This window comes from Vombatus ursinus, unplaced genomic scaffold (assembly GCF_900497805.2).
Source record: "Vombatus ursinus unplaced genomic scaffold, bare-nosed wombat genome assembly UNPS02014775.1, whole genome shotgun sequence".
NCBI classification, from domain to species: domain Eukaryota; kingdom Metazoa; phylum Chordata; class Mammalia; order Diprotodontia; family Vombatidae; genus Vombatus; species Vombatus ursinus.
This window is the reverse complement of record NW_020954553.1, coordinates 6997355-7069443: the sequence shown is the minus strand read 5'-3', so window position 1 is coordinate 7069443 and position 72089 is coordinate 6997355.

The following is a 72089-nucleotide window of genomic DNA, read 5'->3' as shown; positions in this document are numbered from 1 at the left end:
ACCCCCTTTCCAGCTTCCTTTTGTGTTTTGTCTTCCCCCGTTATACTGTAAGTTTCTTGAGGGCAGGGACTGTCTTTCTTTTTCTTATTTATACCCCCAGCTCTTAGCACCACGCCCCCGGACACAAAGTAGGTGCTTAATAAATGTTTATTGAACTGAATTGACTTTGCTTTTAAGCCCAGTGTAGGGCTTTCCATTTGCTCCTGTTAAACTGTCTGGAGCACAGCGTCTGGCCTTGGGAGGACTTTTTGCATCCTCCTTCTCACCGGCCTCTTTCCTTGCTACAGAGGGCCTCAGCCAGGGCTGCCTACCTGCAGTGACTCAGCCCCTAGGGCACTGCCCAGCCTCCCAAGCCCTGATCGTCAGAGTTACCCTAGCTGGAATCCTGGAATCATGCGGTGGGTGGAGTTCTCTACCCTCCAGTTTCCCAGGGCAGGAGGGTGTGGTTGACTGGGTTCTGACGCCCAGCTTCAGGCCCCAGGAAACCCAAGCAGCAGGCCTCACTTCCCAGAATCAGCCTCTTCTCCCCTCCCCCTGCCATGCACACATTAGAGCATCCCATCTCTCTGCCCTTACTAACAATGTAACTCACCAGGACCTCACCTGGACCCCCAACTCCAGCCCGCCCCTCATCTGAGCCAAGTCCCACAGTGGCTCCAATCCCAACCTTTCAGCCAGACCCAACCTCCTCCCTTCCAGTTTAGGAGAAGGCAGACAGGCTGGTGGGTGGTGAAACAGTCCCCACCCCCTAGCTCAGTAGTGCTTCCCACCTTCTTGGAAGTTCCCAAAGATGCTGAGGAGACGGTGACAGTTTCCCTGAAATGTCTTCAGGTTCCACCATCACCTGGATAGGTGGAGGCAGACATGGAATGCCCCATCTTGGCACGGAAGATGCACGAGGCAGAATCAACAAGGGGGACAGCTACAGAACACAGGGGGCAGCCCTTTGGCCCCCAAGCCAAGAATCCAATTCACTGATCAAGCAAAATCATAGTGAGTGCCTGCTGTGCCCAGAGACCTATGTTAGGGGTTGTAGAGAAGACAGGCCTTTCTGGAGCTCACCATCCAGAAAAGCTGATAAGACTCAAATACAGACAACTGTAATGCATACCATCATGTAAGCCTACCAGAGAACTACAAACAAAGCCCTATGTGAGGGCCAAGGAAAGAGACGGACTGATTGGGGAGATCAGGGAAGGTTTCCTGGAGGAGGTAGTACTGAGGCAGGTTTTAAAGGGTGTTTAAGGGAATCCACCAGACAGAGAGGAGGAGAGGACTTTCTAGGCCCAAGGAACAGCTTGAACAAGATATAGACACAGGAGAGCGGAAGCAACGGCTGGGATGGTGGGAAAAACAGGGAAATGCTCATTAATGCAGGTGTTTTAGCACCATTTTAAGGATGAAGAAACTAAGGTTAAGTGACTCACCCAATGTCACACAGCAGTAATTGTCACAGGCAGGATCTGAGGTCCAGCTCTCTTTCTAACATGCCACATACACTCGAGTCAATAGGGGCCCACTGAAGTGTTTGACATTATTGGATCTATTTGTAGCCTAGTAGGAAGTGATAGGGAATATGAAAGGAAGAGGCCACCTTAGTCCAGCTGGGGGGATCAGGAGTGTGCTGGAGCCAGCTCATCTAGGAGAGCATATTGTTAAATTTTCACTGAGCATTCATACCTCAGAAATGGACAGATTCTACAAACCAGGGTTTGATTTATTGATTTGTCGATTGTCTTGACTTAAGAGACTGAGAAAAAGTGAATAATGCAGATTAAACTTAAAAGAGTGTCCTGCAGTACATTCCCCCTGCCCAGCTGATTGTTAAACATTTGCCAACATATCCCTGATGGTAATGAAAGCTTAGATAGAATAATAAAGAGGAGGCTGACAGCTCCAAGAGAGGTGGTGTAGTAGAAGGAGCAGGAATGGGCAGCTGGATGAATACAAGGAAGAGAGAAGAGCCCAAAATGGTGTGGAGACGTGGAGCTGGAGCTCAGGGGAGAGACTGGGAGTAAACAGGGAGACTTGGGAGTCATCTGCCAATGGATGGAAAGGGTATCTGGAGATTGTGACTTGAGGACAAGGATGCTTGTAGCCAGCATAGTGCCTGGCACATGGATGGAATCTTACATATGCGTCCATGTATGTATAATGATATATAATATAACATTATGCATAGTATACTATAGAATGTATTATCATGGCATTGGCCATTGTAGAGTAGTGCAGTTGGCCTTGGAGCCAGCAGGATCTGGGTTCTAATGTGACACTTCCTAGCTATGTGACTCTGGGCAAGTCCCTTAACTTATCTAAGTCTCAGTTCTTTTATCTGCAAAATGACCTTTCAGGTTCCTTCCAACTATAAATCTATGATCCTAAATCACTTAACCACTCAGTGCCCTGGATGACTCTCTAAGATTGTACATTGTAGAGAAAGGGCAGGTCAACACTAGTAGAGGGATTTCCTGAGGCAGGGGGAGCTTTCTACATGGATAAAAATCAAAGGACTGGGAGAGAGATGGACAGATGAATAAAGCAAGCAAATAAGTGAATACATGAATGAACAAACAAATAAGAGGGAGGAAGGAAGGAAGCAAGGGAGGAAGGAAGGAAGCAAGGAAGGAAGGAAGGAAGAAAGAAAGAAATGAAGGAAGTAGGGAGGTAAGGAAGCAAGGTGAGAGGGAGAAAAAGAAAGGAAGGAAGAGGGGGGGAGGGAAGAGGGAAGAGGGAAGGAGGAAAAGAAGGGAGGGACGGAAGGAAAGAAGGAAGGAGAGAAGGAAGGAAGAGTATAGAGAGAAGTAGGAGGAGGAGGATGGACTGTCTTAGGAGGCCCACAAGGAACAGATAGAAGAACCAACAATGTCATGGAAGTCAAGGGAGGAGAGATTATTCCAAAGGAAGGATTAGGCAACAGTGTTGGATACTGCAAAGAGGTCAGAGAAGGGAGGACTCAGTAGATGCCAGGGAATGGTGATTACAAGGTCACTGGAGAGAGCAGTTCAAGGCAAAGTGAGGGACAGATGTGCAAGGAGAGGTGGTCAGCTAGTACAGATGACTGTGGGAATGAAGAAATGAGATATAGGAAAGTGTCTTATTTAGAATTAAAAGTAAACTTAAAGATTCTCTGATTCTGACTCCCTCATTTTAGAGGAAGAAATTGAGGTCCAGGATAGCAAATGACTTGCTTTCGCTTAGGATCAAAACTTGAAAGCCAGATAGAAACTGAGATGATTTAGTTCAACCCCCTCATTTTACAAATAAAGTAACGGAGACTCTGAAAAGTAAGAATAGCTTCCCCAAGGTCATGTGGGTAGTTAACTGTCAGGGACAGGACACAGCAATCCACTTCATGTCTCTGGACCTCAGTTTCCCCATCTGTAAAATGAGGGAGTTGGTCTAAATAGATGCACTCCAGCTCTAAATCTAATTTTATCATCCTCTAAGTCCAAACCCTGCTTCTTTTCCCTGCTTTTGTGAGTCTATGTGGCCCAGAGGCAGGGGGCTGGATTTGAAGACTGGGGAGCTTCAGTTCCACACCTGGCATCCACAGATGACCAGCCATAGGTAAGCTGATGCCCTTCTCTGAGCCTCATTCCTCTCTGGGCTGGTTGCATTCTGGACTTCCTCTATTATGCCCCAGAAACATCTCCATCCTGGAAGCTCATTTCAGTCCTACAATTCACACATTGGAATGACCTCCAGGTGGTGTGGTATATGGGATAGAGCCCTGGGCCTGGAGTCAGAAAGACCTGAGTTCAAATCCAGCCTCAGACACTTACTAACTATATAATCCTGGGCGAGTCTTGTCACCTCTGTTTACCTCAGTTTCATCAAATGTAAAATCAGGATAATAACAGCTCCTCGAAGAGTTGTTATAAGGATCAAATGAGATAATATTTGTAAAATGTTGGGGCAGCTAGGTGGTACAGTGGATAGAGCACCGGCCCTGGATTCAGGAGGACCTGAGTTCAAATCTGGCCACAGACACATAACACTTACTGGTTGTGTGACCCTGGGCAAGTCACCTAACCCCGTTGCCTGGCCCCCCCCCCAAAAAAATTTGTAAAGTGTTTAGCACAGTGCCTGATACATAATGGGTGTGATATAAATGCTTATTCCCTTCCCCTCTGCCCCTTTGACCTCTTCTTCTGATTGGATGGCACCTCCCAAAACCTGGCCCTCAGCTCAGGTGCCACCTCCAGAGAGAGGCCTTTCCTTATCCTCAATGTTGATAGTGCCCTCCTGCTCCCCTCCTCCCCAAATTTCTTGGTATATCTTTTGTATTGACTCATCTATGCATGTGCACCATTCCCTTCATAGGATATAAGAAGCAAGGACTGTTTTGGTTTTTTTGTTTCCATGGTGCCTGGGCACATCATAGGTGCTTAATCAATGCTTCTTAAATATAATTAAGTGGGAGGCAGGAATGGATAGAGGAACCGATGGACATAAAAAGGACAAAAAGCAGATTTAGTGGAAGAGAGAAGCATTAGAAGAATGGATTCCTGTTGGAAGTTGGAAGTAGAAAGTTAAAGGTTCAGATATTGGAAGTGGCCATCCCTCAATCCATCCAGCCCCCTGCCTCTGTGCCACACTGACTTTCACAAAAGCAGGGGGAAGGAAGTTGGCTATACTGAGAGATGATACAGTTTAAAGTGCATTAGTATGTAGTTGAAATCTAGCAGATAAGGAGATTATTGGAGTAGAGTAGGGTGAGGAATTCAGAGGTCAGGTGACTGATACCAGCATAAATATTTAAAGTTCCCTTAGAAAGGTGGAGTTTAGAGGAAGACAATTATCCTTCCTGAACTCACTGGGGAAAAATTATGTTGTGACAATGACCTAGATGTCCATAGGTAACAGTAACAGGGAGGAGGAGATGATGGTACGTGAGGGTGGAGAGAGAAGATGTCATTGAGAAATGACAGTAGAGAAACAGTCTGGAGGTGGTGGTGGGAAACAAGGCGTTTGGTCGCTCTTCCTCATGACCCTCTGAGTCTGGGAGTGTGGGAGGAGTGGGCAGAGATGGGGTGTGATAATGGAAAAATCAGTGGCTTTGGAGTCATAGTCCTGAACTGGGTTCAAACCCTGTATTCCTGGTAAGTTGGTCAAGTCACCTCCCATCCCTGGGCCTCATGTTCCTCATCTGTTAATTGGAGGAGAGAATTGGACTAGATCACCTCAAAGGTCCCTTCCAGCTATAAATCTCTGTTACTGTGGATCTCTACCCATTGTGCCTAGTCTCTTTGGAGCTAAGTAGAATCACCTTTCCACAAGATAACCTTTCAAATACTTGAAAATAACCATTATATCCCCACTAATTCATCCCTAGGCTAAACGTTTCCAATTATAAAGTCTTGCTCTAATACCTCAGAGTTCCCTTGGCTTCTTAGGATTCTAAGAGCATAGAATTGCCACTGGATGGGACATTGCAGTCCATCCAGCCCAACCCAGATCTGCCGAGCTCTAATGGGCCCTGTCAGACTGGAAAGTCTCCTGTTGATGGGAGATTTGTTGTTGTTGTTATCTTAATTAGAGAGACCTGAACATGTGTTCAGGCTACAAGGAATTAATTGGCAGAGAGAGACGAGAAGCATGAAAAACAGGGATGGAGCAAGGTACTGGAAGAGGCATAGGGGTCTGGGACTAAGGATGCCCCCAGAGGGTTTGCCTCAGCCAGGGGCGGGGAACCTGTGGCCTTGAGGCCACATGTGGACCTCTAGGTCCTCAAGTGTGGCAAAGGAGAGCCACTTCGTTCTCTGAGCATGGAAGGAATGAGATGAGGATGGAGGTATGACAGATAAATTAAGGTAGAGTGGGAAGGAGTGGTGAAAATACAAAGATTGTGATACAGGGTGGGAAGGAGCTTAACTTAACTACATTTATTAATGCCTTCTAGGTGCAGGCACTATACCAGTCACTGAGGCTCCAAAGACAAAAATAAACCATTCCCTCGAGGAGCTTACATTCTACTGGTGGAATACCACAAGTGCACAGAAAAGTAGGAGGTAGTTTGAAGAGCAGAAAGAGGAATTTACATCAGAAGCTTCAGCCTCCTCACAAAGACAGGAGACAAGACTATCCACTCTATCTCGAGCACATGATGTCATTGGTCCTCTTCAAAAATGAAGGATGAACAACAACTGTGAAATGGGGGGCTTTTTCAGAAACCAGGCCTGGGACACTATATTCAGTGTCTAAATGAGTCCGGATTCCAGGCAAAGGGAGGGTGACCACAGATGATTAAGCAGTTACTTTAAATAAGCAAAATTAAAGGCTAGTGAAGTCCCTCTGACACTTAGAGAGCCTGAGTCACTCATTACAAGGAAGAAGGTGAGGATAGAACTAGGGAATGCAGGAGCACAGGATGGGGCTCAAGGATCCCATTTACTAACCCTGTTGCATGTGATTTCACTATTAGAGCTTGGTGTCTTTGGGTCCTAAAGGCTTTTTGTTCTTTAGGGGCCCCAATTAAAATTTGAATACTACAGAACCGCATTTAAGATTTCTCAATTAATGCCTTGGTTGATGGTTAACATACAAATTCACAGCTAAAGACTAGACTGACAGCTGACGCTTTGGTTGACAGGTGAGATTTTTTTAAAGTTGAGGATGAGACACAGAAGGGGTGTCTGGGAATAAACTGGCTGGTCCAACCACAGGGACCATCCTGAGTCCATAGTAAACGATGTTCAGAGGTTACCTGCTGCTCCTCTGTCTAATGAAAGCTTTTGCAACCTGCCCCCTAATTATACACACATAGTGTGAGGAAGGGAGCCAGACAGAGGGTCTATCACAGGTGGCAAGCTTATTTATGCAGATGGGGCTTCTACCCCACACAGTGGGGCACTGGAACCAGCTCAAATCAGCTAGTAAGAGCTGATTGTTAAATTTTCAGTTGAGAAGTTACACCTCAGAAATCAGCAGACACTACAAATCAGGACTTAATTTATTGTTTTGTTGATTGCCCGTACTTAAGAAAGTGATGAGGAAAATGTGAGTAATGCAGATTAAATTTAAACATTTAAGAGTGTTGTGCATACTCTCCCCGAGCTGATTGTTAAACATTTACCAGCACACTCCTGCATATATGTGGGCATGCATACACAATGTGATATACACACATAGTTTCAGAGTTGGAAGTGACTCCGTCAGTCACCTGGTCTATCCCATAATCCTCTACAACTTCCTTAACAAGTAGGACTATGTGGTATTTGATAAATCCAAAGACCCCAGCCTCTGGGATAAGAACTCACTATCTGACAAAAAAAAACTGCTAGAAATAACTGGAAAACAGTATGGCAGAAACTAGGCATAGATCCATATCTTACCAAAAAAGGTCAAAATGCATACATGACTTAGATATAAAGAGTGACAGTATAAGCAAATTAGAAGAGCAAGGAATAGTTTACCTGTCAGATATGTGGAGAAGGGAAGAATTTATGACCAAACAAGAGATGGAGAGCATTACAAGATGTAAAATGGATAATTTTTATTATATTAAATTAAAAGGCGGTTGCACAAACAAATCCAGTGCAACCAAGATTAGAAGGAAAGCAGAAAGATGGAAAACACAGCAAGTATTTCTGATAAAGGCCTAATTTCTCAAATATATAGAGAACTGAGTGAAATTTATAAGAATACAAGTCATTCCCCAATTGATAAATGGACAAAAGGTAGGAACAGGAAATTTTCAAATGAAGAAGTCAAAGCTATGTATAGTCATATGAAAAAATGCTCTAAATCACTATTGATTAGAGAAATGCACATTAGAGCAACTCTGAGATACTGCCCCACACCTATCAGATTAGCTAATATGACAGAAAAGGAAAATGATAGATGTTGGAGGGGTAGTGGGAAAATTGGGATACTAATGCATTGTTGATGGAGTTGTGATCTGATCCAAACATTGTAGAGAGCCATTCAGAACTGTGTCCAAAGGGCAATCAAACTGTGCATACCCTCTGATCCAGCAGTACCACTACTGGGTTCCAAAGAGTGCATAAAAATGGGGAAAAGAAGTACATGTACAAAAATATTTACAGCAGCTCTTTTTGTGGTGACAAAGAATTGGAAGTTGTGGGGATGCTCATCAATTGGTGAATGGTTGAACAAGTTGTGGTATATGAATGTAGTGGAATACTATTGAGCTATAAGAAATGATGAGCAGGCAAATTTCAGAAAAACCTGGACTTACATGAACTGATGCAAAGTGAAGTGAGCAGAACCAGAAGAACATTGTACACAGTAACAGCAACATTGTATGATGATCAACTATAATAAAGTTAGCTCTTCTCAGCAATGCAAGGATCTAAGACAATTCCAAAAGACTCGTGATGGAAAATGCTATCCACATTCAGAGAAAGAACTATGGAGTCTGAATGCATATTGAAATATACTATTTTCCACATTATTTTTTCATTTCCCCCCTTTTTGTTCTGTTTCTTTTTTCACAGCACAACTAATATGGAAATACGTTTTAATTTGATTGCACATTAATAAGCTATATCAAATTGCTTACTGCCTTGGGGGAGGGAAGGTGGAAGAGGAGAAAGGGAGAAAATTTGAAACTCAAAATTTTCTAAAAAATAAATGTTAAGAAATTGTCTTTGAAAAAATACTATTTTTTAAAAGTGAGCATCTTCAGTTGAAGGTGTAACCCACTACTTCCCAAAACTGACCATTCCACTGTGGAATAACTCAAATTGTTTTAAATTTTTTTCTTTTATAGACAGAATTTATAGACACATTTAGGATAATGTGTCCCTGCAATATCCTTCATTCCTAATCCCGTCCTCAAAAAACTTCTGACCCCTTCTTCCTCAACTCTCATGTCCCACCTAAGCCTTCTCTTTTCCAAACATGCCTATTTCATCTTAAAGCCTTTTGCCATCTAGCTATGTGATCCTGGGCAAGTGACTTAACCTCTGTTTGCCTCAGTTTCCTCACCTGTAAAAAGGAGTTAATGGCATCTACCTTCCAGGGTTGTCATGAGGATCAAATAAGATAATGTCTGTAAAGCATTTTATAGGCCTGGAAGTGCTATATACATGCTGCCTATTATTAATATTATGTTGGACAGCTCTAGATATTAAGGAAGTTTTTCATGGGAGCAAACCTAAACTTGCCTTTTTGTAACCTCACTCACTGCTCCTGGTTCTGCCCTTTGGGGCCAAGGAGAATATGTCTGATCAACCTACCACATGACAACTATCATGTCCCCCTTGCCTCTTTTCTTCGCAATGCTAAACATCTCCAAGTTCCTGCAAGAGATCCTTTCCTGCCACCTGGCCTCCATCCCCTGATCATCCCAGTCTGTCTCCTCTCAAGGGGCTCCAGTTTGTCAACCCATTAGAGATTGACTGAACCTATTGTGTGGCTGAGAAGTTACAATCCATCATTGGACAGACCCAGTAACATATAACACCTAATCAGCTGATCATTGCTCTGTCTGCTCAGAGTTTGTGGCTTTTGCTGAAATTTTATGGAAAGGGGTCATTTCTGCACAAAAAAAAAATTGAAAACAGTGACCCACAGAATGGGGAGTCTTAAGGTTGGGGTTATACAGCTGTATGTACAGTATATACAGTATGCCTCAAGGGCTACTACCCAACCCCCTATCTACTTATGTCCAGTACTCAAACCCCAGTAGGGCTAGCTGCTAGGATGATTACTGGCCTCTCTGGACCTGAACTTAAGCATGTTTTGTCCCAAAAGAGTGGAAGGTTGGGAATCCGTCTTGTTTCTCTTTCCCCCTGGCTCTCTGTGGTTTCCAAGGTGGCAATGAACCATTGGATAATGAGCTAATGGGACAGTTAGTGGAAGCCTTCTGGAGGCAAGGGAAGGAGCCCAACACCCACACCCTATCCCACAGAGAATCCTGTAGAGCGAATTAAAGGGGTGCCTAAGCCTAGAGGCAGAACAGATTCAACAGTGACTGGGGACGGCAGCAGATAGGAGGGAGACACAGTGACTTGCCCCTCCCACCTCATTCTTTTCTCACAGGCTTTATTGATATCAAAGCCCTGAAATTAATACATATAGTCAGCCCACAGTTCCCTATCCCCAGGGTCAAGGGTGAGCCTGCTCCTCCCCTTAAGGACCCCCCAAATCCAAGGTCACACACATAAGAACTTATGAATAGATAGGGGAAGGAAAAAAGGAAGGGAAGGAAGGAGAGGAGGGGGAGGGACTGAGAGGTGGCCTAGAACCTCTACCCATAAGCCTGGAGACTCTAGTAGCCCCAGGATTGGGCTGAGCCCTGCAGCTTCCCTGGGGTCTGGCAAGGCCTGGCCCATCCTTCCTCTTTTCTCCTTCCTATTAAACCTACTTTCTCTTTCAGCAAGTGGGAGGAGGGGAAGGAGCAGGGGTTGGGCTGCATGAGGTGACCTTTGCCCCCTCCTATCCTTCCCCTTCCCCAGGCCCCACAGCGGCCCCTCCCAACAGATCCTGGATGTAAGTAGAACAGAAGTGCACCTTTCTCCAGCCTCTGAGATATTCAAGGTCTCTTTCTCCTTATGGGCCCCATTCCTTGCCCCTCCCACCTCATTCTTTTCTCACAGGCTGAGCCAGGAACAGTCTGGGGCTTGAGAGGGAGGCAGGTCCTATCAGGGGTGGGCCACATGTGACCCTCTAGGTCTTCAAGTTGGGCCCTTTGACTGAATCCAAACTGCCCTAGATTGACCTTATAACCCAGCCCCTCCTCTGCCTTCCTTCCCTTACTAGATTTTAAATCAGAGGAGCCGGGTTCCAATCCTAGCTTGACTCAGCCTCTACCTATGTCTTGACCTCCCTACTTTTTGTCTAGCCACCCCAATACTCCCAACCCCTAGGTTCATAGCCTTAGAGGCATCTTTGTCTCTTTTCCTCTCTCTAATACCCCATATTCAAACCTTATGAATGCTTCTTCCATAATATTATAGAGGTCAAAACCAAAAGGAATGAATCTCTAATGGTCTGAGTTTGAGACACTGGGGTAGGGGATGGAGAAGAAGGAGAAGTGTATTTCAAGGCAGACATATTAAGCCTAGTGGGAAAGGTAAGAAGAGGAGACCCTCTTGACTCAGAGCCTGGTCAGAGAGATAAGATTCATAGCCAGGAAATAATGAAAGAATTACTCAAGTCAATGGGCCCCAGTAGGGACTGGAGTGAAGACATTATTTCTGAATCTAAACCCTACCTTCTTTCCTTTCCACAACCACTTTCACTCTCAGTTTCACATTGGAAAGGGGCATTTGTTTTCATGTGCCACCAATCTCCCCCCAAACCCACTCCTTCCTCCTGATTTCACCCTTTCTGTCCGTGGAATCACCCTTATGCTTATCTCCCATACTGGGAGCTTTCTTTGACTCTCCCCTCCCCCAGCTCATAAAGCACCAGTTGCTAAGGGCAATCTGATTTCTCTGGGTCACATCCCTCCCATCTAGCTCTTCCTTTTGAGAGGACACAGACACAAGCTGGAGAGTATCTGGATGAGGGCAGCTTGGAAGGTGCAGGGCCTTGAGTGCCTGCCAAGTGAAGATTAATTAAGGCAATTGGGAAAGTTGATCCAGGAGAAGTGAAGACTTGGGATGGGGGAAGAAGAAGAAATGCCAACTACCTTCAAGTGCTTCAATGGCTGTCTATGGAAGAGACAGTAGTCTCGTAGGGAGCTTACTTACTTAGCTATATGGCCCATGTGACTTGACCTCTCTGGTCTTCAATTTCCTCACCTGAGAATGAGAGACTAGACTCATGACCTCTGAGGCCTCTTCCAGCTCTGGGTTTAGGATTGTACGATTACCTTTGACCTCTACTGACGCCACTCTGCTGGAGGCCCTCATGGCTGCCCTCCTTGGAGGTGACCAGAATCCCCTAATAGTTCTCTCTGCCCATCTCCAGTCTCTCCCCTCTCCAAACCATTCTTGACATGTTGCCATCTTCTTCTTCCTTATGCACAGATCTGCTCATGTCCCTTCTTTGCTCAAAGTTCCCTATTGCCCACATTTGAGTGCTAACTCCTTTGACATTCAAGGCCCTTGACAATCTGATCTTACCCTCCCTTTCCAGCAATATCTCATGTCACTTTCCCCATGTGCTTCTCTCTACACTCTGGCCACACTGGACATCTTTCTGTCTTGAACATGTAGCTTCAATGCCCATGCCCAGACTGTCCCCTGTGCCAAAAATCCCTATTCCCTCCATCTTTTAACACCCAACTCATATATGACCTCCTCCAGGAAGCCTTCCCTGATTTTCACCAAAAGGGACAACTCTTCCTTCCTTGGACCTCATTCAGTTTGTGTCTTCCTGATGCATTTTCCCTGTCATATCATGGGCCATAGTTATCTGAATTTGGACCTCATTTCCCACTATACTGAAGTCAGAGATGGAATCTTTTTTAGGCTCTGCATCTCCTTAAACACTAAGTACCAGGCCTGGCTCATAGTAGGCACTTTAATAAGTACCTTAACAAGTATAGGTCCCACCCCCTACAGGTGAGGAATTCATTACATTTTTTTTTTCTCAGGTTGGGACCTAGGAGGGAACTTTGTTGCCGTTCATTTGTATCACTCACATCTGACTCTGATTTTCTTGGCAAAAATGCTGGAACTATTTTCCATTTCCTTCTCCATCTCTAGTCTCACCCCTTCATTTGACCAAGGGGGAAACTGAGGCCAGGAGATATTCCACTGTGGATCAAGAGTAGAATCCAAGTGTCCTGACTTCCAGTCCCCAGGGCATTTTTACCAGAGGCGTGATTCTTGCATAAGACAGTGAGAAAAGCATCACTAGAATCCTTATGCAGGCCAAATCGAGAGAGCTGTAGAAAACAGAAAAGGAAGAGATCAGTATAGTCTGGAGACATCAGGGAAGGCTTCTTAGAGGAGGTATCCAGCAAGGCTAGGAGCTAGACATTCCAAGAGGAGCGACTAGTTAAGGCTTTCTGGGTGGGGCAAAAGTTTCATTGAAGTCTTGGGGGTAGGATATGTCCATGCAAGGCCAGAGTGACTGGTCCAAAGGCTCTATATTGAAGAAGAGAGCAATTATGTTGGAGCTGATCAGATAGGGTTCCTCCTGGAAAAGATCCCTTACCCTCTCTGAGCCCCCCTGTCTTCCATTGCACCTTAGGGGGATGGACTCAAGGATAGCCCTCTTTTGCAAGGGTAAGGAGATCACTTCGTCCCCTTCCTTACCTGGGGTATGGTATAGCGCAGGGGTGGGGAACACATCTGTTCTGTGAAGTTTGGATTCAGTCAAAGAGCCACACTCGAGGACCTAAAGGGCAACTTGTGGCCGTGAGGCCGCAGGTTCCCCACCCCTGGAGTGGAAGAGTACTGTGCTGGGAATCAAGACACCCACATTCAAGTCCTGACAGTCACTAAGTAGCTGTTTGACCCCCCAGGGCATTATTTTCCCTCTCTGGGCCTCTATTTCCTCATCTGCAAAATGGAGGGATTAGATTGACTGGCCTCTCCAGTCTCTTCCAGCTCTAAGTATATGGCCCTATGATTTCTAAGGCCTTTTCCAGCTCAAACAATCTATATTTCTAGGAGTAAAGGAAGGAGACTGGAGAGATGAATAGACTGGAGTCCTGAACCCTTCACTACCTTCAATTCCACTAATCCCATTATTCAGGCATGACAGAATTAGGTGATTCTAACATTTCATTATTGCCACTGTACTGTGTTCTCTCCATCAGTGTACCTTCTCTCTTTAGGCTTTCAGAGATAAGATGGTCATAGAATTCCAGAATCACAGAAACTCAAAATATGGAGACCCTCAAGTTTAATACCCACCTGCATAAGAATGCTCTTTGTGAGATCCCCAACAAGTAATCATCTAGTCTTCAGTGGGGATGTGGAGCCTACAAATTCTCCAGGAAGGCCAGGCCACTTTTAGGCAGCTCCAACTGTCAACTAGTTTCTTCTTATATAAAGCCAACATCTGCCTCCTGTAGCATCCACCTGGTTCTGCCCTTTGGAGCTGGGGTGGGGGGGGGCAAGTCTAATCTTTATTCTATGTGACAGCTCTTTAAACACTCCCTCTTAAACCTTATCTTCTCCACACTAAGCAGCCTCAGTTCTTTCAACTTGTCCTTTTATGATATGGTCTCCAGGTCCCCTCATCATCTGAGTTTCCTTCTTTTGGGCATGCTCCAGTTTATCTGTAGGTTAGAAATATGAGGCCCATTATACTCCATTTGTGGTCTAATCAAGGCAGAAGACTGTGTGGGACTTTAACAGACTGCCAATCATTCTGCTCAATCCTGCTGACTATATCTGCTCAGTCTCACATTTCCCCTAATTGTCTCAAGACATTCACTGATTCCCTTAGTGACTGTGCAAACCTCTGCCTCACTGGGGTTTCTAGACCTGATTTGTTCTGCTTGGCTGCAGGGGATAGAGCTATGGCAGAACTTCTGGTGAGTAGATGTTGCAGAGAGAAAAATTCAGGCCCAATGAGTGAAAAATGTTCTCCCAGATAGCGCTATGCAAAATTGTTATGGGCTGGCTGTGGAGGCTTCTAGCCCCTTGCTAGAAGCATTCGGAGATTGGACAATTCCTTGTCAGGTAGATTAAAGAGGGGATATTCAATCAGGCATCATTGAAATAGATGGCTTTTGAGGTCCTTCCAATTCTAGGACTCTGTGATCCTGTGACTTTTGCTATAAATTGATAAGACTAAGTCCATGATGGCAGTGATGATGATGTCACATAGGCAACACTTTGGTTGGGTCTCCATGACACCCAAATTTATCCTTTGCTACTTCAATGAATGGGAGCTGTCATCAGTGTGGGTCCTTCCTTCTTTATTGCCCATGCCAGTTCCTCCATGCCGTCTCATGCTGAATGTACAGTTCTTATCCATGGTCTCCCCCAAACCATCCATTAGTGGGTCAACCCAATGCATAGGGGGCTTCTCCTGGCTCCTGAAAAATTGTGTGGATACCAGCGCAGCAGCCAGGCTGCCCTTACGTTGTTCCCCATTCTCTCCACATAATCAGCTTACCTCCCTTTCCAACCATAAAGGTCTTTTTATATCACTTCTTATGCACAAATCATTTCTGGAAATGGGCTACCACTTACCGACACCCACTGCGACTCTTCCAGCTGCCCTTCAGGTCACCAGCAATCGTGACTCTTGGGAGATTGTGGTTTTCCATGATTGTTTGCCATAGATTTCTAGGTGGTTTAGTGGATGGGGAGCTGGACTTGGGGGGTCAAGAAGACCAAAGTTCAAATCTTGCCTTAGATACTTACTAACTGTATGATCCTAGGTGGCTTTAACCTCCCTCAGCCTGGAAAATAGGGATAATAATAGCACTTATTTCACAGTGTTGCTCTAAGGATCAAAAGTGATACTATATGTGAAGTGGCTAGCAAACCTTAAATTGTTAACCTATCAATATTATTATAATCATTACCAGGAAGCTATCAGTGCTGAAGAGCTGATATTTCTCCAATGCTTTATGGTTTACAAAGTATTTATAAAGGACTGTGGGCTGGAATGCAGATATCATGATCTCCACTTTACTGAGGAGAAAACTAGGACCTAGAGGGAAGAAGGGATTTACCTAAAGCCAGCAGTGAGTGTCAGAGACAGGTTTCTGTCCCCGACCTCAGAGCCCAAGTCAAATGTTCTTTCTGCTACAGTGCTCCCTGCCCCATGCTGTCTATGTGTAATTGAATCTTTGGACCCAAGTAAAGGACTTTACATTTTCATCTTGACATTTATCTTCATTGAATTTCATCTTCTTTGGTTTGACCCCAGGTTGTATCCTTTTGGATCCTGATTCTGTCATCCAATATAATAACTTCCGGCTCTATGTGATTTATAAAGACAAGAACCCAGGCCTCACTATTTCCTTTCATGATTCAAGTCCCTAAGACCTTTGACTCCACCATTGAAACACCCTGGCTGAAAGAGCTATGGATGAAGGCCTGATCTTCAGAGTGAGTAAATAAATGACCAATATCCAAGCATTTCCTTAATTTCCTCTTAGTTTAACACAAAGAGTCTTGGAGTCAGGAAATCTGGGTTTTTGTCCTAATTCTGCCACTTACTTCCATAGGGACCTTTGAGCAGTCTCTTTGCTTCTCTGGATCTCAATTTCCCCAACTGTAAAATTAGGTGTTTGAAGCAGATGACATTCAGAGCCTATACTTCTAGGAAGGGCTGAATGGGAAGTAAGGAGGTGCATATAATTAGGGAAAGTGGCAATCTGCAGCCTAAGAAAGGGGAAAGGGAGAAGTGGGGGGCAGGAAGCCGTGGGAACTCTAGGCTTTCTTTAAACTGTTCCAGCTTTTTCAGAATCTTAATAAAAATAGCTCTCTGCCAAGGGAAGAGGGGAGAAAGAAATGCAGGAGAAATTTTAGGTGACGTGAAAACAAAACATATAAATAAAATTTTATTTAAAAAAAACCCCACTGTCCTATGAAAGAAGAATCAGTCTCCCTGGCTTTAAGCCTACTTAGACAGAATAGCATGAGGGAAGAATCTGTCACTTTATTTCCAGGGACTCATAAGATTTGGAGCCAGAAGGGACCTTGGAGATGACCTAGTCTAGTGATTCTTAACCTGAGATCAGTAAACTTGGATCTTTAAAAAAAAATTTTATAACTATTTCAATATATTGATTTCTTTTGTAATCTTATGTATTTTATTTTATTATTATTATTTATTATTACTTATTATTTTTAAATGTTTTGTTATTTTTATTTGTTTCATTTATTAACTATTATTTGTTTATTTTATTTATTATTTATTTATGTTTATTTAAAAAATTCGTCTTCTGAGGAGGGAAAAAAAGGATACAAACACTTATTAAGTTCTTACTATGTGTCAGCACTGGGAATAAAAATATAAGCAAAAAGCAACTGTGTGACCCTGGGCAAGTCATTTAACCCCAATTGTCTCACCAAAAAAAATTAAAAAAGCAAGCCAGTGCCAGCCCTTAAAGAGCTTTCACTCTAATGGGTGAATACAACAGGGCAAGGGAAGCTGAAAGGTGGGGGAGGGGGAGAATGAAGGTACCTGGCCATACCATGGATTTCACCAGTCTACCAAAGGCTAGGAACTTCTGCTCTTGTGACTTTCAACCCAGATACTATTCAGATGAGAAAACTGAAGGCCCTCAAGGTAGTTTCCCAAGAAAATAAGTAACAAAACTTGGGTTCAGATCCAGGTCCTCTGACTTGGAATCCTGGACTTCTAGTACGTTGTTCTGTTGATCATTCAGCAGGCATTTAAGCAGTACCTACCATGTATGGAGCATTGGGTTTGATGAATAATGCTGGGTCTTCCTGGAGATGACAGTCTCATAAGGAGAATAAGAAACTGATTCAGAAAATTATAATACAAGTTAAGTTGTGAAGGCAGCTAGGTGATGCAGTGGATAGAGTGCTGGAATTAAAGACCGTATGACCTGAGTTAAAATTTTACCACAGATAGTTAGTAGCTGTGTGGCTTTAGCTTTCTCATCTATAAAATGGAGGTAATAATATCACCTACCCTATGGGGATTAAATGAGATAATATTTGTAAAGCATTTCACAAACCTTAGGGGCAGTTAGGTGGCACAGTGGATAGAGTGCTGGGCCTGAAGTCAGGGAAGACTCATCTTCCTAAGTTCAAATCTGGCCTCAGACTCTTACTAGTTGTAAGACCCTGGGCAAGTCACTTAATCCTGTATGCCTCGGTTCCTTGTCTATAAAATAAGCTGAGAAAGAAAGGGTCAAACATTCCAGTACCTTTGTCAAGAAAACCCCAAATGGGGTCACAAAGAATCAGACATGATTGAAATGACTGAACAACAATAATGTCACAAACCTTAAAGTACCCTATAAATACCAGCTACTATTACCATTATAAGGGCAAGGGAAGCTTGGAACAGTGGCACAGAGGGAAAAACACTAGATTTAGAGTTAGAGGACTTGGGTGTGAAATTTAGTCCTGCCATGTCCTAGCTATAGAACCCGGGGCAGGTCACATCCCTTCCCTTGGTGTCAGCTTGTGTAACATGTGAGAAAGTTGGTCTAGATTCAATTCAATAAGCACTTACTGAATATGCCATGCACTGTGCTGGTAGAAAGAGAGAGAGAGAGAGAGAGAGAGGAAGGAGGGAATGAAGGAAGGAAAGAAAAGAGGAAAGGAGGGAGGGAGGAAAGGAGAAAGGAAGAAAAGAAGGAAAGAAGGGAGGAAGGGAGGAAGGGAGGAAGGAAGGAGGAAAGAAGGAAAGAAAACTTGATTCTGTTTTCAAGGAGTTTATATTCTACCACAGGGAAACATCATATACACAGAAGAGTGAAAACAAAATATATACTGAGTAATTTGGGGGCAAGAAGAAGAATCCCTAATAATTGGTGAAATCAAGAATGGAGTTGATAATGCTTGAGTTGGAATTAGGTGTAATTAGGGCTTCCAAACTGGAGGAGGGGAGGAGGTAAGTATTCCAGGAATGAGGGAGTAGTTGTGTAAAGACACTGAAGGTAGAAGGCACTGGGTGCAGCAGTATGTATGAAGACATCCAAGTGAGTTCATTTTGATTGGAAGTTCAGTGTGAGGGAAAGGGATGGGAAACAAATTTGGAAAGACAGGTTGAAGGTGGAGCATGCCAAATGGAGCCACCGTCTTTATTTTATCCTAGAGGCAAAAGGAGCCACTGGGGCTTCCTTTGCAGGGGATTGATACTGTCAGAATTGGATTTTAGTTTCACAACTGTTTAGAGAGGGGATTAGAGGGGAGAGGCTGGTGGCAAAGAGCCAAATTAGGAGGCTCTGGAAGTCATCTTCCATATCTGACATTGTGGGATTCTATTTCCGGGCACAGGCACAGAACTAGTTGGGGCTGCTGGTAGTCAGAAGAGGAACAGCTCACCACCAGCTGGAAAAATAAGAGAAGGCTTCCTGGAGCAGGCGGTAGCAGAGCTGAGCTTTTCAAGGAGAAGAATGGGTAAGGGTTAACAGGTACAGATGAGGGGCAGGCCGTCCATCGTTGTATAGAGCTACCCTTCCCTATGATGTCCTTGCCCCTGGGAGCCATATGAGGACTAGCTTCCCTTATTGACAGAAGAAAATAAAGTCTAGGAACTGGCAGCTGCTTCCACTTAAATTTTAAAAAAAAATTAACTTGTCTCAAAAGGAGAACAAAAAGTGCTTTTGTCTAGAAATACAATGCATAAAGGAGTCCTGGCTGGGCTGCCAGCAATGCGCTCCTTCCATATGGTTCCCCCTAAGCTCTGCTGTGTGGGGAGCTAAGCACTAGGTTTTTTTGGGGGGGGTTGTTTTTTTTTTTTTGGATCATCCCTCTTCTAATGATTTTGTTTGGCCAGGCTCAGAAGTTTATAAAGAGTGGCACCTCATTCCCTCCCCCTTTGTGCACGAGGTGCGGGGGCTCCAGCCCTGACAGCTCCCATTTCACTGGCTCACAACTGTGTAAGTCACAAACAATGGGGTTTTGTTGGTAGACTACTTTAATTAAGATCCAAAGGGGGAGGGGGAAAAGAACCTCGGGCTGGCAGTCAAGAGGCCTGGGTGGGAGTTTTGGCTCTGCCACTGACCCACTCACTATGTGACCTTGGAAGTCTTCACCAAAGGTTGAGTGCCTTAGAAATCTTCAAATCCTCTCATTTTACAGGGAAGGAAACTGAGGCCCGAGTGAAGGGAAGAGACTTGTCCTCATCACAGAAAGGATGGCTGAACTAGGATTAGAACTGCAGTCTTTCATCTCCTAATCCAGGGCTCTTTTCACTGCACCACATTCTCTCCCTTATTCAGACATAATTGATCAAGTTTGGCCCTAGAGAAGAATTAAGGAAATGCACCCATCTTCCTTTCTTAGTAGAGATGGAAGACCATGGATACAGAATGTTAGACAGGCTCAATTTGTTAGTTTTGCTAACCTGTCTTTTTCCTTCCCTCTTTCTTTTTTCATCTTTGTTGAAAGGGAAGGCTCTCTGGATAGGGAAAGGATGAAGGTTATATTCAGAAATTAAGATAATGGAAAAACAGGAGGTGTCAAAGAGATAATTTTTTTTAAAAAAGACAATACAACTTTTAACATTGATCCCTAGGATAGGGATATCTCAATAGCTAGAGCACTCGGCTTCAAGTCAGGAAGACCTGAGTTCAAATTCAGTCTTAGACACTTTCTAGCTGCGTGACCCTGGACAAGTCACTTCACCTTTCACAGTTTCCTTGACTGTAAAATGGGGATAATAATAGCACCTATGTCCGAGGGTTGTTTCGAGGATCAAATGAGATAGTATTTGTAAAGCTTTTAGCACAGTGCCTGGCAAATAGTAAGTGCTATAGAATGTTTGTTTCACTCCATCCTAGATGGTCATGTCATTTCTTCTAACACTGTATCTCTGTGCTTGGCATAAGGTTTTCTCTTCTGGGCTCTCTGGTCACCAGGCTGCTGCTCCCTGCTACTTTCTACTGGGTTTACTAGAACACCTACTGGCTTTCTGTTCTCGCACATATTAAGGTCAGGAAGTCTCTCCGTGACATGGACAGCTAAATTGTTTTCTGTGAGCACCTAGTCAAGCAGCCAAGGAAGTCAGAGCACCCCAGGTAGAGATTAAATCTGTTCTTTTGTCTATTTCTAGGGCCTATAGCCCCAAAAGGCTAATTTAGAGTGAGAAATTTCTGGTAAATCCTGTTTAACGACTTCACAGAATCATAGACTGAAATCTCTAAATGGACCTCAGAGATAATCTAGTCAAACCCTTCTTTTTGCAAATGAGGAAGTTAAAGCCCAGAAAAATTAAGTGACTTGCTGAAGGTGTTATCTATAGTGATTGGCAGAACCAGAACTCAAACTGATGCCCTTTAATTCCAAATTCAATGCTCATTCTCCTATACAAGACCACCCTTATGGGGACTCTGGGGTACCTAAAACTCTTTTGGGGTACTTTATCAAAAAAATAAGCCAAAGGGGTTGGATGAAGGCCAATACTATGAAACTCTTAATATTACCTCTGATTGACATGCAAATAAAACTGAACTAGAACAAACATTTACTAAGTGCCTGGCACTGTGCTAAGCACTTCACCTCATTTGAACCTTACAACAGCCCCAAGAAGTAGGTACTAATGATTCCTTTTTAGAAATGGAGGAAACCAAGGCAGACAAATGTTAAGTGACTTATCCAAGTCACACAATTAGTAAACCTCTGTGGCTGGATTTGAACTCCGGACTTCCTGACTCAAGGCCTGGTATTCTATCCACTGTGTCACCTAGAAGAACAAGAGCTAACCAAAAGAGGCGAAGTCGTTGCCTTCCACCTTCTGGGTCCACACTCATGCTTTTATTATGTATATCTGCCAGTAGCACCAACTACACAGATGGTTTTTGTATTATATTCTACCTGGGACAAAATCTACAGGTACAGATTTTCAACTTCACAGAGATGTTTTATTCTATTTCATAAGCAAAGGGGCAAACTTGAATTGAATGTCTCTTCGGAGGCATCATTTCTTCAACATGTAGACTCGATGAATTCATAAATAATATCCATCTGTTCTAAAAGCAATCCCTCCCCTTCTCCCTTTTAAGCCGCAGGAGGGGAAAGATAGCTAGTTAACCAAGGGATCGTCTGGCAATACGCATGGTTTATCAAAACCACCAGGAGGCTTCCTGATTGGCTGAGAGGAGACTGTAGAATAGACTAATGACCTTGATCCAGAAAGCTCAGGTGCATATACTTGGGGAGTTAGGAGTAGGAAAAGAAAAATGTCATTCTGAACTGGGAAACTCCATAATCATGTGGGGTTGTGCACAGCCCCCAAAAGCTATAATAGAATAGAATAGAATAAAATAAAGTAGTGGAAGACCTCTACATAGTCTGAAGCGGGGTAATATTCTGTTTTTTTTAAAAAAAAGTTTTTGGGGGCAGCTAGGTGGCACAGCAGATAGAGCACCAGCCCTGAAGTCATTTGAACCTGAGTTCAAATCCGACCTCAGACACATAACACTTACTAGCTGTGTGACCCTGAGCAAGTCACTTAACCCCAATTGTCTCACCAAAAAAAGTTTTTATTGAAATCTTCTGTTTCTTAGATCATCATACTTATCCCCAGTATCTTTCCCCTATCCTCCTACCAGAAAGCCATCCCATACGACAAATAATATTTTTTTTCTTTTTTAGCAACGCAATCGGGGTTAAGTGACTTGCCCAGGGTCACACAGCTAGTAAGTGTCAAGTATCTGAGGCCGGATTTGAACTTAGGTCCTCCTGACTTCAGGGCTGGTGCTCTATCCGCTGTGCCACCTAGCTGCCCCGAGAAATAATATTTTTAAGAGAGAAAAAAAAATCCACACAACTAAGCAATACATCAAAAAAGTCTGAAAACATGTAATGTGTAATACCTGTAAACCTCCCGCCTCCAGGAAGGGTTGGGTGGGACTGTCTCCTCCAATCTTTTAGTTCAGATCATGCTTGATCTTTATAATTTTGTTGCATTCCCTTTTGATTGTTTTTGGTAGGTCATTGGTCATTCCATTTACATTGTTGCAGTTATTGTATATATTTGTTTACTTGGCTCTGCTTACTTCATTGTACATCACTTCATTTAAATCATTCTATGCTTCTCTTTATTAATCACGTTTGTCATTTTTATAGCAGTCATATTCCGTTACATTCACGTCCCACAATTTGTTTAGCCATTCCTCAAATTAATGGCCATCTACTTTGTTTACAATTCTTTGCTATCACAAAAAAGTGCTCTTACAAATATTTTGGTGTATATGGGGACTTTCTTCTTATCAATAACTTCCTTCCTGGGGGTATAAGCCCAATAATAATTTCTGGTTCAAAGGGTATAGACATCTCAAACACTTTATTTGCGTAATTTCAAATTGCTTTCCAAAATGGTTATACCATTTTGCAGCTCCACTAACAATAAATTAGTGTGCCTATCATTCTACAGTCCTCCAACATTGAGTATTGCCATTTTTTGGTTATTTTTGATGATTTTCAGGATGTGAGGTGAAACCTCAAGGTTACTTTGGTTGCATTTTTTCATGTAATTACTGATTTGGAGCATTCTTTTATGTGACTGTGAATACCTTGCAATTCTCTTGAGAACGGTTTGTTCATGTCCTTTGACATGAACACACAACTAAACAATACATCAAAAAAGTCTGAAAACATGTAATGTGTAATACCTGTAAACCTCCCGCCTCCAGGAAGGGTTGGGTGGGACTGTCTCCTCCAATCTTTTAGTTCAGATCATGCTTGATCTTTATAATTTTGTTGCATTCCCTTTTGATTGTTTTTGGTAGGTTTTTGTGTGTTTATCTACTGGGGAATGGCTATTAGTCACATGCATCTTGTTCATATATCTGGGATGACAAACTCTTATCAGAAAGATTTGTTCCAAAGACTTTTTCCGATTTGACCACTTCTTTTCTTATTCTAGATGCATCAATTTCATTTGTGCAGAAGCTTTTCAGTTTCATGTAATCAAAGTTATATATTTTACATTTCGTAATTGCCTCTATCTCTTGTCTGGTTAGGAATACATCTCCTACCCATGACTGTGAGAGGCGTATGATATATTTATCTTTGTAATATTTTTAAAGTCTGATATTTAATATTAAGGTCATGTATCCATTTAGAATGTATTGTGGAATATGGTCTGAGGTGTTGGTCTAAACCTAATTCCTGCCAGATAGCCTTCCAGTTTTCCCAGTATTTTTAATCAAATAAGAAGTTTTCTTATAGGTAATTTGTGTTTTTTACTTTATCAAACAATGGCTTATTGAATTCCATTGTTTCTGATTCTCACTTGTCTAACACGTTCTACTGATCTATATTTTCTTTAACCGATACCAGATAGTTTTGATGACTGCTGCTTTTCCCCCCTTCATGTTCACCTCTTTTTAACATTTCCTTTGATATTCTCTTTTACTTTCTCCAAATGAATTTTATTATTATTTTATAGTTATATAAAGCATCCTTTCAGTAATTTGATTGGCACAGCATTCAAAGTGTAAACACACTTTCAAAGTATATCATTTTTATTAATGTAGCAGAGCCTAGCCATGAGCACTGAATATTGGGTAATTTTCTCTATTTGCCCATATAATGACTTTTCCCTGGTGCATCATTTCTAAAGTTGGATATTCTTTTCCTTTGAAAATAAACCTTAGACTACTGTCCCTTTAATAGAGAGGTAAGAAGGGCTATGGGTATTGAATGTTGCATTCTCTGGCAGACCTTGTCACAGGATCAATTGGTTTGGTTTAACATTTTCTTTGTGACCAAGAAGGAAAGGAGGATGACAAGCATATACAGATATAAGTATAATGTAAAAACAAAAGGTGATAATAAAATTTATTTAAAATAGCACAAATAAACCCTAAATACTTGCCCTTGTAGTCTGGAAGATATGGAAAAGGGGGGAAGAAGGGAAAGAGGGAGCAGATGCCAGGCTTAGGAGTCCATGGAGGCAGAGGCAGGAGAAGGCAGAGTAGTTAGGGATGGGAGAGGGGATCTGAGAGCCCAGGGGAGCCAAGAAGCCTCAAAGAATAGGAAGCTCAAGGGGCTCAGAGCTTCAAGTGGGGAGCTCAGAGATTAGGAGAGGTTTAGGAAACCTCTGAGGTACAAGTCCTGAGGCTGACAGCAAAGATCCCCTGGACCAGATCAAAACAAGAACTGGTGCCCAGGAAAACAGGAACCTGCCTCCCAAGATTAAAGTCCAGGGCCAGCCTTTTCACGCATGGGCACCCAATAGCATTTTTACCTACTTCTGAAACTCACAACAGCTAGGCAAGGCAGAGATTTTTTTTATCCCCATTTTATAGGTGAGGAAACCAGTTATTTTCCCAACATCTACTTTAAGTTAGGAGGAAAGCCAAGGTCTCTTGATCCTCAGGCCGATGTTCTTTCCCTTGCAATCTGGTGGCCTGCAGCTGTTCACCTGCTGCTGACCGGAGGAACAACTGATAAGAGGAGGATTGTAAACAGCCCAGCCCATAAAGCCCAGGAACAATCATGGGACACTCTGTCATTTGGAAACAGGTGTTCTTGGTTGCCTGGCACTGAGGGACAAGCAAATTCCTACGACTGCCTAGAAGTCTGGGCTGGTGGGAAAGATGTAGGCAGGGAAGAATGGAATAAAGTGTGTCTGTGACTTTGGAAGCAAATGTTTCTGTCTAGGGCTAAGGGAAACTCTTGTCTATATTGAATTACCACACAATGGAAAGAGTTCTGGACTTGGAGACTCTAGGTCGGGTTCAAATCCTGCCTCTGACACTAACTAGTGATACAACATTTAGGTAAGTCCCTTAACACCTGCGAACCTTGATTTCTTCATCTATAAAATGAGATGGGTAAACCAGTGACCCCTAAGGTTCCTTCCAGTTCAAGTGATCTGCATTCTAAGGTCCTTTCTATCTCTGACATTTTTAGTTCTAAGGTATCTTTAAGTTCTTATATACTATGTTCTAAGGACCCTTTCAGCTCTGATATTCTATGTTCCAATGTCCCTTCCAGTTCAGATGTCCTACATTTTAAGATCCCTCTCACCTCTGAGATCTAAAGGTACCTTCCTGTTTTAAAGTTCTTTGTTCTATATACTAGGGACTTGTGTATCTCTGACCTGCTGAGTTCTAAGGTTCTTTCTTGCTCTGGCACTTAATATTCTCCACCCTAAGTTTTCTTCCTGCTCTTAGTGTTCTATGTTCTAAGACTCCTTTCATCTTTCCCAGAGTTCAAAGATCACCTTTATGCAGATGACACTCAAACTCCTATATTGATTCTTTACCTCTCCCCTGAAGATTTTTGTTCCACATCTCCAACTGCCTCCTATGCAGTTTCTCCTCAATGTACTCACAGCACCTCAAGCTCAACATGAATGAATTCAACATTAATGAATTAATCATCTCTGTTCTTTACCCCAGTCCTATCTTTCTTTCCAATTGCCCCATTTCTGTTGAGGACACCACCATCCTCAAATCATTCTGGTTCATCTTTGACTCTTCCCTCTCCCCTAACCTCCATATAAAATCAGTTGCCAAACCCTGTTGATTATACCTCCACAATCTCTCTCACATGTGTTTCTTTTCTTTTTTTTTTTAAAGATTCATTAATTTATTGATTTTTAGTTTTCCACATTCACTTCCACGAGATTTTGAGTTCCAAATTTTCTCCCCATCTTGTTCCTCCCCCAACCCCAAGACAGTATGCATTCTGAAAACCCTTTCCCCTAATCTGCCCTCCCTTCTATCTCCTCACCCCCCACCTCTCTTATCCTCTTCCTCTTCTATTTTCCTGTAGGGCAGGATAGATTTCTATAACCCATTGCCTGTATATCTTACTTCTCAATTGCATGTGAAAACAATTTTTAAACATTTGTTTTTAAAACTTTGGGTTTGAAATTTTCTCCCTTCCTGACTCCCCACACACCCTCATTGGGAAGGCAAGCAACTTGATACCGGTTATACTTGTGTAGTCATGCAAAACACTTCCATAGTAGGGGAAAGAACTGTGGAAAACTAATTATATTTCCCTTCATCCTATCCTGCCCCCATTTATTCTATTCTCTCTTTTGACCCTGTCCTTCCTAAGAAGTGTTTGCTTCTGATTACTCCCTCCCTCAAACTGCCCTCCCCTCTATCAATCCCCTACTCTCTTATCCCCTTCCCCCTATTTTCCTGTAGGGTAAGATAAATTTCCATGCCCAATTGAGTGTGTGTTATTCTGTCCTTAAGCCAGATCCTATGAAAATAAGATTCACTCATTCCATCTCACCTTCCTCCACTTCCCCTCCACTATAAAAACCTTTTCTAGCCTGTTTTATGTGAGATAATTTACCCTATTCTACCTCTCTCTTTCTCCTTCTCCCAGTATAAATCTGTCACCCCTTAATTTTATTCTCCAGATATCACCCCATCTTCAACTCACCCTGTGCCCTTTATCTATCAATCTATTTATACATATAATAATTCTTTTCCTCCAACTACCCTAATACTGACAAAGGTCTCATGAGTTACAAATATCATCTTTCCATGTAGGAATGTAAACAGTTGAACTTTAATAAGTCCCTTATGATTTCTCTTTCCTATTTTACCTCTTCATGCTTTGTTTGAATCTTGTATTTGAAAGTCAAATTTTCTATTCAGCTCTGGGCTTTTCATCAAGAATGCTTGAAAGTCCTCTGTTTCACTGACTGTCCATTTTTTCCCCTGAAGGATTATATTCAGTTTTGCTGAGTAGGTGATTCTTGGCTGTAATCTTATTTCCTTTGCCCTCCAGAACATCATATTCCAAGCCCTCTAGTCCCTTAATGTAGAAGCTGCTAAGTCCTGTGTTATCCTGATTGTGTTTCCACAATACTTGAATTGTTTCTTTCTGGATACTTGCAATATTTTCTCCTTGACTAGGGAACTCTGGAATTTGGCTACAATATTCCTAGGAGTTTTCCTTTGGGGAGCTCTTTCAGGAGGTGATTAGTGGATTCTTTCAATTTCTATTTTGCCCTCTGGTTCTAGAATTTCAGGGCAATTTTCCTTGATAATTTCTTGAAAGATGATGTCTAGGCTCTTTTTTTGATCATGGTTTTCAGGTAGTCTAATAATTTTAAAATTCTCTCTCCTGGATCTATTTTCCAAGTCAGTTGTTTTTCCAATGAGATATTTCACATTGTCTTCTATTTTTTCATTCTTTTGGTTTTGTTTTACAATATCTTGATTTCTCATAAAGTCACTAGCTTCCAATTGCTCCATTCTAATTTTTAAGGAAGTATTTTCTTCAGTGAGCATTTGGACTTTCTTTTCCATTTGGCCAATTCTGCTTTTTAAGGCATTCTTCTCCTCGTTGGCTTTTTGGACCTCTTTTATCATTTGGGTTAGGCTATTTTTTAAGCTGTTATTTTCTTCAGTATTTTTTTGGGGTCTATTTTAGCAATCTGTTGACTTGTTTTTCATGATTTTCTTGCATCACTCTCATTTCTCCTCCCAGTTTTTCCTCTACTTCTCTTACTTGCTTCTCAAAATCCTTTCTGAGTTCTTCCATGGCCTGGGACTGATTCACATTTTTCTTGGAGGCTTTGGATATAGGAGCTTTGACTTTGTTGTCTTCTTCTGGTTATATGGTTTGATCTTCGTTACCAAAGAAAGATTCAATGGTCTGACTTTTTTTTCGAAGTTTGCTCATGATCCCAGCCAATTACTTGAGTTTTAAACTCTTTGTTAAGGTAGGGGTGTGCTTCTGGTGTGGAGGATGTACTGTCCCAAGCTTCAGCTTGTGCAGCTGTTTTCAGAGATACTTCTAGGGACCTGTAAGTTTTCAGTTCTTCTAAGGTGCTGTGATAAAGGGCGAGGTGTTTACTCCTTTCCTGGCCTGTGCTCTGGTCTATGAGTGACTCTTTTCTGCCTTAGAACTGTGAGGAGGATTCCCTCTTCACTGCCACTACCAGCTCCACCACGCCAGCACTCCTCCTCACCCCAGGACCACCACCCAGGGCTGCGACCCAGATTCAAGCATGGGCAAAGCAAGAGAGTCCTGCCTCAGCACCAGCAAAGAGATCCCTGCAATCCTCCTCTCATCAGCCACTTGATCCCCTCTCTCTCCGTGGGCTGAGAGCTCTAGAAGCAGCCACCACCCTGGAGTGCACCAGGACTGGGGCTGGACCACGCTCCTCTCTCACCCAGGTCCAAAACACCTTTCCTACTTACCTTCTAAGTTGTCTTTGGTGTTTGTGGGTTGAGAAGTCTGGAAATCACCACAGCTCCCCTTGATTCCCTGAGGCCTGCTCCATGTTTGCTGAGGCCTGGTCTTTGCTTGCATGGCCCACACTGAACTGCGCTCCTCTCCCAGCCCAGCACAACAGACCTTTCCAATCAACCATCCAGGTTGTCTTGGGCTGGAAATTTGTTTCACTCTGTCTTTTGTGGGTTCTACTGCTGTAGAATTTGTTTAGAGCCATTTTTACAGGTATTTGGAAGCGTTTGGGGGAGAGCTCAAGCAAGTCACTGCTTTTACTCTGCAATCTTGGCTCTGCCCCCCTATAATTGCCTTTTAAAGGGTCTCCTAGCCTTTGGTCTTCTCTTTGCTCTCCAATCCATTCTTCCGCTAAAATTATCCTTCTAAGACACAGATCCACTCTTGTCACTCTCTTGTTCAAAATCTTTCAATGACTCCCTATTGTCTCCAGAAGGAAAGATAAATTTCTCAGCCTGACATCCTAGGTTCTCCACTATTTGGCTCCAACTTCCCTTGCCAGCTTTATTTCATATAGTCCTCTTCCATTCCTTCTGTCAACTTGAAGTCTGTTCTTGCAAATTTATCAGCTGAGTATGTCTGTGCAGGTCACATTCCATGCCTGGTATATACTCCATGCCTTTCATCTCTACCTTTCAAAATCCTTCTTCTTCAAGGCTCATCTCAGGTGCCATCTCTTTCATAGGGTGGGCAGAACACAGCAATATAAGATGAAGAGTTTTTAACATGACAAGAACTGTAATGGTAGGAATCAACGGGAGAGGGGAGCAGATAGGGGTTTGTGGGGTGGGTAGATGGAAGGAAAGGTTCAGGCAAAACCATTAGAGGTCTGTGTTAGAGAGAATGATTGGGCAGGGGCCAAGCTTGAGCCCAAAGGGAGCTGGAAAGACCACAGTGTGGAAGTGGATAGCCTGTCTGCCCAGAAATTCTTTTCCCCAAGTTCATATTCATTAAAATGGGATGACTTCTTCATTCTTAGCCACTCAACAATCTATTGTCCCATGAGAGGTGAGGCCCAGGGTATGGGTTACAGGAGACAGGTGGAAGGGATCATAGAGTTCACCCAGTACAAACCCCTCCTTTTACAGAGAAAGAAACTGAAGCCCATTACAGCTGTGACTTCCTAAATCATAACAAATTAGGAATAGATCTGCAGAGTTGAACCAAGGAAAGGACCCAGGGAATTAGATGGGGGTGAAGTAGGGATGGGTAGGTAAGGAGTATCCATGGCCAACTTTGGCTGTAGAGAGACTTTGGCACTGTTCATTTCAAAAAATCTGTGTTGTGTGACCTCCCACATTTATATGCTTTCTGATTCCCACCCCCTCCCCCTGAATTTCTAAATAAAATTTTTTATGGAAAAAACACCACTTGTCTGGACTGATGCTTTGGGGAGAAAGGAAGCCACACCTACACACCACAGATAGCCATGAGGCTGTAGAGGTTTGATAGAGTCAGCAGAGCTGGGGTCAAGTGTGGGAGGACCAAGACAGATGGAACTCAAATCAGCTGGGGGACGATCCATGCATCCCAGGTCCCCAGCATCTTCTCAAAGGCTACTGAGGATTGGGAGTAGAGAACCAGAATCCAGATTATCCTTCCCTATAGTCTCCACATTCTTCCCTCCTAACAGCCTAGGACTCCCTAACCCACTGGGATCTGTGGGGAGAAGTAACTTCACAGCCTCCTCAAAAAACCAACACTAATGTTCCACCTTGTTCTAGTGGCCTGTCTGCCACAGCATGAATGATTAACAAAAGAAGTGTGGAAAGTGGGTACTCTGTTGCTGCAGAGACAAAGGGGCCTATGAGGACCAGGCAAAAATATGTCCCCTGGGAATGCTGCAACTAGGGAGTTCCTGGTTAATCATTAGCTGCAAGAGGAACTGGGGCAGTGGAGAAAGAAAATGAAGGAGTGGGATTTGGAAATAACACACACAGCCAAATGTATGCCAGGAAATGTAATTTCCAAAGAAGAATATGGTGATGATGATGATGATAACAATAGCATTTATATAGTGCCTACTGTGTGCAAGGCACATGATAAGTGCTTTGTAAATATTATCTCATCTGATCTTCAGAACAACCCTGCAAGGTAGCTGAAACCCTAGGGACCCCTTCAGACAAAATAGCCCCATTGCTCCTCAGAGTCCCAAGGAACTACCTTACCACAACATGAATTGTTGCTATAGGGAAAGGGCTTACTAATGCAATCCATGGAATTATAAAATCCTAGAATTTTAGAGCTAGAAGGACCCTTAGAAACTACTTAGACCAGGACCCCTCTAGTAGTCTGATGAGACCTAGGAACCTCTTGTCAGAAAAAGGCTCTTAAATGAATAAAACAAAATGCAGATTACAAAGGACACCAATTGTACTGAAATACAGTAGTCAGCTTTCTTTTTAAAGTTCATGGCCCCCAAGTTGAGATCATCTGAGATTAATCCCTTCATTTGACAGAAGAGGAAAATGGAGGCCATGGAATTTGTTTGAGGTCATACTGCGGTAAGTGTCAGAATCAGGACTAGAATCCAGAGCTTTCATTCCTAGCCCAGGGCTCTTATCACCAATTGTCACCAAGTTACCAATGTTAAGAGTATCAGATTTGGAGGCTTGGGACTATGGACCTACCTTTGATAAGACACTTCTTCGGATCTCAGTTTCCTTATCTGCAAAACAAGAAGATTGAGACTAGCTGATTCCCTCCAGTTCTAACCTTCTTCTATTCTTCATTGAACTTTAACACTAGAAAGCTCAGACATGTCAATTGATTTAAAAATGTACTTGGTCCTTTGTTGTTGTTCAGTCTTTTTTAGTAGTGTCTAATTCTTCCTGCGCTCATTTGGGATTTTCTTGGCAAAGATACTGTAGTGGTTTGCCATTTCCTTCTCCAGCTCATTTTATAGATGAGGAACTAAGGCAGACAGGGTTAAATGACTTGCCCAGGGTCACACACCTAGTAAGTGTTTGAGGCAGAATTTGAACTCAGGAAGATGAGTCTTCCAGATTCCAGGCCTGGCGCTCTATCCACTGCTCCACCTAGCTGACCTTTAAGGCATTCTTAGAAGGATTATCGGTAATTAAAGGATAAATGGGGATTAGTGGGGAAAGTGAGAGATTCGAGAAAGCTCAGGTGAACAAGTCTTCAAGGGTTATTGTGGAATAATAAATCTACAAATGGAAAGAAACTGGGAGGCCATCCACACCAACATTTTACAGAGGCTGGAGTTCTATGATCACCTTTCCCTCATCCACTATAGATGTGTCTCCCTAGTAGAGTGTAAACTCCCTGAAGGGAGGGACGGTTTATTTTGCTTTTGCGTCCAGCTCTGTGCCTTACACTTAGTATATGCCTAATTAATGTTTGCTGAATTGAATTGAATCTCCCAAGTGTCGTCTAACTAGATTTAGAATGTTCCAGAATTGAGCTTCAGATCTGTGGATATAGTCAGATTTCACATTGTGGTATGTTTCTTTTGCAGGGTGGTAATACCATATTTCAGGGCAGTGGAATCAGGAAGACCTAAATTCAAATTCAGCTTTAGACACTTACTATCTGAGTGACCCTGGGCAAGTCACTTAACCTTGTTTGCCTCGTTTCCTCATCTGGAAAATGAGCTGGAGAAGGAAAAGGCAAACCACTCCGTGTCTTTGCCAAGACTCCCAAAATGGAGTCACAAAAAAAAAATCAAACATGACCAAAATGACTGAACAACAATACCATTTTTTGATTGCAGCCCTTTCTTGGGGACAGCTTAGCAGTTGGAGTTTGTTTTTTTCATTAAAAGTTAGAGTAATATAGGTGCTAGGAATCAGAGTCACTGAGTAGAGGCTTAGGTGAAGGGTGGTACTTAGGCATACCAAGAGGGAATAAAATTCACTCCTATTAGAAAAGAAGTAGGTACAGATTCCTACTTGTCTTCTAATGCTTAACTTCCCTTCCCAAACCAGCGCCACAATCCGGCAATGCTAGCGTTCTTACTGTTCCTCACACATTCTGTCTCCTGTCTCCAATATCTTTTCGAATACAAAGTGCACCTCATATCTGGAATAATCTCCCTCCTCACCTTCACCTTCTGACTTCCTTTTAGGCTCATCCCAAATCCTACCTTCTGCAGGAGGCTTTCCCTGGCTTCCCTCATCCCCTTCACAGCTGGTCCCTTCCCTCCAAGATTACCCCCCCCCCTTTCCACTGTATCTAGCTTGTATGTCTATAGTGTTGGCATGTTCTCTCCCCAGTTAGAATGACAGCGTCTTGAGGGCAGGGACTAGGATTTTGCTTTTCTTTGTATCCTGGAGCTCACTGCGACACATAGTAAGTAAGTCCTTAGCAAATATTTGTTTACTGAAGTGCCTCCGACTTGACCTTGGGTGAGAACAATGTGATGTAGTAGAAATGAACCCTAGACTGAGAGGAGTCTTAACTCTCTTACTAATTTCACTGAGTACCTTTAGGTCTGTAGGTTCCTCTCCTCTGAAATGACCTCTAAATTCCCATCCAACTCTCTTCTCTAGCTAGAACACAGACCTTCTCATTCCTAACACAGAACTAGAAGTTGAGAGGGTGATCTTAGGAGAACACTGTCCCACTTCCTCGGTTTCTGCAATCCTCCTCTCTTCTCACCCAAATCCTGGCTGAGACGTCCCAGCCTCCCCCAGACAAAGGCCCCAGCAGGATGTTTCTTGGATCTTGTCCCAGTCAACACCCCCAGTCTCCTCTGAGCTCTGTCCAAACTGAACCCTGGTGTACCCGGAGGCTTCGCAAATCTTTGCAAATGCTCATCTGTTTCCACAGCGTCGCCGATGACTCAGGATTCTAGGGAAACAGTGCGTAACAAGCTTCCCATTAATGACTCAAGCAGAACCATGCAGATCAGAGGGTGATAGAGAACCAGCTAGGACCCTAGAGATCCCTTAGTCTAAGGATTCTTAATCCTTTCTGCTGCAGATCCCTTTGGCAGGTGAAGCCTACGGACTTCTAAGAAGAGTGGTTTTAAACGCATAAAGTAAAATGCATGGGATTACAAGGAAACCAGTTATATTGAAATAGTAATCAAAAAATTTTTTAAAAAGTTCTCAGACTCCAAATTAAGAACCCCTGATAGTCCAACGTCTTCATTTTACAGAGAAAAAAACTGAGGCTCATGGTTGGAAAAGTTTCCTACTCAGGTTTTCTCAATTCAAATATCCAGTGTTCTCTAAACCACACAGCCTCCCATGTCAGTTTTGGAAGGGATATATGGATCTTGACTGTTTTCAGAAAATGGTGGTGAGAGGGAAGCATAGTCAGTGTTTAATGGACCACAGAGTTGCGGGTAAGTTTCTAGGTGAATTGGGTGAATTCTCCACCTCCGACTCCCCGCCCACCACCACACTTCAGGTTTAGGGGGGCTTCGTTTTCCCACTGACATGGATCTTCTTTTCTCTACACAGAGCAGAACCCTTCCACTGCCTTTTCACCTTGAGTTATCCTTATCTGGGTCTTTCCAAAAGTCCTCCACGACTGTAATGTGTAGTCTATCAACCGTGACTCTTTCAAGTGTGATTCTGGTATTGTTGTATTCTTTACTGTGTAATAAAAATGTAAAAACAAAACCAAACCAAACAAAACCAAAAAAAACTTGGTAACAAGGTGCAGCTAGGTGGTGCAGTAGATGGAGCACTGACCCTGGAGTCAGGAGTACCTGAGTTCAAATCCAGCCTCAGACACTCACTAGCTGTATGACCGTGGGCAAGTCACTTAATCCCATTGCTTCCCCCCCCAATAAAAAAAATCAGTAACAACAACAACAAAAAGTTCTCCATGAAGGACCTTTCCAGTGCACCTAAGGCCATCCTTCAGGTTATGTGACAACCACAGATCCCCAGAATCACAACATGTTCAAGCTAGAGGAGACTTTCCCGTCATCTTGTTCAATCTCTTACAGAATCTCAGAGGTTTTTAGTCCAACCCTTAGTACTTGTAGCATCATTAAATCATTTTTAGAGCTGGAGACGACCTCAGAAGCCATCTATTCCAACCCCCTCAATTTACAGATGAGAGAACTGAGGACCGGATTTACCTTGGGTCACTGTCAGTGGTAGGATTTGAACCCAGATCTCTCTACTATACCACCTCCCTCAACTTGAATAGAAACCCCCTCTCTATGGTTTCTGACAAGTGGCCATCCAGCCCCTGCTTGAAGAGCTTCTGTGAAGGAAAAGCAAGTCCTTCCCTCTCTCTCAAGGAAGTCAGTGTACCCTTTGGGAAGCTCTGATCATTGCCTTATGTAGAACCAAGCTTTGTCCATCTGCAGCTTACTCCTATTACTCCCAGTTCTACCCTCTACAGTCAAGCAGAATCAGACTAATCCCCCTTTCTCATGGCAGCCCTTCAAGTTCTTAAAGACAGACATCACTCAATTAGTTCATGCCAAGAACATCTAACAACTTGGTATACTAAGAAAGCGCAGGCAATGTGGAAGAATAGATAGAGTTAGAAAGAAATAGCTTCAAGTCCCACCCCTGACGTATAGGGGCCATGTGACCCTGAACCACCGTTTAACCTCTAGGCAACCCTCTAAGATAATAGATTGTTGAAGAATTGTCCCTCTACACTAATGGAAGGTGTTCCCTGACCAGGAGTTCCCTCTACCATTGCAATCATAGGTGTAGTCCAAAAAAGAATAGTAAGAAAAGTGATAATAAAACATTTTTCTATAAATACACATGCCATCTAAAGGAAAAGTGGATACATGCACAGGTAACCCATATGGTCAGGATGCACACATAGAGGAAGGAAGAAAATACGCAATTATTAAGCACCTATGGTATGCCAGGCACTGCACTAAGTGTTTTTATAAATATTATCTCGTTTGATCCTTCCAACAATCCTGAGAGTTAGGTGCTATTATGATCCCCATTTTATAGATGAGGAAACTGAGACAGACAGAGGTTAAGTAACTTGTCCAAGGCCACACAGCTTGTAAGTGTATGACACCATATTTGAACTCAGGTCTTCTTCACTCCAGGCCCAGCTCTCTATCTCCTGCATCACCCAGCTTCCTCCAGGCAGGGACACACAGGTTAGAGACCACGTGTAGTCCAGGCAAAGTGTGGAGGCTCAACATATGCCTTTGACATTATGGGGCTGCTGATGCCTTCTGATGATGTCACCATTCTATTCCTGCTGATTCTACTCCCTGTTAGACTGAGTGTTGTATGTAGTCTCTACCATCTATTTCTCCCTGCTGAGTCTCTTGTGGTGGCTGATTGACATTGCTCTGGTGGTTGATTGTGTCCTTACACATTGGCCATTGTCAGGTACAACTCCACTGGGTGCAAGGTTGTGCTCAGGGTTCTCTCTCTGCTGCCACCTGCTGACTTCAGTTGGAGTCCTCCTGGGAGATGCTGTTTCTTCATCATAGGGGCAGTAGGGTCCTCTGCCTTACACCTTTTTGCCTAAAGCCCAAAAGATTTGTCTGTTAAAGTTTTTTGATTTGGTTTGGTTTTTAAGAATAAGGTAAAAAGCATTTGAAAAAGTACAACACTCATTTCTATTAAAAATACTCGAAAGTACAGGCATAAATGGACTTTTTCTTAAATTGATAAGAAACATTTACCTAAAACCATCAGCAAGTCTTATTCATAATGAGGATAAGCCATAAGTCTTTCCAGTAAGATCAGGGGTGAAACAAGGATGCCCACTGTCACCAACATTATTCAATATTGTATTAGAAATCCTAGCAATAGCAATAAGAGAAGAAAAAGACATAGAAGGAATCAGAATAAGGAATGAGGTAATAAAACTATCACTTTTTTTGCAGATGATATGATGATGTACTTGGAAAATCCTAAAGACTCAACTAAAATGTTAATTGAAATAATTAATGACTTCATCAAAGCAGTAGGATATAAAGTAAACCCACATAAATCATCAGTCTTTCTATATATTACTAATAGGATTTTGCAGGAAGAGATAGCTAGAGATACCCCATTTAAAATAATTCTAGATAGAGAATACACCTACCAAAACAAACCCAGGATCTATATGAACAAAACCATAAAAAACTTTGTACACAAATAAAGTCATATTTAAATGAAAGGAGAAATATTAATTGTTCATGGGTAGGCAGGGCCAATATAACAAAAATGACAATTTTACCAAAATTAATCTATATATTCAATGTCATCCCAATTAAATTACCAAAAAATTATTTTACAGAGCTAGACAAAATAATAATAAAATTCATTTGGAAGAAGGTCAAGGATATCAAAAGGACTAACGGAAAAAGAATGTAAAGGAAGGAAGTTTAGCAGTACCAGATCTTAAACTATATTATAAGGCAGTAATTATCAAAGCTAGCTGGTACTTGCTAAGAAATAGAAATAAGAATAGAGTAGACATATGATCTACAGTAGCAAACAAATATAGTTACTCAGTGTTTGACAAGTGTAAAGACTTAAGGTCTGGGGATAAGAATTCATTATTTGGTTAAAAAAAATTGTCGGGAAAGCTGGAAAGTATAGTCTGACAGAAATTGGGCACAGACCATTTACCTTACACCATTTACCAAGATAAGGTCAAAATGGATACATGACTTAAATATATAGGGAGATATTACAAGAAAATTTGAAGACCATGGAACGTATTACCTATCAGACTTATGGATAGGTGAAAAATTTATGAACAAATAAGAGATATAGAGTGTTGTGAGATGTAAAATGGATAATTTTGATTAAATTAAATGGTTTTTGTACAAATGAAACAAATGAGGCCAAGATCAGAAAGAAAGCTGAAAACTGCGGGGGGGGGGGGGGAAATTTTATAAACAGTTTTTCCGACAAAGGTCTCATATCTCAAATATATAAAGAACATTGTCAAATCTATAAGAATGTGAGTCATTTCCTAATTGATAAATGGTCAAAAGATATGAACAGGCAGTTTTCTGATGAAGAAATCAAAACAATTTGTAGTCATACAAAAAATGCTCTAAATCATTATTGATTAGAGAAATGCAAATTAAAACAACCTTGAGATATCATATTACACCTATCAGATTGACTAAAATGATAGAAGGGGAAAGTGACAAATGTTGAAGGGAATGAGGAAAAATTAGGATCTTAATTCATTGTAGGTGGATTTGTGAGCCGATCCAACCATTTTGGAGAGAGATTTGGAATTATGCCCAAAGAGTTATTAAACTGCTTATACTCTTTGAACCAGCTATACCACTATTACATCTGTTTCCCAAGATGATTAGGGAAAATGGAAAAGAACCTATGTATTCTAAAATATTTACAGTAGCTCTTTTTGTGGTGTCAAAGAACTGGAAATTGCAGGGATGTCTGCCAATTGGGGAATAGTTAAACAAATTGTGTTATATGTTCATGATGGAATACTACTCTGCTTTAAGAAATGATGAGCTCAGTGATTTTAGAAAAGCATGCAGAGACCTCCACAAAATAATGAAGAGTGACATGAGTAGAACAAAGACAACATTGTATACAGTAACAGCAGTATTGTTTTAAGAACAACTTTGAGCAACCAGGTCATTCTGACCTGGATATAAATATTCAAATTAACCTCAAAGATTCTATGAAGGAAGATGCTATTTGAATCCAGAAAGAATATGGCTGTGGTGTAGGAAATGATGAATTGGTTCATTTAGAAAAACATGGAAAGACTTGGACTTATGAAGGAAGACGCTATCCACCTTCTAAGAAACAGATGATAGGAGGAAATAAACATAGTACAGTCTTACATAAATGTTTGTGAGTATATATGTGTATATGTGTCTGTGTTTATAGATATTTCTATATATGTATATATGTGTGTATGTGTATATATATATATATATGTATGTATGTACGTATGTATGTATCTCCATGCTTAACTGTAGCCTTCTTTAGGGTTGGGGTGGGGAGAAGGAGAGGAAAAAATAAAATATCAAGTGCACAGCACAGAACAAAAGAAAACCAACAGGAAGCAAAGAAAAGCTGGGCAGCTTTGAAAACAATGTATAGTATTTATTATATAGGTTTTTTTGAGATAGAAAATTATTGTTTTACATTAAATCCTCTCTTACGGTCAGCTGTGTACATGGCCATTTTTTTTTCTTTTCTCATTTTGTGTCTAAGTATAAAATTTAAAAAAATTACCAAAAAAAAAAATAAGAATAAGGAAGAAGTCCTAACATATCCGGTCATCAAACTGAGGGAAAATCTTTTTTGGCTTTTTTCCCATAATCAAGAATTCATCCATTTCTCTGAGCCCTGGCTAGATTGGGCTTTTCTTCTCCAGAAGAAAATTCTTTGCCCCAAACACCAAACTCCATGGAATACAGAATAGACCTGCCCCAGCCATCTAACTAGTGACCTGAGGCCTAAATCTTTCTTTCTTTTTACCTGTACTGCTAAGGGTTATGTCTTAGAACATTCTCAAAAGTTACTACTTACTTCCTTGTGGAGAGCTCATGCTCCCAAATCCATTTCAGGGGGGTGTCTGTCAAAGAAACCCCAGAGTGCTATGGATATTCAACCCCTTTTTTTGAGGAAGGAACCAAAACATTTTGGTCTTGCATGAAAATGAATGGGAGGAAGTAAGCAAAGGGAAAAAAACCCTAAGCCTGAGTCACAAGTTTCCTTGTGCTTTAATATGTGTGTGTCCATCAAAAAACCTGCCTGTGTATAGATAGATGGAGAAAGAGAGCCTGCAATAACCCTGCCCTCCACTTCAATCAGTCCTCATGTGGCATAGGATGGTCCTCTCACCATCCTGGTTACCTTCCTCTTACTATGTTCCAACTTGTCAATATCTTTCCCAGATTGTAGTGCCCAGAACTGAGAATAATGCTCTGCGTGCAAGCTGGCTAGAGCAGGGTAAGGCAGGACTATCACTTCCATATTTCCATTAATTCACACTGAGATCACACTAGTATTATTGCCCACCATAGCTGAATGGTGACCTATTTTGCGCTTGCAATTTTCTAAAAGCCCCACATCTTTTTTCATTCGAACTGTTTCCTAACCACAACTTCCCCATCCTGTTCTTGCATACTTGACTTATTTTTAACCCTGCATTGGACTTCCCATGTATCCTCATTAAATTTTATCTTATTAGATTTGGCCCATAATTCTAGACTGTTAAGATACTTTCAGAGCCTGCCTACCTCAGTCATCCATTGTGTTGAGTCTCCATTAATAGTTTTGGATAATCTGGAAAGTTGATTATTCTGGCACCTATGCCTTCATTTTCAAGTCTTTATAACATGTTGAATAGGATATTATTATATAGCTTCAAATTTCTGTACAGTTTACAGAAAAGGCCAAGGACAGATCCACAAGTGCATAGATGAGGAAACTAAGGCCCAAGAAGGTGAAACTGACTATGGCCAACATAGCACATGGCCTGTCCATCTCCTTTTCTAGTCAAATGTGTCCTCAGTGGTACTTCTTATCTTGGATAAACCTTTATAGGTTATTGGCAACAGCCTACTTAGGCCTGCCATTCATCTTTCCATTCTCCTTTGGGTTGTTTATAATTGTAATTTCTCTGAGATCACCTTATTTCACTTTTTTGCAAGCATGAATCATCACCAGGAGAATATTGTTGTTAAAAGACACAGATATTTGCAACAAAAAGACTCTTGGAGTCATTGAAAGCAGTATTATAGTTTCCTAAATATGGTCTAGCCCGATGTCTTCTTCTTAATCAGCTTGGCTCAGCTCACTATCCATCTGTAACACCTTTCCTAAATGTACATATTGGTAAATTAATTCCTTGGGCTGCCCATCTCATATTTCACAATCCGAGTACTCCATGTATTTATTTCATCCATTTGTTTTTCTAGTACAGAAGATTAGACTGATCTCTTTTGAATGACTATTTTTAATCCAAATTTTTATTTTGTTTTCAGTTCTATAGTCTTTCCCACCTCTCCCTCCTTTTAAGAAAGCAAGAAAAGCAAAACTATTACAAACTCTTTTCCATCACTACTAATTTTTCTGAGCATCCTTTGTAGTGTTCCGGGGTTCAATGACTTTAGCACAATGTCATCTGTGTTCCTCCTGGTGTAAGATCTTTTCCCTTGATGAAGATGAGACAGAACTGATGATTAGGTGCAATTAACAAACCTGGACCACTTTTCATTTCTGACTTTGTATACCACCTACCTAGCTCAATGCCTTGCATGTAGAATTCAATTTACTTCCATTCAACAAGCATTAACTAATCTTTCCTGCCTCACCCCCACCTTGTGTAAGGCATTGCACTAGGAACTATGGATTCAATGACAAAAAAGAAAAATAATCCTTCCCTTGCAGGAGCCTACAACATTCTGCTGGAAGATATAATTTGTAATAGTAGTTGTTCAGTTGTTTTTCAGTTGTGCCCAACTCTTCATGACCCCATTTGGGGTTTTCTTGGCAGGGACACTGGAGTGGTTTGCCATTTCTTTCTGCAGCTTGTTTTGTAGGTGAGGAAGCTGAGGCAAACAGCATTCAGTGACTTGCCCAGGGTCAGACTCTGAGGCTAGATTTGAACTCAGATCTTCCTGACTCCAAGTTTGGCACTCAATTCATTGTGCCACCTGTCTTGGGTCCTCAATTTCCTCAACCATTAAAATGAGATAATTAGACAAGATGACCTTTGAGATCTTTTTCAGCTCTAAATCTATAGTCTTACGATTCTACAATGAAAATTCTTGACATGATCAATTCTGTACTTCAAAATGATTATTTTAGAAGATATGGGAAGGGTGGAAGAGATTGGAAGAGGGAAGAGGTTGGAATCAGAGAGTTCTGCTATAGAATTGAGAGAAGATGCCTGAAGGGAAAAAGGCAAGCCAGACAATGATCTGGATGGATAAGCAGAATAACCAGCTGGGGTTGAGCCCAAGAGTAAATTGAGATAAACAAATCCAGAGCTCAAGAGAGGAGTCATGCATGGGGAGAACTTTGGTGTGGTGGCAAAGACACTCACTGCCAATGATGTCACAGGATTAGGGTGTCAGTTCTAGCTCTGACAGGACAAGGTGTATGGTGTGATCTTGGACACATCACTTCCCAAAATCAGGAACACAGGGACATCTAGTCAACCCCTACCTAAACTCCTCTAGTAGAACATAGCTCCTTGAGGGCAGAACCTTTTACATTTTCATCTGCAGTTGTAGAGAGGACAATGTATCTTGCGAATAGAAAACTGACCTGGAAGCCAGGAAGCTCTGGATTCAAGTCCTGGCTGTGTGACCCTGGGCAAGTCACTTAACCCTGATTGCCTCTTTAAAAAAAAAAAAGAGTATCTTTTACAGTACATCCTCACCATGTGGTCATCCCTCCTCTGCTTGAAGACACACTTCAAATGAGGGGGAGCTCCTACTTCATAAAATAAAGCAGCCCTTTCACCTTTTGTCTAGCTCTGATCATCAGAAAGACTTTCCTTTAGATTCCATTGCAATCTACCACTCTACAATCTCCACCCACCATTCCTTGTTCCATCCTCTGAGGCCAAGCAGAATGAGTTCCTCCCAATTCTAAATCCTACGAAAATTCTGAAATCTCCAGGTCTTTCCAGTCTATACCTCATGCCTGAAAGGTCCTCCTTTATCATCTCTGTCTTTTTAAAATCCCCTGAAAGTACAGCTCAAGCACCACTTCCTATGTGAGGTATTTCCTGATCACCACCAGCTGCCAGTGTGGACCTCCAAAATTGTCTTGTATTTTTTTAATATGTTTGTTTCTATTTATGTATATACCAAGGGTTTGGGCTCTTCCTGCCCCTTTCCCCCTCCCCACTATCTGGAATTTGTTCTCCCTGGGCCTAGCTGTCCCCAGTGCTCAATGCAAAGATCTGGGTCCTTTCATCGCTTTTTCCATCAGGAATCCCTCCATCTCCTTTTTCAGAGGCTTTTTCCTACGCAGATTCCCAGGGGACCTCCTGAGCATAAACTATGGAGTTCTGTTTGAGCTGCTATACAGATTGCCAACTTTTTGAGGCTTTTAATTATTGGATGCCTTGCCCTACTGGTATAGGTATGCTTGGAATCACTGATAACATGAAGACATAACAGCATGTTTTCTTTTTTTATTATTTTCTTCTTAATTTATGGAATAAAACAAGCATTTACGTAAAATAGTATAATAAAAAGATGATTGTACATGAAACTGCAAACCTATTATGTACAACTTGCTATTCCTTTTAAATATATAATAAAGTTATCATGTAAAATTCTTTTTTTCTTCCCTCTCTAAGCCCTAGAGATGACTACGACTAGACATAAATAGGTGTATATATATATATATATATGTATGTAAAATTATTACATACTTCTATTTAAATGTTCTTATTTCAGCTATTGTCATTGGCCTAGCCTACCATTCTCAGTTTCTACTGGGCTATTCCTTGGTGCTGTTAAAAGTTTAAACACTAGGTGGCATTGCTAGGCACTAACCCAAAGGTCACTAACAAGAGTAATTGGGCCCTGGGAAATCCCATGATCACCAAGACTGTTAGGCACCCCACCCTACTCTAAAGGGAATTCCAGGGAAGTGCCCAGTTTTCTGGAGTTCTCAGGGAGCAAGGAACCCTCTTTCCCCAAGCAGCCCTTCTCTCTGGGTGGGCTGTTCTTGTTTCACTAGCTTAGGGGTGTGGTCAATGTGTGTTTTCCCAAACCAACTTAGCTCTGAACCATCACTACTGGAAAATCTCACCTCTACCAAGACTCTGCTATATTTCACTGAACCCTAATCTAGGGTATAGAAGTCTATCACCCATGAAAACAAACAGACATGCTTAACTGTATGTGATATAATGTCTTTGCTATTTGCATAAAATTAATAAAAGAAATTAGTAAGAGGAATAAGAGAATAAGTATTTGTACAGTATTTACCATGTGCCAGGCACTGTGCTAAGAGCTTTACAAATATTCTTACATATGATCCTCATAATAAGCCTGCTAGAGGTAGATTTCAGAAAAACCTGGAAAGGCTTACATGAACTGATGATGAGTGAAGTGAACAGAACCAGGAGAACAATGCACACAGTAACAGCAACATTGTGCCATGACCAACTTTGATAGACTTAGCTCTTCTCAGCAATTCAATGATCTAAGACAAGTCCGAAAGGCACATGATGGAAAATGCGAACCACCTCCGGAGAAAGAACTGATAGAGTCCGAGTACAGATCAAAGCATACTATTTTCACTTTTTTGTTGTTTCTTTCATGGTTTTTTTTTCCTTTTCTACTTCTTCTTTTACAACATGACTAATGTAGAAATATGTTTTACATGATTGCACATACATAACCTATATCAGATTGCTTGCTGTCTTGGAGAGAGGGAGGGAGAAAAATTTGGAACTCAAAATCTTTCAAAAAATGAATGTTGAAAATTGTCTTTACGTGTAATTGGAATAAAATGAAATATTATTAAATAAAACAACAACAACAACAACCCTCCTAGGTGGGTACTTGTTATTATCCCCATTTTACAGTTGAGGAAACTGAGGCAGATAGAGTAGTGCTATATGGATGTCAAGGACTGTGGTCTGTGTCCCTGGAGGGAGTCTTCATTCAAGAATCTTTGATATACTGTAAAACATGTTGCTATGCAGGAAGGGAAACAGTCTACTGGAGACAGGGAAACTGAAAGGCACTAGACGGGATGCTTCAAAGGAGAACTGAGGGGAAACTTTGAGTCTGTTAGCAGGCCCAGGTACCCAGGGCTCTGTAAAGAAAGGGGAAAATCTATTTTTAACTTTGGAGGTAACCTGTAGACAGGCAGCTGGGTGGCGCAGTGCATAGAGTGTCAGGTGTAGAGTCAGGAAAACCTGAGTTCAAATCTGGCCTCAAACACTTACTAACTGTGTGATCCTGGGCAAGTCACTTAACCTGTGTCTGGCCTCAGTTTCTTCAACTGTAAGATGGAGATGATAATAGTGTCTGTCCTGCCAGGGTTTTTGTGAAGATCAAATTAGATAATATTTGTAAAAGTGCTTAGCACAGTGCTTGGCACAGAGAAGACATTTAACAAATGTTTGTTTCCTTCCTGTGCCTGCTTTTATATATTCTCTTATCCCTCAGATTAATCTTCAAAACACATTCTGGAATGTTTCCATATAATAGATCAAAGGAAAGGAGTTAATTAGATGCTAAGATTATTAATAATGTGATGATAATGACATTGGTCATAATAAGTAGAGGTCTTCAGATGGAAAGAAGGAGGGAAGGCATTTGTGAAGGCACGCTGTGGATCAGCACCATCACTGGAGTAGCAGTAAACTCAGCAGCAGCTAGTTGAGTCAGCACTAAGGCTGGTCAGCCACTGAGCTGGCTATGACTGTACTGCATTGCTCAGCTATTGCTGGCTTACAAGGACAGCATTTAAATTCGGTGAGGCATTTAAAGGCGAGAAAGGACATTTATCTGCTGTTAGTGAGTCATTATTCTGCCTGTAGAGAATCTTGGTATCTTTGAGTGATTCTAATTTTTCGTAAAGTGAGAACCAGACCCACCCAAATTAGCCTCTGGGGTTTGGTCAGTGTGGGGCTATATTATAGTCTATGGGCCCATAGATATATCCCTTTGTGTCCTCCCTGATGGGCTGTGTAGCAAAAAAATCAGCCAGGGGAAGGCATGTTGTGTCTTATGCCCTACGACAATGCTTAATATTGTCTCTCATAGTAGTTTCCCATTAGGTGTAGAGTCTAATGAAAAGGCCTTTCAGAAACTTCCTAGTGGCAAAGAACTGGAAATGGGTGGGATGCCCTTCAATTAGGGGATGGTTGAACAAGTTGTGGTATATGATTGTGATGGAATACTATTGTGCTAAAAGAAAGATGAGCACGATGCTTTCAGAAAAACCTACATGAACTGATAAAGAGAGAAGTGAGCAGAACCAGGAAATCATTGTACACAATAACAGCAATATTGTCATGATGATCAGCTGTGAAAGACCTAGCTGCTCTGATCAATATAATGATCTAAGACAATTCCAAAGGACTCATGATGAAAAATGCTATCCACCTCCACAGAGAGAATTGATGAACTGTGAGTACAAATTGAAGTATAATTTTAAGCTTTATTTTTCTTGCTTTTTTGGCAACATGGCTAATATGGAAATATGTTTTGTATGATTTCCATATATAATTAATATATTGCTTGCCTTCTCAATGGTTGAGGGAAGGGGTGGGGAGAAAAAGAAAGAGAGAGACAGAGACAGAGAGAATTTGGAACTCAAAAATAGAAAAAAGGCTATAAATAATCTTTCAAAAAATAAAAAATAGATGTAAAAAAAAGAAAAAATTAACTTCCCAGACTGCATTTCTGATATAGCAAGTATTTGATACACATTACCTTACTATCTTAATGGTGTCCTCAGGAGGCCTTAGTGTAACCCTGTGGTATGCGTCCTATTCAGATATTAGATGAGATGACCTCCGAGGTCTCTTGATTCTGAGATGCTATGATTCTATAACAGGACCAGGCATTCAGGGATGGTGGGAGTAGTAGGAAGAGGGCAAAGGTCACTAGAGATTCAGTACTGTTGACCTCTGAACCCAGGGAGCCAAGGCAGCCACAGTACCCTGAAAGATGTCAGGGGACACAGGGCCTAGTGTGGGGCTTCAGAAATCTGGAGAGTTTAGTAAAAACAAAAAGATGAAAGCCCTGGTGGCAAAGGCAGGTCCTTTGGACTGGATTTAGAAGCTGACTACAGATCAGTAATTTCTAAGCTCCAGGACTGACTCAGTCACGGGCCCTGGCTTATCCAAGGTAGATTCTTTCAACACTAATAATCTATGAAAATAGCCATTCAGAGGAGGAAACTGAGGCTTATGGCAAGGTGGGGGAATTATCCAAGATCACACAGTCATACATAGATGACAGAGGTATAAATAATCCTGACTGCCAAGCCTCTGTTCGGAGGTCCAATCATCTGGTCCAACCCTCTCATTTACAGGAAACTGAGGCCATGAAAGGTGAAATCACTTGTCTGAGGTCACATGAAAAGTAAATGGCAGAGTCAGAATCCTCTCACCAATGTCTCCTGGCTCTATTCTCAACACATTTAGTTGCTTTCTCTATTTTCGCCTGGCTTCTTTCCCTCTTCTTTGTGATTCAGGCCATCATATTTGGTCTCTTTGCTTGAAGCCTTCCCTTGGATTTGTTCTGAGTCCCATTTCTATTTATAGTGCTTCATTACTGGGCCAGGGCTGAACTAGAAACGATCAGCTTTATTTGACACGATTCCTGAGAATTTGGTTCTCTGGCCGTACTCCTCGCCTCTACTACCCTTCTTCTCAATCTCTCCTAAGCCCTCTATAATCAGGATTTCAATCTCATCGCTAAAATGAAAGTGTTCTCTTGAAAGTTACCAATTGCCAAAGCTAATGGCTTTTTCTTAGCGTTCATCTTTCTCAACCTCTCTGCAGTATTAGACTTGGCTAACTGCTCTCTCCTCCTCGATCTTATTTCCTCTCTGGGTTTGCAGTCTCTTGGTTCTCCTCCCACATGTCTTGTGGCTTCTCAGTCGACTGAGCTAGAAACTCCATTTCTTTCCAACTTCCTAACTGGCCAAGGGGCCATCCTGGCTCCTCTTTCCTCTTCTTGCGGCATTCTCTCATTTAGTAACTTCATCAGCTTCCATGGGTTTAATTGTCCTCTCTATGCAGATCACACACACACACACACACACACAGACACACACACACACCCCTAGTCTCTCTCCCTAGATCCAGTCCTGTATCAACTTCCTGTTGGGAATTTTGAACTAGATATCCCTTAGGCATTTCAAACACATTATGTCCAAAACCAAACTTATTCTCTTTTCCCCTGAAGCTATTCCTCTTCTGAGGATCCCTATCTCTAATAAAAGCACTGCTATCTTTCCAGGCATCCAGATTCTCGATGTCAGAGTCATCCTCAGCTCTCATTCTCACTGACTTTACACATCCACTCATCTGCCAGATCTTGTTGTTTCTACCTCCACAATATCTCTTGAATCAGTCCCCTTCTCTCCACTGAGAACCAACTTTATCACTTCTTGCCTACACTGTTGCAATACCTTCCCAATTAGCCTCCCTGACTGAAGTCTCTCCCTACTCCAATCCATCCTCCACCCAGCTTCCAAAGTGATTTTCCTAAAGCACAACTCTGACTTAATCACCTTCCTACTGAATAAACTACAATGCCTCCCTATTATCTGTGAGATCAGATATGAACGCCTTTATTTGACAGGGAAAGCCCTCTATGTCCTGATCCCATCCTTTCATTCCAATTTTATTACACATCACTTTTCTCCCTGCCCTCTATGGTACAGACAAACTGGTTTCCTTGCTGTTCCTTACACACAGCACTACATGTCCCATCTCTGTACCTTTGTGCAGCCCGTTCCTCTGTGCCTACATTGCTCTCCCTTTTTACTTCCACCTCTTGGAGTCCCTGGTGCCCCTCAAGGCTCACCTTGAGTACCACTTTCTGCCCTAAGCCTCTCCTGGTACCCCTAGATGATAGAGCTCTCCTTTTCAAGATTATCCTGTGTAAGGGAGGGGGTTTCCCCCTACATCTCAGTTAATATAGGCACAGAAGCTTTGAAACATAATCATAAGGCATTAATGAGGTGTTAAATTGACAATACGTGTGCATGTAATCTATAGGCCTCATCCCTTTGTGAAGAGCTAATACTTCTGATTGAGTGGAGAAGGGAACAACTCTATTGACTGAGCAAGCAAATGAGCCATGTCTCTTAAGGTTTTAAATAGCTAGAACCTGGGTGCATTTCAGAATTCAAGATCTGAAGATATTACAAGTCAGAGAGCACCCTGTGGAGGAGACCCCTGCCACAGAGAAGGAAGGTCTTTTTCCTCTCCTCCCCTCAGCCACCATTTTGTCCATGAAACTTTGAAAGGGAGCTGTTGGACCAGGATATATTACATTCTTTAGGAAGCAGAGATATATACTTCAGACAGATACAGAAAGCCCTGTTTGGCCCAAACTACAGAAGTAGGAGGTCATGGTTGAAAGTTAGAAAGGAATAATTCAGGCTTGATGTCAGGAAAAATTCCAAATGATGAGAGCCATCCAAAAGGGCAGTAGACCGTCTGAAGGAGTGATAGAACCCCCCCCCCCACCTCCTTGGGCATCTTCAAGCAGAAGATAGACAACGATGGAGACTCCTTTGTTTATGGGTTGGACTAGTGGTCTCTTTCAGCTCTCAGATTCAATGATGTAGTGATTCTGTATGTATTTCATGTGTACATATATATACACATATACATATACACATATATACATCTACATGTACAGATGCATGTACATCCATATACACATACACATGCTGTCTCGTCCATTAGGACACAAACTCCCTGAGTGCAGGGAATTCTCATTTTGTCTTTGTATCTCCAGCCCAAGCACAGTGTAGATGCTTCACAAATGCTTGTTGATTTAATATTGAGTAAGTCGAGTCAATTGAATTCCACTCAATCAGCTTTTGACCAGCTCTGATTATTAAGAGATTTTTCTTCCCTTTCTTCAAACCTAATTCTACCCCTCTGTAGCTTCCACACATTGCTCCTGGCTCTGCCCTCTGGGGCCAATCAAAGCAATTCTTAGCCCCATTCCACATGGCAGCCTTTCAACTCATGCCTCCTCCTCCACCCGCCCCTGCATCTTTCCCTTATTCCATCTTTCCTTATCCAGTTCCTTCAACCAGTCCTTTTATGGCAGAGTCTCCAGTCCTTTCGCCATCTGTGCTGGTCTCCTCTGAATATGCTCCAGTTTGTCAATGTCCTTCCTAAAATAATAACTGACTTTTAGGCTCATATATTTAGACAAGGGAAGAGAATTGAATTTATCTGTTGTTTTAAGGTTTGCAAAGAGCTTCACACACATTATCTCATTTGATCCTCATAACAACCAACCCTGTGGGGTAGGTGCTGCCTAGGAGGAATGTTATATCCCTATTTTACAGAAGAGGAAACTGAGGCTCAAAAAGGTTAAAGGATTTACTCATTGTTCATACAACTAGTAAATGTCAGAAGCAGGGTATGAACTCAGGGCTCTCCTGACTACATGGCAAATGTTCTTTTCACTACACTCAGCCATGGTTCCAGAATTGAACATAATATTAATAATAATAATTACAAGAATTAATATAGAGATTTAAGGTTTGCAAAGCACTGTACATATATTATTTCATTTGATTGTCACAATAATTTTATGAGGTAGGTGCTGTTGTTATCCCCATTTTGCTATTGGGGGAAACTGAGGCACACAGAAGTTAAGTAACTTGCCCAGGGTCACACAGCTAGTAAACATCTGAGGCAGGATTTGAACTCAGGTCTTCCCAATGCCAAATCTAGCATTTTTACTTATTCACTGTATCACCTAGTTGCCTATGGAGTCTAAGGCAGAGGTGAGAGGGTCTATCAATGCAACATGATGCAATGGAAATAGTGTTAGATTTGGAGTCAGTGAAAGTGAGGAAGGAAGGAAGGAAGGAAGGAAAGGAGGGAGGGAGGAAGGAAGGAACCTGCCTTTTCTTCCACTTATTACCTGTGTGACCTTAGACAAGTTACTAAACCTTTTCATGCTCAGTTTCCTCATCTATAAAATGAAGGATTTGGACCTCAGAGATTCCTTCTGGAACTAAATCCATGAAATTTCCCTAATCCTAGAAACAGCACTTCTGCTAGCCCGGCCTAAAATCACCTTAGCTGATTTGGCCATCTGATCACACCTACTAAGCTTGAAGTCCACTAAGATCCACAGGTCTTCTTCCTGCCAACTCCTGTCTCACCTGAGAGCCTGAGCTACCCATAAGTAGGGTCTTGTCATTTGGGTAGGATTCAAGCAGATAGATTGGGAAAGAGCATTCCAGTCAGTGGAAATGGTATAAAGATTCAGGCAGAGGAAGTCATCAGGGCATGCCTGGTAAACAGCCTAGGTAGTAAAGTGCCTTGAATGTAGAGCCCAGAAGGCTGGCAAGGGAGGTAGGAGCCTGATTTATGGAAGGCTTTTAAAGCCAGGCTGAGGAACTGGGATTGATTTTGCAAGCAATGAGAGTCACTGAAGAGTTTTTAGCCCAAGGGGAGACAAGCTAAGAAGAAACATACTTAGAGCTTTACATAGGGAAGATTCAATTGTGAACCCTCCTGTGGTCTTTGCATCTATAAAGAAACCTTAAAACACACAAGCTTCTTCCAAAGACTGAAGGTATATAATGCAGGTGACAAGGCGGGCTCTGGCTGTCTCTGTGGTTATACCCTCTAAATGACAAAAAAGGATCACGGGATCATGCAATTTAAGGATTTTGGAATCATAGGATTCAGAGCTAGAAAGGACCTCAGAGACCATGTAGTTCAATTTAACCCCCTCAATTTACAGATGAGGAAACTGAGGCCCTCGTACATTGTGACTTGACCAAGGCTCACAGTTAGTACTCAGGATTTGGTCCCATTAAGTGCTCTGGATTCGGAAACAGAAAAGTACACATGCTAAATGGCTCTGGGAGGACAGGGCAGAGTACGTCTGGGCAGGATTTAGGCAAGGGGTAAGGGCCTGTTGTGAGCAAAGACACAAGGGTGGGAATGCACTTTTACCTTCAGAAAGGTAGAGTCCCCAGCCCCTGGAAACTCTTGAAGGCCAAACTAAAGAGTTCGGAAGTTCTTCCTTGGAAGCATCAACCGTGTTGGGATTTAACGAACGGGTGCCGGGTTTATCCTTTCCTGTTTCCTGCCCATTTCAGAAAGCTCAAGGCATAAAAATACCTCTGCGAAACCAGCTCATCAGGCAGCTTTCCTGGCTGGAATGAGACACTGCAGGGGTAGGAGGGAGGAGGGGGAGGTGGGAATGAACAGAGAAGCCCAGGGTTTTACAGCTCTAATGAAACACTCCCTGGCCAAAGGCCACAGAAGCTAGAAAGTAAACTCTGAAGTGATGGGGGGCTGGGTGTAGAGGCTTAGGAAAGAGGACCTACTCCTCAACACCTCAAATGCCTCTCCCTGCTGGGAGTCCCAGTGTCTGAGGCCTCCTGGGTTCAGCACAGGAGGACTGGAGGACTGAAGGCCCTTGGTACTGCTGCCACAGCTATCCTACCTGGGGGACTCAAGCAGCCTCAGTGAACCATTAACGTCTCAGCGGGAATTAGCTAATCAGATCAGCTAAAGCAGAGCAACGCCTGAAGGGTAATAGCCACAGAATGTCAGAGCTGGAAAGGGACTTGAAATAGAGATTTGGGTGCCTGATAAGAACTTTAAAACAAAGAACACAGAATGTTAGAGCTGGTACTCTAAAAGACGTAATGTCAGTGCCAGAACACATAGAACAGAGAATGCCGAGGAGGGAATATGTTAGAGCACGGAATGTCAGAACTGAGAGGGGCCTTGGAACATGGATTCAGAGCTGGGGGGACCTTAGAAGATAGGATGTCAGAGCTAAAGGGGTGCTGGGAAAAGAGAAGACAGAGTCGAAGAACTCGGGAAAATTTTAGAACTTAGAACTGAGAATATTAGAACTGGAAGGACCTTAGAACACAGTGTCAGTCTCCTTCCCCACATTGCCCAGTAGAATAGACTCTGAACCCTGTGCTCGGTCATAACTGGATTCCCAGGACTGTCCAAGAAGGCTAGTGAGGGATGAAAGGAAGGGCAGTCTTTCTGTGGGAGATCTGTCAGTTCTGGAACTCACAAAGCCTCGAAGGGCACCATTGATTTCACTCAGCCTTTGGTCTCCTCCTTCCTGAGCTGATCTTCAGAAGAAGGTGAGGGGAACCACATCACCGGCACTCTTTCCTATCAGCCCCAGAGCTTACCTGGGGGCAGACTATGAGTTTTTGTCTGAGAAACTGTTGAAAGGAAAATTTTCCTTTTGAGCTTTCGCCCTCATTAACGAGGCAAAACTTAGGACAAAGAGAATTAAAAGGACTTTTGTTACGAGTACACCAAGGTAGCAACTCCTGGAGAGGCTGATCACTGAAGATCAGCAATGGATTCAAGATGGGGACAGCTTTCACAGCTAACTTTAAGACAATAGAGATAGGTCCACCTCAGCAAAAAGGGTTGGGCCCTTGCATCTCAGTTCCTCCCCAAGGTAGCCAGAATGTGACAGTTTGCAGGTAGGGGCATGTGACAAAAAGCTGCAGACTTGGTGTCTCCTGCCCCACCAGGGCCCCCCCAACTCTGATTGATAAGCAGGCCTGGTAACCATGGGATGCTGAGTCAGCATAACTTTCAACATGCCCATACTCTCTCCTGTAACCAAGAGGACAAGAATGTCTAGGAGTCCAATCCCAGCTAAAAGCCTTCCCGTGGCTCCCAAGCACAATGAAGAAAGCCCTTATGATGGCATTCAAGGCCCTGCCGAGTCTGGACACTGGTCTGCTCCCTCTTACATAAAGGTACCACGCTCACTTATTCTCTGATCCTCTGCTCAGGAGACCTGCCCTCATCTTTCTGAGGGAGAGATTCACCCAGAGGCCATCAGGATAGAGAAGGGGATATAGAAAAGGAATTGTAATAGTCATCCATGCATGTAGCTCAAATTTCTGTAACATTTGATTTGTCTCCTAAGGTACAGAGGGGTTATAGTCTACATTGGAGGAAGCTCCCCCAACAGGAATCCCACCCCACCTACGCCCAAATGTGGAGGCCCTTTGTATTGTCATTTTTGAGGTTGATTACAACAGAGCCTTACTTCAGGGAGGACACATGTTATAACAGAAAGAGTGCTGGGGGCAGCTAGGTGGTGCAGTGGATAGAGCACTGGTCCTGGAGTCAGGAGGACCTGAGTTCAAATCTGACCTCAGACACTTAACTAGCTGTGTGACCCTGGCAAGTCACTTAACCCTGTCTGCCTCAGTTTCCTCATCTGTAAAATGAGCTGGAGAAGGAAATGGCAAACCACTCCTGTATCTTCACCAAGAAAATCCCAAATGGGGAAAGGAAGAGTCAGATACAACTGAAATGACTGGACAACAAAATGAGACCATCACATGTAGGACCTTGCCCTCCCCATCCCTATATACTCTGCAATCTAGTGACAGACAATCCTTGACCCTCCATCTCTCAGCTCTATTCATTCTCATTGGCTGTCCCCATGCTTGGGATGCTCTTTTTCCTCATCTCTACTTCCTAGCTTCCCTGGCTTCCTGTATGTCTCAGCTAAAATATCACTTTCTGTAGGAAGCCTTTCCAGATCCCCTTCAACACTGGTCCCTTCCCTCTTTTGATTATCTCCAGTTTATCCTGTATCTATCTTGTTTGTACATACTAGTTTGCATGTTGTCTCCCCCGTTAGACTGTGAGCTCTCTGAGGGCAGGGACTGTCTTTTACCATTCTTTGTATCTCTAGAGCTTAGCACAGTGCCTGGCACTGGATAAACGCTTATTGACTATCAGAAAGAAAATAGAAACAAAAACATTGTGCCTTTCAGCCTCAGCAGTGGAGTAGAAAGAACGCTGAACTTGGAATCATGGGAACCTAATTCAAACCTGGTCTCTATCACTTCTTACCTGTTTGACCTTGGGGAAATGTCTCCATCTCTCCAGGCCTGTTTCCTCATCTGTGAAACAGAGGAGGTTGGTTGACTTAGCTGGCCTCTGAGGTTCCTCCAGCCTCTAAATCTGTGATAAGCCTCTTCCAAGCTGCATACTGTTTGAAGCTGCTCAGACCTGCTGTTGTATGGTTTAGGAAGCCGAGGGAGGGAGGGAGAGAGAGACAGGGACAGAGGGACTGAGACAGACAGAGCGAAAAGAGGGAGGGAGAGAGAGACAGACACAGAGAAGAGGAAGGGAGGGAGGGAGGGAGGGAGGGAGAGACAGGGACAGAGGGACTGAGACAGACAGAGTGAAAAGAGGGAGGGAGAGAGAGACAGAGACAGAGAGAGAGAAGAGGAAAGGAGGGAGAGATAGAGAGAGAGAGAGAGAGAGAGAGAGAGAGAGAGAGGAAAGCCTTGGCCATGGGCCCCTGGCTAATAAGTTGCCAAGGCAGTGCTCAAACCCATGTCTCCTGACCACGAGTTCAGGGCTCATTCTCCTGCATCACGGTGCTTTGCAGAAGCAATAAAACTTCAAATCCTGCAGGAGCGATGTGCCCAAATGAAGTGATCTCAATCCTCTAGCTCATTCCTGAATGTGCATAGAAAGCAGCATAAAGTATTAGAAAGAATCCTGTTTCTGGAAATGAGGGCCTGAGTTTGAATCCTGCCTCTGCTAGCTGGCTGATGACCAGTCATTTCAGTTGTGTCCTACTCTTCACGACCCCATTTGGAGTTTTTCTTGGCAAAGATGTTGGAGTAGTTTGCCATTTCCTTCTCCAGCTCATTTGACAAATGAGGAAACTGGTAAAGAGGGTAAAGTGACTTCCCTAGCATCACACAGCTAGGAAGGGTCAGAGGTAGGATTTGAACTCAGGTCTTCCTGACTCTGCAGTGCCACCTAGCTGCCCTACTCTCTTTCTCTGAGCATGACTATTTTTTTTCTCAACTGTTAATTCTTGCATTCAGTAGGCACTTCCTTGGAGCTGAGCATAGAAAGTCAAAAATGAGACAGTCTCAGCACCTAAAGAGCTTACATTCTTTGACCCATGACAGCTCTGGCTTTGAACCCCTATTCTGCTCATTACTCCCTGTGTGACCATGGGTAAGCATTTAATATCACTGGGCCTCAGTTTCCTCATTTGTAAAACAAACAGTTTTCCCCCATGGATCTCTAAGTTCCCCCTTAGCTCTAACATTTCCTATTCTCAGATCTTTTTCCAGCTCAGACATTTTCTCTATATTTAAAAATACTTTAATTGATGCTTTTTGGTTTGGCACAGTCATTTCCAGATATAGCAATACCCTCCACCTCAACTACAAAGAAAAATCCAAACCAGCCTGCACATGGACTGACTCTGACAGTGTGTCCATCAGTCCATACCTGGAGTCCTGTATTTCTTCCACAGAGAGAAAGAGGGAAGTACATTTCCTCCCTTCTTCTTCAGGGCCAAGATTGGTCTTAACAATTAGTGAGTGGTCAGCTATGTTATTTTACTGTTTGGATATTTATTCATTCAAATTATGTGGCATCCCCTTAATTTTATTGTTCTGACATTCTATGTTCCAAGATCTCTCTCACCTTTAACGTTCTGCCTTCTAAGGACCCTTCAAGCACTCACCAATCTGGTTCCCAGCTTTTCCTGGTTGGGGGATAAAGCTAAGTCTGTGTTTTGTTTGACTTGCATTGAGCTGTCTGGGAAGCCCCTAAGCTAATTCCCCTCTGTGCCCTCATTCTCAGAGAGAGGTGATCAGGGGCTGGGGATGAGGGCTGAGGATCATTATCTGAGTGGATTCTCCTTGACCTAAGTTCCCCATGAAAACCTGGGCAGCCACTGGCTAATGGTCTTGCTCCCACCAGCCTGTGACAACAGGAACCTGCTAAATGGGTCACCTTGTAACTCGGAAATTCTATTCTTGGAGCCCTCCTGCTCAGCTATTTTAGGAGCTGCAGAAAATGGGCTTGCTTCACAGCTTCCTTTTGGGAACTAGTCCCTGTTACCTTTGGCCTTGAGAGGCCTGGAAAGGCTGAGGTGGGGACAGAATCTGCCCCAGAGGCTCTGGGGCCAGGACATATCACACTGAGTCTCCTTATTCCTTCGCCTCTTCCACATTCTCCAACATTCCTGTGGAGGGGACATCAATGTATACTCAGGGTCAGCCTGAAGAGAAAATTATGTCATCAGAGGGCCATTTGGAAATACATTAGTGAAGAGGCTCAGTCACACACTTCACCTTGGTGTTGGTGAAGGGGCAATGTCATAGGCAGATGATCTACTTAAGCACTTCAGGTATATTTTAGTACCTGGAGGCAAAGCTGCCTTCTGCCTGTTGGCTCCCCAAGTGACTGCTCATGCACCAGCAATGCAGAGGGTGCCTGAAGTGTGAGGTTAGGGCTATTACTCTGACTTGCCCTAGAGTGGTGATGGCTCAGCCTCTAGGAGGAGACTTCAATGTGAATGTGGACAATAGTCTTTGTGATGGTGACAGTGATGGGAATTCTTCAGTTACTGGATCTCAGAGCCCAAAGAGATTCAGCGACCACCTGGTCTGACCTGTATGTAGTGCAACAAGAATCCTTTTCCATCACTTACGTCACAGATGAGTGATCACCCAGGCTGCCTTGAAGACTTCCAGTGATGAGGAACTCGTTGCCTCCTGAGGCAGCCCAGCAAGGTAAAGCTATGTTCCTAAGGTCACAAGAGCAGTATGGGGCAGAGCTGGGATTTAAATCAAGGTCAGAGGATAATAGGGCAGCTAAGTGTCGCAGCGGACAGAACACCTGGCCTACAGTCAGGAAGACTCATCTTCCTGAGTTCAAATCCAGTCTCAGACACTTACTAGCTCTGTGACTCTGGGAAAGTCACTTCACCCTGTTTGCCTCAGTTTCCTCGTCTGTATTATGGACTGGAGAAGGAAATGGCAAACCACTCCAGGATCTCTGCCACGAAAACTCTAAATGGGGTCGTGAAAAGTTGGACATGACTGAACAACAACATAGGATAATACATTTAGGTCTGGATGGGGCCTCAGACAACAACTGATCCTGCATCAGTAGAAGACGTCATCCTTGACTCCTCCTTTTCTTTCACTCACCCCCAATGTCTAAGCAGCTGCCAAATTTTGTCATTTTTATCTTCTCAATATCTCTCCCATCTATGTCCCTTCTCTCCCCTTATACAGCCTCCACTCTAGTTTAGGTCCTCATTACCTTTCTTACATGTGGTTGTTGTTGTTCAGTCATCTTCAGTCTTGTCTTCCTCTCCATGATCCCATTTGGGGTTTTCTTGGCAAAGATACTGGAGTGGTTTACCATTTCCCTCTCCAGCTCATTTTACAGAGGAGGAAACTGAGGCAAACAGGGTGAGGTGACTTGCCCAGGGTCACACAGCTAGGAAGTGTCTGAGACCAGATTTGAGCTCAGGAAGATGAATCTTCCTAACTTCAGGTCCAGGGCTCTATGTACTACGGCACCCCCCGCCACTGTTCCTTTCTCACTCAGACATAGCAGCCTCCTAACTAGTCTCCCTAGCTCAAGCCTCTTTTTACTCCAATCCAACCTCCACTCAGTTGCCAAAATGGTTTTCTTAAAACACAAGTCTGACTGCATCACCTTTCTATTCAATAAACTCCAAGGGTTCCTATTACCTCCAGGATCAAATACAAACTCTTCCATTTGGCATTTAAAACTCTTCCCAACCTGGCCCTTTCCTCCTTTCCAATCTCCTTCCCTTTATCTTTTTTCTGTGTAATGTAGTCTGCCCTACTTTGTGGTGCTTAACATGACTTTCCATCACCCTCCTCTATGCCTTCATACTGGCTCTCCCTCATACCCAGAATGCCCTGCCCGCTTTCCTCTGCTTAGTTCCCCTGGATTCCTTCATGTTTTCAGATCAAATGCCATTTTCCATAAGAGGCCTTTCCCAGTTCCTCTAGCTGCTAGTGCTTTTCCTATGAAATTGCTTCCTCCCTAATCTGTATATATCTTATGTACCCCCTTGAGAATGTGAACTCCTTTGGGGCAGGAACTGTTTTTATCTTTCTTTGTATCCTCATACCTTAGCACGGTGCCTGACACATAGTGTGAGCTTAATAAAAAAAAGTTTTTTGATTGAAACTAATGCATAAAGTAGTTCAATGACTTGTCTGAGGTCATGCAGGTGGGCTTTGAATTAGGGTCCTCTGACTCCAAATCCAGTCGTCCTTCTTTCCACTACACCGCAACCCCTCTGATGAAGGTGGGGTCCTCCCTCCTGCCCTGACAAGGTGTTCTGCCAGTTTCAAACACAGTGGAGAGATTAAGCAAGGCTGACCTTATATAACATGGGTCCTGGCATCGTTCACCCTTAACATCCTCCTTTTCTTAACCTGTCCCTGTTTTAGGCCATGGCTGCTACCACCTATAACTGCCAATCAACAGGCATCATAGGGAAGTGCCCCAGGCCTCACAAGAACAGCAGTGTTCTGCTTCCAGATGCCAGGGAAATAAACCTGTGCATACATGGCCCAACAGCTACCTTGCTAAGTGTTATAGCTCTAACCTACTCGGCAGCCAAAGTTGCTCAAGGCAGGGGGAGGAGTGTTCCATACCGAAGTCACTGGTGATGTCAGAAATTAATGGGGTTTCATTAACAGAAAAGCCCCTGAGGAAGCTGTATTACCTTGCACCCTATGGGCGCTTCCATCCCAAACTTCCTACGCGTGTTGTCTCCTCCTATTAAAATGTGAGCTCCTTAAGAGGAGGGACTGTCTTCCTTTTTCATTTGCACCCCCAGATCTTAGCACAGGGTTGTTTCATCCTTCATTTCAAAGAGGATCAATGTCATCACAGGCAATGTCTTGACTTGGGCGGAATTGGATTTAAGTGACGCAGAGCTGCACAAAGTTGTCAGCCTCATTCTCTGTTCCTTAGTTATGGAAGTCCACTGGCAAGAAAAAAATTCATTCATTTATTAAGGAAAAAGAATCCCACCAAAAAGCTCTCCACACTCAGTCCTTGAGCTCACCAAAGGGTTAGGGGGTAGCTCCTTCTGGTTCAGTGCCTCTCTTTCCCCCTGTGTCCTGTGTCTCTTCCTGTCCCTCACTCTTCTTGCTCTTCAGTTCCTTCTTTGACCCATGCTCATGGCTGGCCCTCAGCCAAATTGGGAAGCTGAGGCAAATTTCCCTTAATGCCCACCCTTCCTTCCCTTCCTACTCACACACCCCCATTCCTTCCTTCTGGTAATTCCTCCCACTTCTGTGCTCAGTGTTACCTTTCCTGAGCATTGGCCCATTTGCCAAAGGGAGGGAGGAAGGCTCATGGACTAATTCACACTGAGGTGTAAATGACCCCTAGCGGGGATTCTTAACCAGAGGTCCTTGAATTTGTTTTAAAAAATATTCTGATAACCATTTCAATAGAATTGTTTTCCTTTGTAATCTTGTATATTTTATTTTATGTATATCCTGAGAAGTAGTCCTTAAGTTTCACCAGGCTGCCCCCCCCCAAAAAAAGTATGACACAAAGAAGGTTAAGAACCCTTAGATTAGGGGAATTTACATTTTAAAAGTGGAAGCTAAAGAGAGCAGGGTCTCATTCCAAAGGAACGACTTCTAATGGTGCATTTTGGGCACCAAGACAGGAAGATGTTTAGTGGAAACAAGAGCCCTTTGGAGCTCTTTAAATCACCAGTGCCTATTGTGAAGATTAGCATGCAAGGCAGAGGGTATTTTTAGCCTTGGTCACAAACGAACTAGGTTTTAGCAGATGTGGGTGGCCACCCACGCAACAGACACCGATCTACTTCTTGTGTATTATTGGACATCATTGTTAGCTATGTCTGTGTCTCACTCCCTTAATAGGCTGCAAACGATATGAGTGGAGGGACCCTGTGGATTAAATTCAATAAATGTTCACTAAACATTGATGAAATAGCCAGAGTTAAAGTATTAAAAACCTGCAGTGGCACCTCAGAGAAGAGAAATCCCTGTAGGCTAGAATGGTCAGGGAAGGGTTTCTGAAGGAGTTAGGACTTATTAATGATGAAGATTTCAGCAGGTAGCTTGGTGGTGCAATGGATAGAGCTCTAGAGTCGGGAAGACCTGAATTCAAATCTAGCCTTAGATACTTACTAGCTATGTGACCCTGCGAAAGTCACTTAACTGCTGTCTGCCTCAGTTTCTTCATCTGTAAAATGGGGCTAAAAATATCCTCCCAGGGATCTTGTGAGGATCGAATGAGATGGTGTTTGTAAAGTGTTTTATAAACCTTAAGGTGCCATACAAATGCCAGCTGCTATTATTATTATTATTATTAGATGAAAATCCCAAGCAAGGAATGATAGCTATTGATAAAACCTATTGATGGACAGCTAAGTGGTACCCAGTGCTGGACTTGGACCTGTACTCATAAAGACTTGAGTTCTTATCTCACCTCAGACAGGTATCAGCTGTGTCCCTGAGCAAGTTGCTTAACCTCTGTCTACCTGTTTCCTCATCTGTAAAATGGGGTTAATAATAACACCTATCTCCCAGGGTTGTTATGAGGATAACATGAGGTCACAGATGTAAAGCACTTTGAAAACCTTAAAATGCTCTATAGATGCAGCAATTATCATCTAGTACAATCTGGGCCTGGACAGGGATCTACTCTGCAGCTGCCTTGACAAGTGGGTATCCAGCCTCTACTTGCTGACCTCTAGGGATAAGGAATTCAGTACCTTCCAAAGCAGCTATAGAATCATAGAATATAGAGCTTGAAGGAACCTCAGAGATCATCAGGTCTGAACCCCGATTTTTAAGATGAAGAAACAGAGGCTCAAAGGGGGGGGGAAGGGATTTGCCCAAGGTTACACAAAGCACTGGGTTATAGAGCTGGGATTTGAATCTAAGGCTTCTGGCTCCAAAGCTGATGCCCTCTGCCCCACTACCTCCCAGGAAGCCCTTTTTTGGGACAATGCATTCTATTGTGGGATTCTCCTATATCCAGGCCAAATATGCTTTTCTGCTGCTTCTACTCAGTGCTCCCATTTCTGCTCTCTGAGGGAAGATCAGAATTCTGTCTAATCCTTCTTCTCTGTGACGGGTCTTCAGATGTCTTCCAAGCCAAATCTTCCTTTTTCTGATTCTCAGACGACATGGTCTCTGAAGAGGAAGAAAGAGACAAACAGAGACAGAAGGAGAGAGAGAGAGAGAGAGAAACAGAGAGAGAGAGAGAGACAGAGAGAGAGAGAGAGAGAGAAAGGAAGGGAGGAGAAGGGAGGGGAGGAGAGGAAAGAGGAGAGAAACAGAGAGAAGTGCAGCATGACAAAGTAGATGAAGAGCAGGCTGTGAATCCCGGAAGATCTAGGTTCACACACAGACTGTGTAACCCTGGGTAAGATACTTAACCTGGCACTGCTGTAGACAAGTCTCTAAGACGGCAAGTTTCAGAAAAGGTGCCAATCTGCTTTGCTCCAGGGAGTTTCTTCACCAGGCCAGTGTCAGTGAAAGCACAAATCCAGTCCCAGGCTCTCACCACCCTGATACCACCCTTTGGGCATGCTCCAATCTGTCATTATCCTTTCTGTAACATAGCACTCAGAACAGAACACCATCCTCCAAAGGTAACTGACAGCTTAGACAAAGGACAACAGAACTCTTACCACCCCTGCTGGGAAGACTGTGTTTCTGTTAATGCCACCTAAGAATGTCAGCTTTTTGTATTCTGTGATGTACTATTGATTCATACTGAGCTTCTAGGACACTAAAAATCCCCAAGACTTTTTCGGTTCTGTTCATTTTAATCTAGTATACACATGGGGAAGAGACCAATTTACAATAGAGGTTGGGTCTCTGGAATATGAGTTCCCCATGATACTGTCTGGTCCCACATTCACCTCAAGGGTTCACCCTATATTAGGTCCAGGGATGTGATAGGGGCAGCCTTTGTAATATATAGGCTTTTCTGGTTTCCCTTTAAAAGAGAAGGAAGCTATCTTCAGGATCTGGTTGATTCAAAGGATAAGGACTTGAACCCAGGGAAGCTAGGTAGCACAGTGGATTTGGAGTCAGGAAGACTTGAGTCCAAATTTGGCCTCAGACCCTTATTAGCTGTGTGACCCTGGGCAAGTCTCTTAACCCTGTTTGTCTGTTTCCTCATCTGTCAAATGAGCTGGAGACGGAAATGGCAAACCACTCCAGTATCTTTGCCAAGAAAACCTGAAATGGGGTAATGGAGAGTCAGACGTGACAGAAAAACATCTGAATAACAACAAAGAATAAAAAGATTCATTTGTTAGAGAGGGGCTCTGATCTATGAAGAAAATGAGACAAACCTTGGGAGAATCCTTATGTAAAGGAAACAATCCCTCCTTAATTAAGCTAGAGAGGGGGGAAATCTGAATGTCCCCATTTTATCATTCTTATTTTAACTGAGGCAATCTGGCAAAGTGCCCTGGACTTGGAGGAAGGAACTGTGGGTTTGAATTCCCATTTCTGCACTCAGCATCTGGGTGACCCTGAGCAAGTCTCTTCAACCTTTCTCAGCCTCGGTTACCTCATCTGTAAGATGGGCACAATAATACTTGTATCACTTACCTTATAATTCTGCTGTTTGGAAAGTGCATTGTAAACATTAAAACACCACAGAAATGGGAATTATTATTTCTAGCAAAATCTCTATGATGGTGATAATTCTTTTTTTCCGATTGGATCAGTAACTTCATCGAGGTAAATTGACATGGTACACTTGATCTCAAAGTCAAGAAGACCTGGGTTCATATCCTGCCTCTGAACATCTACTGGCTGTATGACCCTCGGCAGGTTACTCAACTTTTCAATGCCCCAGGCAACTCTGAGGCTATAAATGTCAGAGGTTGTATCTCTACACTGATGTAATTAGAGGACTGGTTAAAACAAAAAACAAAGAATGCCCCAATGTGGAAACTCCCTCCACTATGTAGAGCAGAAACTTTGGTAACTTACTGATGTGCAGAATTTCCTAGAATACCAAAAGGTTAAGTGACTTGCCCAGGGTCACACAGATCCATATGTCAGAAACAAGACTTGAACCCAGGCCTTCCTGACTTCTGGTCCAGTTCTCCATCCATTATGTTACAAAACTACTTGAAAGGATGTGGAAAGCAGTCTATAAAATGCCACATATTTTGGGAACGGGAATTGTTCCAATTTTAGCAAAGTTTCATTGACAATGAAAGGCAGAATGCTACCTCAACCCCTTTCATCTGTTCATCTAAAGGTGGGTGGACTTTATTATTATTATCCCAGATCTTTCTCTGATGTGTTTACCCAAAGAAATCTTCAACTTTTCCAAGGGTCTAGTTCCAGAGGTGTAAAGGATGAAAGTCCATCTAACCCAACACTCCTCTCACTAGCTGTGTGACTCTAACCAAGTCACTTAACTTCTCTGAGGTTCAGTTTCCTCTATAAATATGAGCAATAATACTTCACTACCTACTGTCAAGGAAAGAAAATCCGCTATTTTCTATGTAGAATACATAGAGGTAAAAAGGCTTTATTTTGTCCATAGCTATAAGCCAAGGTAAGGAGAAGCATCAGTTGGCTCATAGGGAAGGGGAATCTCTATAAAGCAAGTGGAGATGGTAGGGATGGGGGCGGAGGTGGGCGGGACAGAGGTTGAGTCCCGCCATTTCCCAGACATGATTTCTGGGCTCATAATTGGTCAGCCACTGACCAGCCACTTGCGTGGCAGCTGTGTTGTGTTTTAGGGGAAGGGACAAAGCCTTTCTAATTTAGTCTGTTCGAACCTTGGTGTTCTGAGACCAGACAGCCTTTTAGTTGTCCTTGTATAAGAACTGTATTAAAGAGAAGCAAAACTTCGAGGTTAGATGGGACCTCTCATTTATAATGAAATGAGGGCTTATGCTAAAATGTCAACTCAAGTCAAGGAAGGGAAAATACAGCCCCTCCCCCATATCTCCCACCACCATGAGATCTAATAGGGCTTTGGTGAGGATAGGACTTTGTAAACCTTAGTAAATTATGCAAATGTGAAGTGTTAATATGGTTGTAATAACAATATAGAAATATGAATTGTAATTATGTTTCCAGAAAGTCCTACGAAGATGCTTTGCCCTCTCAGGTCACAATGGGCTCTTGAAGCCTCTGCCAGCTGAGTGCAAAGTTTGGCACATCCTACCAAGCTGGAAAGGCTTCAAGCATTGTTGGAGCATTATTCAAACTTGGACTGCTGTCCAACAACCAGCCCATGATGATGATAGCAGCTAGCATTTATACGCTTTAAGGTTTGCAAAGCACTTTACATATGTTAGCTCATTTGTTTGATCCTCACAACAACCCTAGGAGGTAGATGCTATTATTGCTCCCATTTTACAGATTGAAAAAAGTGAGACTGATAGGGAATAAAGTGAATTGTCCAGGACCACCCTGCTACTAAGTGTCTGAGGTCACATTTGAATTCAGGTGTTCCAAACTCCAAGATTAGCCTTGCATCCACTGCACCACCTAGCTGCCTCTTCTTAGCATAGCTAAGAAAGAAGGGACTCACCAATAGAAGTCTGGGTACTGGGTAAAAAATTCTGGGACTGTAACAACCTATGAAACAGAGATGTCAATACCTCGAGGGATCTATGTTGTCATAGAGGTGTGCACTCCCTCCAATAATGCAGATCTCAACCCAGCCATGTCCTCCCATAAATCTTCCACAAAAGGGGTCCCTGGGTGTGGAACATTGCATAAGGCATGTCAGTTATTTTCAATATATTGTTTGGTTTGGCTGAATTTTTCTTCTATTCTTCCTCTTTTTTCTTTCTTTTAAAAAAATTCTTTGTTATACAGCACGGCTCTCTGGTATGGGAGAGATACAGGGGGAATCTAGGTGATTTAAGAACAAAAGATATGGGGGAGGCAGCATACACATATAGAAGCATATGCGAGATACCAAGTAGATACAAGACAACCTTAGAAGAGAAGGCACTGGTCTCTGGGGGGGCCAGGAAAGGCCTCCTGTGGAAGGTGGTGCCTGAGCTAATCCTGGAAGGAAATGAAGGATTCTAAGAAGCAAATGTGAGAAAGAAGAACATTCCAGGCATGGGGGACAGTCAGTGCAAAGATGTGGGAAATGGAGTGTTGTGGGGAAGGACTTACAGGAAAGCACAGAGAGAGGAAATGTATTTTGTTGTTCAGTTGTTTCAGTCACATCCAACTCTCTGTGACCCCATTTGGGGTTTTCTTGGCAAAGGCACTAAAGTGGTTTGCTATTTCCTTCTCCAGCTCATTTACAGATGAGGAAACTGAGGCAAACAGAATTAAGTGACTTGCCTAGGGTTACACAGCTAGTAAGTATCTGAGGTCAGATTTGAATTCAAGTTTTCCTGACTCCAGGTGCAATAGTCTATCCACTGCACCACTTGGTTGCCCAGGTAATGTGTAATTATCATCTGAAGCAGCTCTTGCTTCAGTAAGTAGGATGGTTTCCCCTTTGTATTCCCAAACATTTAAGAGCCAAGGAGAATACATAAGTGTTAAGATATTTTAAAGAATATCTAGATCTTAATAGGTCATGAACTTAGGGAGGATTTTCTCTTCCCCACCCATTCCAGTCTTCTTTTGAAATCATCCTATAACAACAGAATCATACCCAGGTCCTCTATGACCCTTGGTGGGAATCAAGTTTAGACAGGTTACATGTATCATCTCCCCATGTAAGAATGTAAAAAGGTTAACCTTGTTTAGTCCCTTCTCACTTATGTTTATCTTTTTATGCTTCTTTTTACTCCTATGTTTATATGACAAATTTTTTACTTAGCCCTGGTCTTTTCATCAGGAATGCTTGGAAGTCCTCTACTCAATTAAAGATCCATTTTCCCCCTATAGGATTATACTCAGTTGTGCTGGGCAGGTTATTCTTGGTTGTAAGCCTAGATCATTTGCCTCCTTGAATACCATATTCTGAGTTTCCTTCTTCTTTAGTTGTGGCTGCTAAATCTTCTGTGATCTTAACTTTGGCTCCCCAGCACTTGAATTCTTTCTGGCAGCTAGCAGTATTTTTTCCTTGACCTTAGGAACTCTCAATTTTGGCTATAATATTCCTTGTGGTTTTCATTTGGGAATTTCTGTTAGGAGGTGACTGGTGGATTCTTTCAATTTCTACTTTGTCCTCTGGTTCTATCTATCTAGATATCTAGACAATTTTCTTTTAGGGTTTCTTGAAATATGATGTCTAGACATTTTTGTCTTACAGTTTTCAGGTAATCCAATAATTCTTCTTAAATTATATCTCCTTTATCTGTTTTTCATTTAAGTTTTTTCTATAAGGTATTTCACATTTTTCTTTTTTTCCCAGTCTTTTGACTTTTTTTCATTATTTCTTTCTGTCTCATGGAGCCATTAATTTTCATATAGTTGATTCTAATTTTCATGGAGTTATCTTCAGTAATGTACAGACCTTTTTCCAAGATGTTAATTCTCTTCTCATATCCATCTTTCCAAACTCTTGTCTCTTTTCTCATTCTTTTCTCTACTTCTTTCATTTGGTCTTTTAAATAATGTTTAGCTTCTTCTTAAATTCTTGCTTTAACTCTTCTAGGAATTAATGTTGGACTTGTATCCAAGCTATATTTTCCTTTGAGGCTTTGCTTGTAGATTTTTTTTGAATCATTCTCTCCTCTCTCTCTCTCTTTCTCTGGGGTAGGGAGGTTGAGATCCTTTGGCGGGCCAATGAAGCCTATGGATGTCTTCTCAGAACGTTTTTACATGCATAAAATACATAGGATACAAAGGAAATCAGTTATATAGAAAGTTATTTAATTTTTTAAAAAAGTTTGCAGGTTAAGAGAAGGAAATTTACCAGCTCATGAAGACTTCATTTAGAGGGCAGTGGCTTCATTTAGGGGGCAGCTAGAAGTGTAAGGTGACATTCAATATGGGAGCAGCAGAGATTAGAAGATGAACATGGTAGTTGAGAGAATCTATCCTACTTCTTTTTTTAATTAGTTTATTTTGATTTATCAACAATCATTTCCATAAACTTTTGAGTTTTAAATTTTTCTCCCCCTCTCTCCCCAACTCTCTCCCCAAGATGGCATGCAATCTGATGTAGGCTATACATATACATTCCTATTAAATGAATTTTCACATTAGTGATGTTGTAAATAAGAATTAGAACCAATAGGAGGAACCATCAGAAAGAGGAAACAAAATACAACAGAAGAAAAAAATAGCAAATAGTATGTTTCGATCTGCATTCAAACTCCATAGTTCTTTCTTTGGATGTGGATAGCATTTTCCATCATGAGGCCTTTGGAGATGTCTTAGATCCTTGTATTGCTGAGAAGGGTTAAGTCTATCAATATTCGTCACTGCACAACATGGCTGTTACTGTGAACAACGTTTTCCTGGTTCTGCTCACTTCAGTCAGCATCAGACCATACAAGTCTTTCCAGGTTTTTCTGAAGTCAGCCTGTTTTTCATTTTTTATAGCACAATAGTATTCTATTACATTCATATACCACAACTTGTTTAGCTATTCCCCAATTGATGGGCATCCTCTCAATTTCCAATTCTTTGCCACCACAAAAAGAGCTGCTATAAATATTTTTGTACATGTGGGTCCTTTTCCCCATTTGTATGATCTCTTTGGGATATAGCCCTAGAAGTGCTATTGCTGGGTCAAAGGGTATGCACATTTTTATAACCCTTTGGGCATAGTTCAAAATTGCTTTCCAGAATGGTTGGATCATTTCACAACTCCATCAATAATGCATTAGTGTTCCAATTTTCCCACATTTTCTCCAATATTCATCATTTTCCTGTTTTGTCATGTTGGCCAATCTGATAGGTGTGATGTGGTAACCTATCCTATTTCTTATACCTTTCAATAAAGGCCATACCCTGCTTTTTGTACCTTTAAATAAAAGGACCTCAGTGGCCAAGTTGTCTATCCTATACCCTGAAAGGAATCCCCAATATAACATACATGACAAGGGGCCATTCTGCCACTGTGTGACAGTCCCTAATAAGGGGCACAGTCTGCCCCTCCCCCAAAAGCCTATTCCATTTTGGGACCACACTAGTTGTTAGGGAGTTTTCCTGATACGGAGCTTAAATTTGTCCCTTGCAGCTTCCATGCATTATTCCTGGTTCTGTCCTGTAGGCCCAAACAGAGTAATTGCTAATTGTTCTTTCACATGTCCACCCTTCAAATATTGGGAAATGACTATAGATCCCCTGAATCTTTTATTGCCACACTAAATATCCCTAATCTTGAAGGCAGCTAGTCCTACCTTCTCATCTTACAGATAAGAAAACTGAGGCCCAGAGAAGGAAAGTGATTACCCAAGGTTACATTCAGTGAAATTCAATTCAATCTAACAGGTACAGGTGCCAGAATTTTAGCTTTGTCCCTCTGACTCCAAATACAATGGCACAACAGAATAGTAATAATAGTTAGCATTTATATAACACCTACTATGTGCAAGACATTGTGCTAAGCCCTTTACAAATCATACTGCCTTCCCATTTTATTTTTGTATAAAAATAGTTTTACACGGCTATTCTTTCATTCTTTTCCTGAGGCATCAAGGTATATTGAATAGAGATCAGGTGTTAGAATGAGAAAGATCCAGGTTTGAGTTCTGCCTCTGACACAGACTGGCTGTGTCCCCCTGATCAAGTAATTAATACTCACAGTGTCCAGGCGACACTGTAAGTTGCATAACCATTGATGATCTGCATTTGGAAGAGAGCTCCCTCCCTAGGAGCTCTACCTTTATTTTACAGATGAAGAAACTGAGGCTCGAAAAGGTAGCATCACATATGCCGTGCAGATACATCATATGTGGGATTTGAGCCTCTTGACTAGATATTCAGCACTCTTTTAACTCTATCACGAGAATGAATGAACTCAATTATGGTAACTAATGGAGCATGTCTACTAACTCCAAAGGTGCTACTCACCTTTTCCTGTTTGGAGTAGGTAGAGGACAGGAAGAATTTAATTTGGTGAAATTCAAATTAATTTAATAAACTGAGATTAAGTGTTTGCTTTGTGTTGAATACTGACTTGCCTTTTTTAAGTGTTTCCTTACATTGAACTTCTTGGCAACATCTTCCCTTTTCCCCCTCCTCCTTCCCCCCCTCTCCTTCTCCTCCTCACCCATTCCTCCTAACTCAGCCCTCTGGGGCCAAACAGGACTAGTCTAATGCCTTTACACCATGGCAGGCCCTCAAATACGCAAAGATAACTAGTATGGCCCCACCCCAAAATGGTCTCTCTTCCAGGATAAATATCCCAGATTTCTTCAACCAGTACTAGATGACCTGGTTCCAGTCTGAATTCCATTCATGACTGTCTACTTGTCCAGTTCCCTCCTTATTCCATTCTAATGCTTGCTAAGCACCTATTACAAAGCACAGCACTTCATACTGGAGATCTGAGGATGGATGAAGCACAGACCTTACCTTACAATGTAATTGGGGGGGGAGGGAGAGGAAAGGTCCACAAATAACTGTGAAAAAGGAAGATGGAGAAAAATATAAGAGATAAGTAGTCCAGGTTAAGTTCTGGGAGAAATTGGGTGAGTGGGGTGTTCACTTTCATCTGGAGCAGGTCAAGGAAGGCTTCAGAGAAGAAGTGGCATGGGAGCTGGGACTGGAAGGGAAGGACTCCTCCCTTTTCTCTCTCTCCCTTTTCCTCCTCTTTCTCTCTCCTCCGCTCTCCTTCTCCCTTTTCTCTCTCTCCCTCTTTCTTCCCTTCCTCCTCTTTCTGTCTCCCTCTCCCTTTTCCTTCTCTCACTGTTCCTCCTCTTTCTCCTCCTTCTCTCTCTCACACTCTTCCTTTTCTCTCTCTCTCCCTCTTCCTCCCTCCCTTTTTCTCTGTTCCTGTTCTTCCTCTTTCTCTCTCCCTCTTCTTTTTTTCTCTCTCCCTCTTCTTCCTCTTTCTCTCTCCCTCTTCATCTCCTCTCTCTTTCTCCACATATATGTACACATGTTATTATAATAATAAATGTTCATTGAATTGTTGAGGAGAAAGGAATGATGGCAGGGGGTGGGGGCAGAATAGCCAGTATCACTTCCTCTCCCCACTCTACACACTGTATGAAGTCATCTTGGGCAGGAGGTGGGACCATGAGATCTGGCTTGGAGAGGAAAAGCTGCAGGAGGATTCCAAGTCCTCCTTATGGTACACTTTTATCTGGCTGGCCTGGGAGCTAGCGCTCCTGGAGTTTATTTGGCTTGGGTGGCTCTGGCCAAAGTTCCCCTTTCCCCAAAATGAATGGGAGTCCTGGAGGTCTTGGACATGTCACTCTCAATGGGCCTCAGTTTCCTTGCCTTTCAAAAGGAAGCACTGGTCTAAATAATATCCCAGGTCCCTTCCAGCTCTAACATTTTCTTATTCTGGGTTTGAAGGTGAGGAAGCCCAGGAGGAGGGGCCGTGGAGCTGAGCGTCAAAACATTTCTTAGATCACATTGCCCTCTAGGGGGAAAAGCTCAGAACTAACCTGACAGCCTGACAGCGAATTAATGATTGGAGCTTACATTTGGGTGGACTTGGTATCTGTGAAGCCTTCCGCTTTTCATATATTATTTATCAATCTTGTGTTATTCCCTTGCTGTCCATAGCCTCTGGCTTCTAGAGTCCCATGTCCTCTGACACAATGACTCCCAAAAAAGGCCCAGCTGTCACTGCCTTTGGGACAGAGCCCTCTTTGCCCCTGGTGCAATCTGGCCTTAACACTTGTAGGCAGCTCTCAGCATGGTCTGATGCTCAACTAGGGGTGGGGAACTGGTGGCCTTGAGGTCACATGTGGCCTTCTAGGTCCTTAGGAGCAGCCTTTTGACTAAATCCAAGTTTTACAGAACGAATTCTTTTATTAAGGGAATTTGTTCTATGAAGTTAGGATTCAAAGGGCCATACTTGAGGACCTAGAGGGCCAGATGTGGCCTCAAGGCCACAGGTTCCTCACCCCTGCTGGGTCAAGACTTTCCTCAGGGGTACTCAGAATAGAGACAAATGCAAATACAAATACACTGGAAAAGTCGCCTGGCTACTGGGGCTCCCCAGAGCAAACTGCCTTTCCACAAAGATGTTTCACCTTGCTTCCTTAATTCTCCTGTTAATGTACTAATCTCCATGCTGTGGTTCAGTCATTTCAATCATATCTGACTCTCTGTGACCCCATCTGGGGTTTTTTTGGTAAAGATACTGGAGTGCTTTGCCATTTCCTTCTCCAGATCATTTTTCAAATGAGGAAACTAAGGAAAACAGAGTTAAATGACTTGCTCAGGGTCACAAAGCTAGTAAGTGTCTGAAGTCAGACTGATCTCAGGAAGAGTCTTCCTGACTTCAGGCCTGGCACTCTATCCATTGCACCCCCTAGCTGCCCATCTCATCTCCACAGTCAGGGTCTAAGAGTCAGTTTCCAGAAAGCCAGCCTAGTCATGGGTTCTCCCTGCCTTTATAGGCTGCTTCCCCCGTAGCCTCAGAATGGCACCAAGGCTGGCGCCCTTGTTGGAGTTATTGGCAGCAGCTGCTACTTCTCCACTGTCAAAGCTCGACTGCTCTGCTCCCTTTATTGTGATGAGACCTCCCATGTTTAAGGATCAGTTTTCTCTTCTTAGGAGGTGTCTGTGACTTGGCCTTTCACCTCATACCCAGGGAGAGGCAGGGACTGGCTCCTATCTGCAAGGTTATAGACATTCTCCCTCTATCCATTGTTATGTAATGTGATTGCCAATATATTATTAACAACTGCTTATTGGTTGACCTACCTCCCTCCCAGATGTTAGTCAAGGAAGCAACTGAAGACTTGTGCCATGTTTCTTTCTACTCTTAATTAAAAAAAAAAATTAACACAACTAGCTTTTTGCTCCTGCCCACTGGTGGAGGTTATTTGGATGACTGGGGGGAAAG